This window comes from Alexandromys fortis, unplaced genomic scaffold (assembly GCF_014885135.2).
Source record: "Alexandromys fortis isolate MF-2015 unplaced genomic scaffold, M_Fortis_MF-2015_v1.1 scaffold_67, whole genome shotgun sequence".
Lineage (NCBI taxonomy): Eukaryota > Metazoa > Chordata > Mammalia > Rodentia > Cricetidae > Alexandromys > Alexandromys fortis.
Genome location: NW_026067945.1, coordinates 5954342 through 6026430, shown reverse-complemented (window position 1 = coordinate 6026430; position 72089 = coordinate 5954342). Strand labels below are relative to the sequence as shown.

At 41.9% G+C, this 72089-nt stretch overlaps 2 long non-coding RNA genes across 5 annotated transcripts; both read right to left on the bottom strand.

Annotated features, from left to right (window-relative positions):
* Positions 1–28404: 28404 nt before the first annotated feature.
* Positions 28405–53841, bottom strand: LOC126505956 (uncharacterized). Of its 3 annotated transcripts, XR_007593031.1 has the most exons (7): positions 53171–53841; positions 50873–51124; positions 50402–50546; positions 50187–50296; positions 49738–49802; positions 38306–38403; positions 28405–28570 (listed from the first exon to the last, which is right to left on the bottom strand). It is a non-coding gene; the product is annotated as an uncharacterized lncRNA (long non-coding RNA). The 3 variants fall into 3 exon arrangements; XR_007593032.1 differs by lacking the exons at positions 28405–28570; positions 38306–38403 and adding an exon at positions 42905–43467; XR_007593033.1 differs by lacking the exons at positions 28405–28570; positions 38306–38403 and adding an exon at positions 43483–44000.
* Positions 53842–62553: 8712 nt separating this feature from the next.
* Positions 62554–66618, bottom strand: LOC126505957 (uncharacterized). 2 transcript variants are annotated; one of them, XR_007593034.1, is made up of 3 exons: positions 66400–66618; positions 65718–65819; positions 62554–62862 (listed from the first exon to the last, which is right to left on the bottom strand). It is a non-coding gene; the product is annotated as an uncharacterized lncRNA (long non-coding RNA). The 2 variants fall into 2 exon arrangements; XR_007593035.1 differs by having other exon boundaries at positions 65718–65816.
* Between the last annotated feature and the right edge of the window lie 5471 nt (positions 66619–72089).

The following is a 72089-nucleotide window of genomic DNA, read 5'->3' as shown; positions in this document are numbered from 1 at the left end:
CCGAAGAGCATTGCTGTACTTGCTGTAATGCCACCTCTCAACAACCGCTTGGCAGAGTGGGTAATCTCACCCTCTTAGGTCTCTGTATATGATGAAATCCATTTTTCATTTCCTGTTAATTCCCCAGTTTATTGTAGCTTTCTGGAAGGAAAAGTGTGGGCATTCCACAATGTGCTAAAATTTTAATTGTTATTTATGATTTTAAACAACATGATTGGTCCAAGTACTCAGTTGAGCTCCCAAGGCAGAGTTCCCATTCAGTCTGGTCCCTTGTCTCCTTCCAGGCAGGCGACTTCTCATGCAGTTAGCTTTACCAACGGAGTTAAGAGGAAAATACTAACAGCTGGTACATTGTTGCTGGTCATTCCAGACTCCATGGCGAGTCATTTTGTACTTCCTGACCTTCTCAAGCTATGGCTTAGCTGGCTTAGGACCATGTGGAGGAAGAGTGGGGTGCTCCCACCCAGAACAGGGGTAGTGAGTTGGCCACCTGGCTGACTGAGCCAAGAAAAGAACTTCTAACAAAGGAGAGGAGATGGCTCTGTTACAAAGGATGGTATAGATTCCATTGTCATGCACATACGATGACAGTAAAATTATAGGGCTGGGGAGATGGTTCAGTGGGCTAAATGTTTGCTGTGCATCCCTTGCGTGCATGTAAAGGGCTGGTCATAGCAGCACAAGTCTCTAATCCCAAAGCTGGGGAAGTGGATACAGGTGGAACCTTGGTGTTCACTCACTGGCTACCCTAGCTGAGTTGGCGAACTTTGGGTTCCATTAAAGAACCTGTGTTGGAGGAAGGTTGCTTGTTGGTTCCTGGCAGCCCGGCTAGCTTAGACCTGTAATAACCACATAGAAACCATATTAATTAATTATTAATTAATTAATTAATTAAATCACTGCTTGGCCCTTTAGCTCTAGCTTCTTATTGGCTAACTTTTATATTAATTGAACCCATTTTTTATTAATCTGTATATTGCCATGTGGCTGTGGCTTACCGGGTAAAGTTCTCAGCGTCTATCTCAGGTGACTCCATCCTCTCTCTCCCAGCATACAGCCTAGCTATTCCTGCCTGGTTCTGTTCTGCCCTTGCCATAGGCTCAAAGCAGTTCTTTATTCATTAACCAACAAAAGCAACACATAGACAGAAGGACCTCCCACACCAAACCTATGTTCTCTGGCTTCCACATGCACATGTATACATGTTCACATGTACATGCATGCACATGCAGAAACAGACACACATAGAACCCATTAACTCTTGAATTCTCATTAATAATCAGTTGTGAGAGACATCGCTCTTGATAGCAGACCTGCCCAGTAAAATCAACCTTTGCCTCTATATTTACTGCAAATTTAAGCAAGACACAAATACCCTGATTGTCTGTGTAAACACTCATCAGCCATATTAACTGTACTGCGCAGGAAGAAGGAAGACATCACTGTACGGAAGAAGAAACAGTGTTTCCAATTGAGGGTGCATTCTACTGCTTGCAAGTACTGACACTGGATACAGCTCCTATCTTTTCAGATCCCATTCCTTCCTTTGCAAAATGAATATTCAAATACACTAGGTGGACATAGAAGTGGCACATAGGAGTTGTTTCATGAACTGAAACTTAATACCCACGGCAGTAGTATTCTACTAAAAATGGAACACTAACACAGCAAGGCATCTATCTGTAGACATCCCCCCCTCCTGAAATCCAGTCAATGCTGTGTCAACCAGCACTTTCCTGAACACTTTCGCCTGCAACCGAATATAAACCAGCTTCTTTCCCCTCGCTGCCGACCCTCTAATTATCTCCGCTGTTTACAGCATCCAGCCCCTGCACTACCAAATTCTCCATTATTCTGACAGCCGACAAACTAGACCTGTTAGAACTCAGCACAACTTTTGCCTAAGGCAGGAACTTTGTGAGACCACAAATCGTCTTGGTATTAAAAGTCGGTGCATAAGAACTGCCCTCAGCTTTTGCGCTAAATTGCTAGTTTGAAGACATTCATTGCAGTATATTGTATTTCCACTATATTTTTGCTTTAATAGACTTCGTGGTAAAGTGTATAAGAAGAGTTTTAGAGCCCGAGGTAGCACATAGCCAACTCCCCCGCCTCCTTTATGTATTTTTCCATCTTTTGTATGTCACCTTATATTGTTTTGTTGTTTCACGTACATAAAACAACTGGGCAATCATAGAGCAATGCCCAGAAGTTAGTTGATGGCACATATTGACTTTACTGTTAAAAGTTGAAACAATCAAGCTAAAGATTCTGTGGTGTATTTTTCTGTTACTTGCATGAGACTTTAATTTTAAAAGGGATAGGAAACATCCCTTAAGAGTACAATAGTGTCTGCACTGACATTTGTTTATTTCTGTTTTTTTTACAAAAGCGTCTGCCTAGCATACGCCGGCAGCTAGAGGACGCGTGAGAACGCATTTGCCCACCATTATAATCTTTATGCCTTTTGGCTCTGGCTATTGGATTCGGAGTTTGTCACAGGCTGAGTGATGCCAGGACAGTTTGATTTGACTTGGTTTAGGTGACAGCTGCCAACCCTTTGTTCTTCGTCGTGGTGGCCTGGGATCTTGTGTTTTTCATCCTTGGCGTTGGAGGTTAGGGGAAAGAAAGGGCTGTATCTTTCTTGTCTTCATGAAGGCTCTATTCTCATGAGACTCAGAAAGATTAAATAAATAGTCTTGAAAATATTTATTATCATTTTCATGAATGATTTTATATATATAATGCTATATATATACACACATATATATACATACAAATATATAATATCATCTATGAAAATGATACCTAGAGATTTTTGCCCATGGGATTATGAAGAAAAAAAATGCAATCAGGAATCACCTTTGGTTGTGAGAACAGATGGGAAAACACACACTATTTTAGGCTCAGAATCAATTTAGGATGCTTTGCAATCAAACTTGTGGAGAATTCTTCTACAGCCGTGCTTGAGTGTTTTATAAATGGTGCCCAGAGGTCATGCGGCGTGACCTAGTTCATGACAGTGTGCCCTGAGGGATGGCGTCAGCTCTCAGCACTGTAAGAGTCAGTTCTCCAAGACTACCCATTTCTGACACTAAGCCCAGGGCACCTGTGAACACAAGTCCAAGGGTAACTATGGACACCTCCCTTGTGCTGGCTATTGGCTAAAAAGGAGAGTAGAACTTGGGGAAACCTTTTGTGTCCATTTACTCATCAGGAAACCAACAAACAGCCAAGCAGAGAGATGTACCGGGCAGGTTATAGGGGAAGAAGTGTGGACCTTCTAGGCCTCCCTGCTATACTGTAAAACAATATATGTTAGGCAGCCTAGGATTCTCTGAAACTCATCCATTGGGATTTTGCTGAGTCCATCTTTGGGAAGGCTTGATTAAATGAGTCATTAGCTCTTCAGGATCAACCAGAACATTTGCACTTCTTTCCTCTGCAGAAGTCAAGCGGGTGGTGGATCTGAAAGTTGCGACACTCCAATCAAGCGGTTGATTCCTCTGGGCTACAGACAGCCACTGAGTTGGGTCAAAGGAAAAGATCCCAGCTGCCACTGTTTCCCTGGCATGTGACAAAACAACTCATTACCTGCAAGAGTTCAAGGATAGTAGGAACTGTATGCTGAGCTATGGGCAAAGACAAAAATAAATATGTTTTATTGCATCATAGTACCCGGGGCGCCAGGAGGATTTCTGCAGGAAATAATGGGTATGAAAAGGTCAGGAAGCTGAAGAAGACAAGGAAGCTGAAGAAGAAAAAGGAGCTGATTTTTGTGAAAATCCCCAAGATGCATTTGGAAAAGAAGCAGCAGAAACGAGTAGAACAGGAGGCAGAGTCGGGATGGTAATCATGGCTAAAAGTAAGCATGTCCTGGCTATGATGGGACAGAGTGGAACTTTATTCTCTAGACAACGAGGACATGAAAGACTGCAGTAGAGGCATCACCAGATCGTCACCAGATCCATATCTGAAGAGTTCTCTCCTCTCAAGTTCTATAACAAGAATGACCTGGAAGAAAACCACTTGAAGTTGGTAAAGAAATGTTGAGAAGGAGATAGAAGGTGAAAAGGAGAGAGATTAGTCAGAAGAAGGGTTTAGGGAAAGAAAGGCTTGGAAGAAATGCTTTTCAGGTGACTTTCAGATGCATTCACTATGATCCTAGAGGATAAAGATGTTGTGACATCTACTTAAGTAGCAAGTGCATGAAAGTGTACCTTCTAGACAGAAAATACTAGAAGGCATAGATGTTGAAGAATATCAAGCATTTAATTTTAGGCTCTTACATGTATGTTTCAGATATGAGCAATCATAGCCAATTGCTACTAAAGGATGACTTATGGGAAGAATACTTGATTTGTCAAAACTTGGGAGAGAAATGACACATGGGAAACATCTGTGGGGTCACACAGAAAATGAGCAGCTGTGATTGGCTGATCTCCTGACATCTGCCACTGATTAGGTAGTTTAGGAACTTTCCAGGCTTTTGCCTCTCAAGGGCAAGAGCCAAAACTGGAAAGAAGAACCTGATTGGTGTAGGTTAGAGAGAAAATCTACCGTTCTCTCATCAACAAATCTCAAGGAAGCCAGACTTTCTAGGATCCCTATGGCCACCGGAGCCTCCATCCAGATAGTTTGGTGGAACTTCTCAGAGAACGTTGCGCTGTACAAAACTGTGAGACATCTCCAGAGACAACTGTACAAGATAACTATACAAGAGACTTCTTTTGACCTTTGCGATAGCCCCCTGAGATCGATGCTGTTACCATCATGTTATAGATAAGGACATTAACCCCAAATAAGTTACTCAGCCTTCAAGGCCACACAGTTAATGGATGATGGAGGTAGGTGTTAAACATTTGTCTGCAATGCCCAGTGGATTCAGTCCGCATTCATAGCTTCTCACAACGAACTTTCTCAGCCGTGCCCTTATTCTACAATGTGCTGAGCACCCCAGAGGAGGGAAGAGAGATTTGCTTAAGCTTAATTACGTTCTAGCAGATTCATCAGACTTCTGGAATCTGAGATTTATGCCTCTGCACAGATGGTTAGCATAGTGATTAAAAGCGCTTCAGCCCAGAGTTAAATGTGAGGTTAGGAAAAGGAATGTGCTCGTTTCTCTTCTAAAGCTTGGCCAGCAAGGAGACCGCACCATCTCCGTAGAAGACAAAAGGCCCGTTGATGTCTCCTTCAGAAGCTGTTCTGTAACTGGTCCACCTGAGTCCTCCAGAGACAAATGAGTTTCATCGTGACTGAAGTGGAGAGAAAGGAAATATCTCCAGCAGCATCAGCCAGGAGAGACTGGATATAGAGTACCAACCATCACACAGCACACTCCCCTTCCATAAAGATCTCAGCGTGCATAGAGGCTGTTGATCAAGCTTTCAGAGGGAAGAAAAGGGAAAACTACTTGATGTCACGTCCTTTTAGCCATGCCGAGTGACCTCGAATTTAAAATAAGAAAATACACTTCTGTATTTGAAATAAGTTACCTATGTTAACTTTCAAGATAACAGACAAAACTTAACTCTTGCCTCCTGTTTTTTTTTTTTCTTCAAGCTTTGCAAGATTTTAACTTTACAATTTTCTCCCCTTTTTGTCAGTTCTGTTTGCAAGAATATAAGGTTTATAAGAGCAGGGATTTTGTCTTTTCATTGCCATTTCAAGGTCAAGACTACTGTATGGACAAGCTTCATCTCTGTAGAATACATCAGGAGGTGTGATAGAAAGCCAGAATGTTGCTGGACACAGAACCCAAAACCATGACCCTGAACAAAGAAATATTATTTTATAAAAATTATAATTTTTATCTCTAATTTTTTTAGTTTAACAGGGGTCCCTCATCTGGAGAAGAAGTGAGACAGAAAAACAAGCAAGCAACCAAGGACACACAAAGACATCTATATCTAAATGATGACAACCTCAAATCTACCTTGATCCTGAGCCTCCAGCCAGATTCTCCAGACCCCCTGTAGGTCAGTAGTCTAAAGCCAACCTCATCACTTATGCCATATTATTTTGTTATCTAATTTCACTTAACTGCATCTCTCATGTTCCCCAAAGAGACTGAGGAGGAAGCTGAAAACTGCATGAACTCTTCCTTCTGGCTCCACCTCCGAGTAGAGGCTGAATTTGATCATGAGTATGAAGACATCTGTCCCAGTTATTCCTCTGTCCTCACTGAGAACCCCTCAGCATGCCCACATCAAAAGGACTCACTGGTTTGCCCTCTCACTGCACCCTTGTCTTTGTTGTACCCTATTCTGTCACCCGTCATCTCTCTTCTGAGTGGTTTGACATACTGATGTGGGATGGTGAGATGGCTCACTGGGTAGAGCATCTGTCTGGCAAACTTGACAATCTGGGCATCATCATTGGAACTTGTTCAGAGGTGAAAGAAGAGAGCTGGCTTTGCAAAGTCATTCTTTGACTTCCACACATGTACCATGTACCATCATGATACATGCTTACCCACATACACATCACATGCATATAATATAAAGATGAGGATAATGATGATGATGACAATATAAAGAATAATAATGATGTTGATGATGACAGTATGAAGAAGAATAATGATGACAATTATAAACAATAATAATCTTTTAAGAATTGTCTTGAAAACACTGGATGTGAATATTCCACTCATTAAATGAACTTCATGCCCCCCCTCCCCTTTCTTAGGAACAGGTAGTCACAACATGAGTCATGACATTGAAAGTCTTCTATGATCTGACAGCAAATTAAATCCTTGTAGTCTGATTTCTTACCTGCTTCCTTGCAGACACTTCTACTCTGCATGAAAGAAAGTCTAACATGGCATCAGTGCTGAGTTGGGAGGCTGAGACCAAGCCCTAGTCCTTGCAAAGAAGTACAGATGTTGAGCCTTATGGAAAGCTGGAGAGCAAAATGATGAGGTGGTATCAAAGGCTAAAGATGAGACAGAGTATCCAGCGCCTTTGAGACCCAGGACTGTGTCCCAAGCTTGTTGCGTCTGGTTTGGTGGTAACTCTGCTTCTCACTTTGATAGCTGAAGAGCATTGTTGACTGAATTTTCTGTCCTGCCTGGTTCCCGCAATTGTTAACTCCCAAAGAAATCACCCAGAGGTCTACATTAATCATAAACTGATTGACCTATTAGCTCAGGCTTCTTATTAACTCTTATAACTTATATTAGCCCATTATTCTTATGTGTGTTAGCCATGTGGGTCAGTACCTTACTCAACAGGGCAATCACATCTTGTTTCTTCTGTGGCTGGGGTCATACTGCCAACTAGGAGTTCCTTCTTCCCAGAATTCTCAGGTTCTCATTGGCCTGCCTCTACTTCCAGATTGGTTGACCTGCCTATACTTCTTTCCTGGCTTCTGGCCAATCAGCATTTATTTAAAATATGATTGACAGAACATAAACCATCATCCCACACAAAAGCATCCATTCTGACTTGCCCCACGGTCTTACTTCTCCAACAGCCAAGCTAATCTCCAAGGGCTGAGTAGGTGTAGTCAAACTGTCCATCTTCCTCAAGTCAGACACTGAGGCTTCTGGAGATGAGCAGCCACTGGTTACAACAACCTGCAAACAATTATTAAGATTACATACAGGAAAAGAAATGGATTTCCCAGAAGGAGGTTTCAATGAGAGCCCTCATTTAAAAAATAAACTACAAAATTGGAAAAGAGGAGATGGCTCAGTTGGTTAAGGCATGTTCTGCAGAGTGTAAGAACCTGAGTTGGACCCGTGGAGCCCACATGAAGATGAGAGGGAAAAACTGACTTCATGTGAGAATCTTAGCACATGTGCCTCACGTATATCACACACGCACAAGATAAAAGTGCAAATTTGAAAAATATACAGAATTTAAATGAGATAAAATATTGACGCCCATTCTATCTCAAATTCACTGAATCAAAACGTGCTGGGGGGGATTCTCTGAGGATTGGCCTATTTAGCAAGAAATCCTCCTGTTAGAGGATGATTCTCAATCTGAGGAACCCTGGGACCAGAAGTGTCTAAGAAAATAAAAACAACTCATGTTCTTAGGCCTTCCAATTCCTTTCTTTCTTCAGAATCAGAGATGATTTTAGGACATGGGCCCAGCTATTTGTGCCTAACACGCCTGCTAGGAGCTGCCATTGCCTACTGAAGTTGGAACCACTGCCCACGCCAGTTTCCCCTGAGCAGAAAATTAAATATTGGCCTAATAAATAAAGTGATGCCTTGACTGCCCCAAAGAATAAACGCTGCCTCCTAAGAACGTTCTTTAGTAGGCACAGTGTGGCTAATGCTGAACTGACCAAACAGAAACAGAAATTTCAGCAAGGCCGTGCAATCACATGGGCCTAAAATCAGAATTTTCTGCTGAATTACATCTGGAACCATGGAAGCTATAAAGACATTTCCATCCTATGACTGAATATACACAATAAAATGAAAACGGCGAAAGGCAGCCAGGTCTTCAAAATAGAAAATGTATTCTCTCTCTCTCTCTCTCTCTCTCTCTCTCTCTCTCTCTCTGTGTGTGTGTGTATGTGTGTGTAAATTTCTAGATATATCAGTGTGTAGTAATAAATTATCCTTTGATTCTTTGATCAGCAACTTTTAAAACCCGATTTCTCGCCATAGAACATTTTTGCAAAGCATACAGATCTAACCGCCAAAAGAACCTGCTGACCCAGTGCTGTGGCTTCCATCAGTGACCGGGAACCAGTCATTGACAGGAAACCTACAACAGGCAAAAGCAAGCTGAACCTTTCTGTTGTAAATACTACTTCCTTCTTAATTCTTGTCATTACAACCACAGAGGGGAAAAAATAAAATCTCAACATTGTTGGTATCATCCAAACACAAGAGCTTCATAGTCTAGACTCAATAGGCTGCACTCAGTTGAGATGACTAGATTCCATTTGGGAAGACTAGCATACCTAATGGCTTCTTGTTTCAAAATTTTTAAGATGGATAAAGAGAAACAGAGAGAGGGAGAGAGGGAGGGACACACACAGAGAGAGGGGGGGGAGGAGAGGAAGAAAATATCAAGACCCCTGAAATTGCTGAGTACTCCGTGGTTTCCATTTTCATCTAGAGGTGGCTGAATGAAGTGATTCTTGTCACCCTGGGCCCAAGAGCTCCTTCTTTTCCCACGGTGAGCCCTGCCACTTTTGTAGGTGGTTTACATAGCACAGTGCATGGTTGTGCCTCTTCAGCGAACTTCTTCACATCCGAGAAGGCAAATAGGGTTTCACATAACTTCCTGTTTCTCCCCAGAGTTAGGGGTCTCCCCCTCCCCTCTGTTATTGTTTTTGTCTTTGCCTTCCTTCTCATGGAGGGGAGGAAAACCTGGAGATGGTTAGAAAAGGAAAATAGCTTAATTAGAAGCAGGGAAGCATCAGAAAGTTACACGGGGCTGAATTTGCCTTTCCATCTCGCCTGTCTCCACCATGCATTTGAGAAGTTGGAATATATTCTGTCAATTTGGAAAATCATAAGAGGAAAATTTAACACGGGCACACCCTATTATTCGTATGTTTTATGCTCATTTCTTCACGGCACATGCCCTGGGGTGATTTAGCTTTGGAGTTAGTGTGTTTAAGAAGAGTATTTGGGTTTGAGGCTTTCAGCTGAGACTTAGGCTTTTGGTTTGACCCTTGACATGACCTTTAACGGGAAGTGCCTCCAGAGAAGGAACTCGGCTTATTCATCTGCGTGACCCCTGCACCCGTCATCACAGGGCTGGGCACAAAGTGGACACTCAGAGAGTTTATTGAGTCAACGTGGGTTGAATGTCACAACCCCAAACTTTCATTTACCATCTGTAAGAGATAAGGATAATAATCCACAGCGGAGTAGAGTGTGTCCTTCAAGTTTTCGTCAAGTGTTTTGAAATTAGCTCCAGAAAGGGTGGCGATGCCTTAAAAAAAAATAGCATTGGGGGTAGATATTAGTTTTCAACTCTATCCTCATCGATAGCAACATTTTCCTTCTTAATCAACTTCAGCGCTGGGCTCCAGGTGAAAAGAGGGTTCTGCTAAAACCAACCCGTTAATTGCATAAAATAAAAACAGTCTCTTGGAATCCACCAGGTGACTGGGTAAGGGACTTAATTTGCAAACTGATAAGAAGAAAAGTCTTTCTAAGGCTAGAAGATGTCCTCTCCCTAGGAAAGCATCCCAGAGGTCAAATGACTCAGTGCAGTCGCTAAGTGCCTTGGTACCAACACGGGTCTTAATGCAGAACTCTTCAAATCCTGAAGCAGGGACAGTTTTAAATAAACAGCCTGGGCTTTCTGAACCGCCATCCATAGATGTCCCTTTTCCATCCCTCTGTCAAACTCTTTGGGGATTTTTTTTTTCATGAGAGCCCTGGCCAGTGCATTCTGAATGCCCTGAGGAGAGCTTGCCATTAATCCACTCAGTGTGTTGCTTTGGGAATGAGGCAGATTACTTCGCTTGTGATTAACAAAAGTGCAACGTTTCTTATACACAACTGAGGCGAGAGAAAGACCCGGGAGAAATGTTTCTTACAAAGAAGTAAATTCGTCTTCATTTCAGTGCTGTTGGGATTTCTGGTGGATTCTGAACATGATTGCCAAAGCCACCTGGAAACTTCCGGGGACTCTCTCTCAACCTCACTCACACAGTTGAACTGGTTCAGAATCACAATGGAATTCCGAGTCTTCAAAACAACTGCCTGTATTTTGTTATCACCAGTCAAGGCAGAAATGTTTGTAGGTTCCACTGATTGAAAGTAGTATCCATAAAAAAAAAGGGGGGGGAAATATTTAGGGGAGACAGGGTTCAAATTTGGAGGTAAAACATGGCAAGAAAGCTTCCTCTTTGTCCCACAATTCTGGGATATATTCCACCGGCCAGGGCATGGTGTGACAAAGCTGCTGGCAACACTCCGCAGCGCACAGACGTGGCAGCGAAAGCTAAGATGAAGGTTCTGTTGGGATCTGGAAGAGCAAGAAAGGGAAGGCGGGCAGGAGAGAGCCGGTCAGGGAGGCAGAAAGGAGGACAGCACGGGGAGAAGGCTGGAGAAATTAGAACAGGAGCTCGGAGCACTCGAGAGAGCAGGGGAAATGACAGCTGAAATTAGAGCAGGAGCTAAGAGAAGTGAGCAGAAGGGGACAACGGCAGCCAGTAGGAAATTTAAGGCGGGCAGAAACTACAGAGACAAGTGGCCAGGAAAAGAGGAAGGCCCAGGACTGGTGTGCCGTGCTAGAGATCACGCAATCAAAAAAGTATTTGTCATTCTGAAATGCCTCTGAAAGGGGGGAACGGAATGCACCCCAAGAATCAATATTAAATTTTATGCCTGCTGCACCCTTCAAAAGCCTGAAGAAGACATTGATTCAAGTAAGTGTCGCGTTTCTTAAATGACCTTTGATGATTTGCTTAGCAGTTTTGCAGTAGAGGTTTGTGCTCTGAGACTGAGATGTGGGGAAACCAAAGCATGATTTCCAGCCATGACTGAGAGCCTTCAGAATGGTCTATCTGGTCATGGAGGTTGGGGAAGGGGTGGGTTGGCGGGAGCTGTTTTCTGATCAACGTGCATGTGGAAGGCCTGGGGATTGTGGGTTTGGAGCTGGACTCCTTGGAAAGCTAAGAGTCATGCTGGTTGGTTAAATGGTTTGGAAAAACTTTATAAGTTGTATTTTGTGGCCAGTTCTACAAGTAGGCCATATCTGATTCTAATGGTTTGGTTTGGAAAACCCAAAGGTGGGTTTCCTCCATAAGGAGGCCTTTGCCGTGCGGGCCAATCAGAGATTGTGCTGATATCTTACGTCGCACAAGCAAGCACTCATACTTGATCAGAAACTGCCTGATACAGGTACTAGGCCTGAGAGAGGTAGAGTTGGCCTCGTGTAGGTACAGATTTGTCTTGGAACCTAAGTGCCTGGAGCATGTGTTGTACTTACGGTTTGTTTTTCTGTAACCCAGAGGAAGAGCTTGCGTTCCTGAGAGCACTCTCCTCTAGCTTAGATGTCCATATGTATGGCTGACTTGTTTTCTTGTTGCTACTCGGCCTTGCCTCAATCTGACTTTTAGATGCTACCTGTCTATGAGCTAGCTAGAGGTGTGAGTAGTCCTCAATTGGATTCTAGTTCTTGGATGTTTGTGGTTTGTTTGGCCTTCTCATTTTGATTGATTGCCTGGATTCAGTTTCTTGATGGTGCTGCTGCTCTTGGGAGTATTTCTCGTCACCTTGCCTGGGAGCAGTCAGTCTGTCTGTTCTGCCCTTCCCTGTAAGAGGTCTTTGAGCAATATCATGATGACACACGATTCTCTGGTGCCCTTATTTCCACAGCTCTATTGATGAGCGCATATTCCATGTTCCCAAACTGGTACTCAACAGTATCTTTTCTCTCACTGGTTCTTGCCTTCAGCATATAGGCAGTTATAAGTCTCATCAGTTCTAGAAACTTCCCAATCATTCCAGAGATGCTAGCTGAGCCGATGATGTCTTAGGTAGTGTGCTAGTAGAAGGAAGCAAGCATTGGGATGGCTTAGCAACCTGGAACCTCACTTGGTTTGAGATATGTGCACACTCCTCTCCTAACAGTGCCCCCGGCAACCTAGAACACTCCCACCCATGCCAGGATGCATGCATACCTGTTCTTGAAACAAGAGAAATAGATGGCCCCTCTTTAAAACTGCTGGGTAATTGCCTGTTTCTACTAAACATATGCCAAGATAGATCCAGGATCCAGACTGGGCTGGTTGGGGTGCATCCACAATAAATCCAAGTATGTCCCCTAAGTGAACTTTTCGGGGGAATTCCATCTTACATCTATGACTTTGCATAACTGGGCAAATATACAATTAATATCATATGCATCATAGGAAAGAACCTGAGCGATAAAGAAAAGCTGGCATAATATGCCTGTCAATCAAACAGAGAACACCCACACTACACTCTTAACAACCACTGCCTCCTTTCCTTGGACTCCATAGTGCAAAGCCCCAAATAACAACTAGGGCTGGTGAGTACTCTCTCATTCGGGGTGCCTACTGCCTCTCTTCATAGTGTATACCCGACATGTACTTGCCCTTTGCTCTCAATAAAACTTCTTTGGTGCTTCGCTTTTTTTTTTTTTTTTTCTGTGTACATTTTCCCAATTCTTCAAATAAAACACCAAGAACCTGGGAAAAACCCTGTTTCAGACAGCAGCCACAGGCAGAGAACATTAGGTGTTTTCTGACTTCTTGGTTTAGTTGAGTTTTACCCCATTGAACACGGGTTGAACATGAGCCATCTGTCAGAGCACCTATCTAAGTGGTCCACAAAGAAGGCAACCATGACAAAAATAAAGGCCAGCATTTACAAACCACGCATTTGATGGGATGGAAGCAAACGTGCACAAAGAAGTAAGTATCATCGGGCAGAAGTTGATGTTCTGAGCAGACGGGGAGGAAGATGAAGAATGGACCCTGGGCATTGTGTTGCATGCCTACCTGCTCTTGAAACAAGGAAATAGATTGCCCTCTAGGAAAGACTTCAGATATGGCTTCCCTCAAATAGGCTTGTAAGGAAGTGAAGGATCAAATCATGTAGACGTGGACAGAAGATTGTAGCAGTTAAGAGGGAACAGAACACTCACAGAGCTTCAAATACTAAATTTGCCTAGAGGCACATGAGAGGCCCGGAAATTTAACACAGCTTAAGTGAAAGTTAGTGAAGAAAATGATGTCGAAGCTTTACAGCAACCACAAGGACTTTAGATCAGTTGGCTTCTCAGCCTGTGGGTCGCAACCCCCAGAGAACATCGGAAAACATGGCTGTTTGCCTTAGGATTCATAACAGTAGCAAAATTACAGTTATAAAGTAGCAACAAAAATAAATTTTATGGTTGGAAGTCACCACAGCATGAGGCACTGTATTAAGGGTCACAGTGTTAGGAAGTTTGAGAACCAGTGCTTTAGACTTTATCGTAGGCCTCTTTGCAGAAGACTACCATGGATACTGTTTTCATAAGCTAGTATTGACTGCTGTGGAGAAGAGATTCTTGGATAGCCAGGATGAGCAGGCCAGCACTGTGGTCCAGGAAGAAAATGAAAATGATTTCGAATAAGACAGTGATGTTTACTATGACTAGAAGGGATCAGATGGTAACTCTTTCAAATTTGATGATAGATTTGACAGTATTTGATGGTAGATTAGACCAAGGCATGAGATAAAGAACAGGGAACATTGACTTTGTCTTTTCCTGGGCAACTGGATGAAGGAAGTAGCTGCCTACTAAGAGAAAAACAAAGTCAAAACAAACAAACAAACAAACAAAAAACCCCCAAAAGTCCTCAAAGTCAGGTTTAGTGGTGAACACCTATAATTTTAGCATCCGAGACACAGAAGACAGACTATTGCAGGTTCCAGGCCAACCTGGTCAACACAGTGAGTTCAGTACAGCATACTGAGACTTCAAATAAATAAATGAGTTATCCAAATAAATGAATAATAAATAATTCACAAAACAAAGAATGAATAAAGTGAAAGACAAAAACGTGAAGAGAAAAAGGAGAGAAGAAAAGAAGAACCCCCAAACTCAAAACTGTACAAATGTGGACTTTCAGAAGGGAGTAGTGATTTACATAATGCTGGTTTAGTGTTGCTATTTGGATTCCCACAGGGATTCAAACACACACATAATATCTGGAGTGGAGAAGACACTATTTTGGAATTATCCACATTTATATGGTAATTAAAGCTAAAGTCGGGAAGCTCCCATAGAAGGAGATAAAGATGAGATACAGTCAAAAGACCAATTGTCCCATGATGCTACACAGGCGTTAGCCACATGAGGAGGTTACAGCAACAAGACACAAAATATATCCAGAATGGAGAAAACTATCTGAAGTTGAAACAAGGAAAATTTTAAGATACCAGTGATGTGTAAGGTGAGACATAGAAATCTACTTGTAGATTTACCAATGAGAACATCATGGCTCAGCTTCTATGACCTCTTTCAGGGACGAGGTGAGCTGGGGAAGGCTGCATTGAAGAACTCAGGAAGGCTAGAAAAGAGGAGAGGGGAGCTACAACTGTAAGTGGGGAGAGGAGGCAAGAGCTGGAGAAAGACAGTGTCATGAACAGCAAGGAACACAAGGGCATCGGGACAGAAATATGGGGATGCTGGTGCTATGAGAACAGGAAATTGCTGGAGCATCCTGGAGAATGCAAAAAGGGATGGGAAGAACAGTAGACTGACAATATAGATGGTGTCGCAGGGACAAACGTGTGCAAGCCCTTCCCCGATTGCTTCTATTTTCTCTATTAATTAAGCTGGCAGTTTTGTGAGTGGATCCCTGAGGATGGTATGGAGATGTTAATGATTTAGAAGTGCTGTTCTGAAGCAAGATTGGAAACAGAGGAACAATGGGCAAATCCAGGGTGTTTCACAGGTCCCTTCTCAGCCTCTCTCCCTTCAGAGCTAAAATCTGCTGGTGTGGAGGCAGCCACTAGAGTTCCCCTTGCCTTTTCTAGCATCTTCACCCATCAGATTGACCCATGGCCTTGAGTTTGCTTAGGTGATTCCAGTGATAGTCCGTTCCACCCTCAGTGTGATGATCAGCGTGCTTTTGCTGCCTTCTCCATGCCTGTGACAGCGCCATTCATGGTGACCCACCCTGACATCCTGAGACATTTCCAGTATCTGTTTCCCCCCTCCCGCTCTCCACTAAGAGTTTCCTTTATATAAGAGTCAGCCCTCCTCTCTTATCCCCTACAATGAGAAACCCTGTTTATTCCAAAACTGGTATCACCTGCCAAGGGAAACTCTCAGATAAATGATTCTGATAGACTGTTCTCTTAAAATCCTTAGCTGTTGACTCTGCCCCCAAATATTGTATGTAGTGTTTTTCATATTCTTCCCCAAGTAAGATTATGTCACTTTGGTCTACTCTGAATAGGAATACTGTAATTCCCTCAGCTCTCTAGATCGACAGTTACAAGTTATTTTGACCTTTTCTCATCATCTCACAATCATGCCCAATATTGACTCAAATGGGCAGAGTCACGCTTTTACAACACATCTCTCAGGAAGTGTCACACAGTGCCTTTAACAGAGTACGTGTAGAGGGGGAAGCCCTGAGTGAATGTGTAAGGGGCGTATAAAGTCCTAAAGGAATGTGTGTTATTATTGACCAAGACCCCAGTACCTCCCAGTCATGGGAATTGGTAAAGCCTCCCCCAGGTCAGGCTCAGGGGATTGGCAGAGCCTTCCTTTGGTCCAAGTGTGAATGCTGATAGAGTGTACAGAAATCATTGCCCATGGCTTCCTCCTCCCGGGTTTTAGCACCCTGAGACTACTCCTCTGCAGAGGCCTCCTGCCAATCCCACTCCTCTCCCCATGTTCTGTGGAATAATTATGACGAAGTCAGAGGTTGTTGCATGCAGGTGAGATTCCATCAGAGAGCACATGGATGATCCAGCCCCAGCTTTTCTGTATATGTGTCTGTCCTTTCTTCATTCCCTTATCACCCAAGTCTGATTTTCAAGACCAAGCCATGCTTGGATGAGGCAAGCATGGACTTGGCTAACATACTCAGTGAATACCCAAGCAATACTTAGTGCTTGGACTCTTGTCCATGCCATGATTCCTACTTTCTCCTTATTTGGTGGAGAGGAATGGCTGAGTGCTTACCCAGTTTCCTTTGGATGCACCAGTACGTGGTTAGTGCATTGACCCAGATAAGAAGCCATGCCCGGCTGTAATAGGTTAGAGGAGGAACAGCAAACAGAATAACTAAACGTGAGGGAACTTGGTGTGTATTCCGAAAACAGCCCCCATGGCTTTGCAAAGAGGCAAAAATGTCAAGTCAGCTCCGCTCTGAAGCCATTCGGAGACATTTGCAACAATGAATGCATGATTGAGTTTACTGTTTCGTAAACAGTTTGCAGACATTACCCAAGGAAGAGTTATGGCGGCAGTTTACAAATAATTGCATTAGGCAGACTGCATTGCAAAGGCAGAACAAACAACGTGCCAGTTACACAAAATGTTGGCAAACATTCTGGGAGAAAATAGGAAGAAGAGAGCATGGGCTCTAGGAAGGGGTGTTGTCGGAGGCTGGTGCGGAGGCGCCCTCGATTTTGAGCAAAAGGTCGAAGTGTTAGTAAAAGGGGCTTATCTCTGCTTTGCCTTGGAGACAGAACTTGGCACAAATTTCAGAGTAGGCAAAAGGGTATGACTCAGGGATTTGGCACTTAACGCATTCAATGGAACAAAAGTGGCAGAATCGTTTTTTTTTTTTTTTTTAAATGAAGAATATGTGTTTGCACTGAAGGGGAACCGAAATGGGAAAGCCCGACACCGTTCACAGCAAACAGCCCCCATGAACTCATTTGGCTATATACTTATACCCAATATGAGAAACGATGTATTTTCAATATGCTAAATAAAAGATCTTTTTAACTAAATATGTATTATAGTACATACATTTAATTAAATGATATAGGCACACAGCTCTGAATCTATTGTATATGCATGTGGTACTACATATATTTGTATGACAAGTCTATAAATATACATACGCAAGATGAATAGTAACTAGTTAATAATGCACACCACATATGCATCAAGGTTATCTTGATGAATGAAGTGAAAACATGCGATGTTTCAAGCTGTTTTATTCATTTCTTTCTGCTGGCTAGCTGAAGATACAAATGCAACTATAAACATGTTGAAATGAACCTAAAACAAGTAAAGTAACTAGAACATGCTTGAATTTTATTGTAAATCACAGGGTTGTTTTGGATAAGAATTACTCACTAACATCAACTTGACTTTAATGCTTTTGAAACGGTACAGAAAGGCTAGAGAGATGGCTCAGTGGGCAAGACTTACTACTGCGAGAGCTAGAGGACCTACTGAAGCACTCAGTTACTCTATAGGCATGGATACATGTATCTATACCTCTAACATGGGGACCAGAGACAAGTAGAACACAGGAGCTTGGTGGTCAGTTAGCCTGTCAAAATGGCCGACTTTGGTTCAGTGAGAGACCTTATCTCAAAAAAAAAAAAAAATGTGGACAGTGATAGAGGAAGACACCAAACATACTCCTCTGGCTTCTTCATGTATGTATGAGGAACTCACAGAAAAGTAAAAAATGATTTAAGAACTAGGTTTTTATGGATAAGAAGTACCCATGAAGCACAAAGGTTCATCTTTTCTTCTCAAATGTATCCTGAAGATGTGGTTTTCCCTTTATCGTGTGCTATTGATTTCATAACCAGCCAAGTAGATTTTCAGATTCAAAAACGCATTTAGGAAAGGACTTAAAACAAACCTTTGAGTTCAGTCCCACGTACCAAAAGGACCAAAAGGTAGGACCATTTGTTTACGGAAAAGAGAAACCAGTTTTTTTTTTCTATTCTGACAGACTCTAAAACCAATGAGGAATCAGTGAAAGCTGAAAGTCCGATGAGTGCATTCAAAATATTCAGTTCATTACCTTCCCCACAACCATTGGAAGGCTACTGCAGGTGCAGGATGTGTGGACTGATTTCAGTGTGAACTAAATCAGCAGACTTGTGCATGAAATAAGACAAGAACCGCAAACCACAATTTGATGTTTGTTTGCACTGAAAACAAATGCAAAGTCTACCCTTCATTTCTTGAAGACACGTTATGGTCGTTAGGTGTCTTGCTTTGTCTTGCACCTGGCAAAGTGTTCACTGTCTCTCACAGCCCTTTGGGATAAGGTAGATCAGCCCCAAATGGAAACTTTACAGTAACCTGGCTGCAGAGCAATTCTGTGTCTTAGCAGTTGGACAACTGGGAGCTCCTGGGATGGAAGATAAATGAAAGAACACTAGACTAATCTGGGCAGTGGTGGTGCATGACTTTAATCCCAGCACTCAGGAGGCAGAGGCAGGTGGATCTCTGTGAGTTCGAGGCCAGCCTGGTCTACAAGAGCTAGTTCCAGGACAGGCTCCAAAACCACAGAGAAACCCTGTCTTGGAAACCCCACACACACCCCAAGAAAGGACTATTAAATGACATGAAGTTAGAGCCCTGGCTTTCCCTTGTAGCTTTTGCTTTTCTGTCCCTGAAAAGAAATAATATTTTCTCTTTATGGAACGAGGAAAAGGCAGACTCTGGGTTTCTGTGAGTGAAGATCCCATTACTAGACAAGACTGACAAGAAGTACTCAATTATGTCGCAGATGAATATGGGTATGGAGAGGATGGCGGAACGGGAGACCCCTACTAATGGAAGAGAGATGACCCAAGGCTTCTGGCAGGTGTCAACTAGATTGCAACACAGCCAATTCTAACCATTTAATTCATGTTGCAATGAAACACAAATTGCTTGGCTGGTAACCTCTTGATTTTTTAAAATTCTACATTTTTTTTAAACTCTGTAGTATAGAGAAGGGGTTTACATTCTCAACTAGCTAATGTGTGTCAGTATTTTTCAAATATAGTTTTCTATGGTATGAAGGTTTTTCCTGGTTTGTGCCATTTTTGAGGGTCAGAAAAGAAAATAATAAACAAAAAAGAAATGGATAAAAGATGCCATAATCAGTCTTTATAACTTTCCAGTGGCTTTTTTAAATCTTTTTTTCCTATTCTATTTATTTATTTTTATTGCTTTTATTGAGCTACATATTTTTCTCCACTCTTCTCCTTCCCTCTCCCCTCTCCTTTAACCCTCCCCCATAACCCCCACGCTCCCAATTTACTCAAGAATCTTGTCTTTTTCTACTTCCCATGTAGATTAGCTCCAAATATGTCTCTCTTTCCAGTGAAGTTTTTAACCTCAGTTAGAGCAATGTAGTTTCAACTCTGAGAGTTTTGCTGCACTCTGTGAAAGCAAGGGAACTACCAAATGCCTACATGAATTCCACTTGGTTCTAAAATAACCAAGATTAAAATTTAGATAATTTCTTATCTTTCTAGTATACTCTGTTGAGTGTTTGAAGGTGCATATTTCTGATTGACAATGCTTTTTTTTTTAGTTATTGTAGTTGTGTGTGTGTGTGTACTTGTGTGTGTTCAGGTATTCTACCTGTGCTGTGTGCATGAAGGCCAGTCCTAAAGGTATAGGCACATGGTGCCCTGCCCAGCTTTTTATGAGCATTCCTGGAATCTGAACTCAGTTTCTCATGCTTGTACAGCAAGCATTTTACCCAGCTCATGATTTTTCCTTTATAAAGTTCTTTGTTCCTATGGTATGCTGGTGCAAACAAAGAGGCCAGGGGGAAGGTTTGTGATCCCTTAATTATTTCTTGTTGATGTAGTTTATTGCTTCCTTTGCTAGAAGGGGAAGTTCCCCTACTTAGCTTTCCATCACAAGTTTAGTACTTTTAAGGTCCAGCCAAGTCCATTTCAGCTTGATAGAATTTGAGCTGTTCTTCCAACAAGGGGGATTCCTTGGCCCTGAACTTTGCCACCATCCCAAGATGAGCGTTCCTCTTCAAGACCCAAGGGACCTCTGTCCATTTTCTCTGGACAGTAGATGATGGGGTTCAGAGAGCCACTCTCACTCCGAAGTCTATGAATACAGCATGACAAAGACACAGAGCCCCTTGAAATCTAGCAGAGTAAATCAGGCCCTGAGGCCTTATGTTTCCTGGCTTTCTTATAATAACTTGTGTTACACCTTTGACTAATCATCCTTACTGAATCTGCTTAGTATTTTGTGCCGGTCAGGGTGCCATGTACTGGATCCGCAAAGACCCTTGCTCTTGCTCTCACCTATGATGCAGGGGGACCGGATCCCACCAAAGTATTTTCCTGCAGTGTGATAGCATAGGGTGCCAACAAAGGATGGGCAAGTATGACAAAATGTCTCTCAGTACAGTCTGCATGCTCCCTACCCCAACAAGGCATGTGAAAAAAGCTCTCCCAAGCATCAGGTGATGAAATGCCACCAACTTTCCAGGCTAGCACACAGGAAGAGGACACTCTTATGACAATGATCTATCTGTTCTGATGAGTGACTGGCAGTCCTTAGAATATTCCAGGACTTGGGTCTTCCTGTCCCTCCTCTCTCCTCAACCCATAATATCTCCAGTCACTGCTCCAGATTCCTGGACCAAAGGGATCTTCTGAGAGTATCAACTGGTAGAAGGGATTACTCAATTCTTAGCTGTGGGAGATCTTAACTCCTTCCTTTTTTCCTTCTTTTATTCAATAGTAAATTTTTTATACTGCTTTTCTTTATTCTTGGCTTCCACATGGTAATATTGAATGTTTTCACTAACAGTGTCCTAGCCAAATGTATATTATCTCATTAGTCTTTATCACAATTCCCCGAAACAATGTCATTTGCTTACTTTACAGTAATATAAACCGAGGCACAACTAGATCAACCAACTTGCCCCAAAATAAGGCTAATAAGAAACAGAGCCAGAATTTTTTTTGTGAGGGTCCTGTCTCTTTAACTAGATTGTCACCTTTTATGTGGAGTAGTGAGAACCTGTCATCTACTACTTATACTATGCCTGCTCGCTGGACACTATGGAAGAGATCATAGTGACTCAATGGGTGGATGAAGAAATAAATCCATGAACGAATGAGCTCTGCTTAGACGGTTGGTTCTGCAAAGCATTGCACCAGAAAATACAAAGAAGGGTTTAATGTCATTTAAGGATGATAGCGAAAACAAAATAGCCGTAACTTTTCACTAAGCCTTTGCAGAAATCAAAAGATGGATGTGAAGGCCTGAGCCAGCATGACAGCTAGGAGGGAAAAGACGTGATTGGATGCTTGCAGCATTTGGAAACAGGAGCTAAGGAACCACAAGAGGAAACACATGAAAGGACACTATTTCAATGAAAACACATTTATTTATTTATTTATTTGTTTGTTTGTTTACTTAAATATTTATTTATTTATTATTCCAATGGAAAATGTGTTTAAATGAACAAAAGCACAGTGTTTCTGATTGTACTTCTGGGTGATAAAGATTAACTTTTTTTTCAAGTTTCCAATATTGGTTGCTAAGTGAAAACCAACATACCCTGCAAAGCAAGAATGCAAAGTCATATCAATTCCAGCTCCAAAATTCTATGCCATATTAACAGCCACTTTGAACTGCCAGGTGGCCAAGCTATTTAAGTGGATGGAAACTGGTGGACGGACTCAACTCGTTTTAGTTCACATCCATGATCCTTTGTAGAGTGTTGAACTTTAGGAATCCTAGCCTGGTTTGTAGAAGAATGTTCCATTCTACCCAAGCATCCCCCATTTCGAATGTCTTCTGGGCAGTACCCCTCTGACTTGACTCTTTGTGCTCTGCAGATAACTGGAGCTTTTTATGAATCCCTTTTGCCCACGTCCTACAAAAACATTTTCATAGAAGCGTAAAAGTGGTAAATATCATATGTCGTACATCAATGATACCCTTGCCTCTGTAAGAAAATACTAATTAATTGAAAAGTTGCATTGCAGATGCCAATTAAGTAGAGCGTTGGTTTCTCAGCATAGTAATTTCAAACAGGGCCTGCTATAAATTCATACACAAGCGTCTAGAATTACAAAGCCGATACTTTGGAGAGAGAGGAGGAGCTATTGTTTCACATAAACATTTGTTCTAAAACACCTTAAGGAGGCGAGCCTGGCCAGTTCCAATAAAGTGTATTGATATTGATTCATAAACCTCATATTTATAAAGTCTCTCTTCTGGGCTACATCCTGTTCTAGGGAATGACATATACACATTCTACCAGAAGTGCACATGTCTACATATGTGAACAGTACTACTTGTAAGTGAAGTTCTTCTGTTAGAGTCACTCATGAGGTAATGGATACCATCTGAATTGATCCACAGGAAGAGGCTGTTGCCAGGGAACCGTCTAGTGCATGAATGTTGACCATAGGTGTCACATGTTGTCCCACTGTTTCTACCAGGAGGTTTGTATACTGCAGATCATCAGATGCCGTTTCTAGAACTGACGTTTTCGAACCTGGAAAGAGTCTGCGGTGATCAGCTGCCATTTTATTAGATATCAGGGATCTCCAGTTGGAATACTTTTTTTCTCAGGACTTAGATATAGAATTGTATGATACTTCATATTTTGGGTGTTACAATTGTTATTTTTAAAGGAAACGTAAAGTGCCGTAAAGTGTGCTGGATAGTTTTTCGTGCTGATCTCAGAAAACATAGAACCTAGTTCATCACAGATCTGATTATTCAACTCTAAGAGTACATTAACCCTATCAGAAACGCTCTTCTGAGTGTGGGGTAGGGAACGCAAGATGGTTCACAAATTCTGAACAGACAAATAATGTCATTAATGTTAACCTCACAGCTGTGTACACACTCTCTTAAAAATATTAGAATAGTAATGAAATTTGTAATTAATCTTAAATTAGCATCACGTGTCCAACGTTCGTAGCTTATATCAAGTATAAGTTTCAAAAATTCTTAGAGATGGGCTATGTGCTAGAGTCTTGCGATAGCGCTGATTGTCCATTGGCTGACATCTTGAATCACCTGGGAGACGGGCTTCTGGGACTGCCTCTGTGGGACTATCTTGAGAGACTTAGTGGGCATGGAAAACCCTGTCAACTGTTGGAAACACCATTCCCTCGTTGGGAGCCTCGACTGCACAGGAGGAAGAGAGAGCTGAGGAGCAGCAGGCATTCACTGCCGTGTGTTCCCAACAGTAGATTCTATATAAGCAGCTGCTTCAAGCTTCCTTCCCCATCATGATGGGCTCCACCTGGGACTATAATCAGGTGTCAGAATATTTTACCATAGCAACAAGAAAAGTGACTAAGGCAAGCATAATGTTGTGCTTAAAGGCAACATTAATGTTATCTTAATATATAATTTCAGTGCTAACCCACCATCAGGGAAATACAGAAATGTGCTCTTGATAATGCAACAGAACATAATTCTGCCTGATTTTGGGTTGTCTTGGGTTAAGAGAGTGATTGCTCGTACAGGACTCAAGTAAAGTTTATTGACCACCTGATGCTAAGCCACGGGCTCCTTCGTTTCCATCGGAGAATTTCCGTTTCTGTGCAAACAACGTGAAAGAATGTACTTAAAGTTAACATCCTTAAGTCTCATCTGTGGCAGGTATACCTAGTGCCAAAGGCCACATAAACTGGACTAACCCAGGTAGCCAGAAGTTCCTGCACTTTCATTGTACAGAAGACCCTTTTAACAGAAAGCCAAGCTCACCCCGAAGCCCCCATGTACAAATTATATAGTTACTATTGAAAGCATCAGCACAGTATCTGAGGTTAGTAAAACATATTGCTGGGGCTATAAAACATTCTAAACTAGCATTCCAAATGGCTTGCCTCAAGCAAGCACTTAAATTAAAGTTTCAGACAGCTGGCACTGGCATCGTAATGATGCTTTCCCACAAAGGGATTGGCTAAACATGATTATTGTTTTGATAATATATTGTCGACATCCATTATTTTCTATTATTTTGTCCTCATCCCAGCCTTTGGCTTTGTTTCTTTTCTATTTCTGTTGTCAACAGGTGACCAGATCTGGTTCTAATGATACAAAAAAAAAAAAAAGCATTAATTGGCTTGGATTTGGGGATCTCCCTCTCTCTCTCTCTCTCTCTCTCTCTCTCTCTCTCTCTCTCTGTCTGTCTGTCTTTCTCACTCTTTCTCTCTCTCACACACACACATATACATATACAGAAGGGGAGGGGGAGGGGGAAGAGAGGAACCACAATAATTAACTTCCATAGTCTGATCATTTTTAGCATCTCCTGTGGATTGTTTTTTGTTGGTAAAAGTGGAAAATGTACCAGTAATAGTTTTAGTAATGTTATCACCCCCCCCCCAAAAAAAAGACAAAGAATTCCTAAATACAATCTACATTTCCTTGGCCTATCTGGTCTTTAGAGCTGTCCTTTGTTAGAGTTGATAGAAGCAGGGGACGCCACAGCTTTGCTTTTGTGGCTTCCAGCCTGTGCAGAACACTGGCAGCCTTGTATCTCTTTCGGCATGTGGGTGCTGGCTCACCCAAGACACAGACAATGTGGAAGATAGCTACTTGCCCTTTAGCCAATTCTAAAACACAATATTTTGCAGGCTTATTAACATATTTTCAGGGATAACAGCGCCTCTGTTCATTCCAACTGGGTTGACTTGGAAAGATTTCCACTTTCACCAGAGAGAAACACACATGATTGGCACCGAGGCTCCGTTTCACTCAGACTAGGTTCATTCACAGATTCTCCTAGCAAGGGAGTCCTATAAAGTCAGATTTTGTCATTGATATCCAACATAACAGCATATAGGCACTTTCTTCCCCATCCCTCCAAGTTTTGATCATTTGGAAACAGCCTTTGATCATTTTGATGAGCTGCATGTCATTGGGTAGTGGGGGTCCCCACAGGAAGAAGTGCGATTTTCTGCGCTGGGTTATTCTGTCCACAGAAGGCACTAAGATTATTGAAAATCATGAACATCGATATGCTTGAATCGGTCAAGGGAGTCAAAATGACACCTTTAAGTACTTTATTTTATTTTATTTTTTTGAACATGACTTTTCCATTGGCTTTGATTAACCTTTCATTAAAGCTGGAGTTTGGAAAGCTCTTAATTGAGAAGGAACTTGCTTACTTGGCATTTTTGGGGGGGTTGTAAAGAGAATATCTGTAATTAATGACCCTCCCAACTTTACAGTTCAAGGTCGACTTTGTTCTACCTCCGCAGAGATTGCTTATAGATCCACTCTTAAGGACAGTCCACGCCAGAGTCATGATTTCTGTCTCGTAATAACATGGCACAAAGTTGGCCCTCGTAGACTTTATGGCTGTATCGCCAGCTGACAAATTAATCCAGTTAGCAAAGGTGAAGGTTTAAAATTGGGGTTAACTGGAATTTAACTGGTCATTGTTCATCAAACCTCCCTCATCACCCCTGACTTGTCCCCTCAAGGTCTTAGGAGTCCTGACATCATGTCCCCAGGTCAAATCAGGAGTCTGACATCAGACATCCTGGGTCAAAGAAAACAGAAGAAGCACAGTGCTGTGTGCCGGTGGTGGCCAGGGTGGGACAGGGAGGTGTTCCTGCTGTTTGGGATGGTGAAACTCCACTCCCCTCTTCTTTCCACCCCTCCCCCACAAGTGAGAGAGTATTTTTATATAGTTCAAGTCCCTCCTGGCCTGCAGTTTGCAGTGCGGTTTGAAAAGTAATACATCTTTTCTTAGATATACCCCAGTTTCTGCTTTTTAATAGATATGATAATGAACTTCTGGGTCTTCATTTCCCAGTGAGCAGAGAGCTCGAATAAATCTTTGATTGTTCACAACCCAGGAGAAGATTCCGGAGTCCTGGGATCTACAGAGGTCTCTCTAAACAACTATTATTTTAAACGTTTTTTTTTTTTTTTAATGTTGGACTTCCTGGATCTGTTGATTTTTTTTTTTTAAACAGTGTACTCCATGGTATTTAGTGACCTAAGAGTGAAATTCATTCCCAATGAATGAGAAAAAGTGAAAGTTCCCAACAGTTTCAGAGCCACAGAAGACACGTGGATCTGACCATAGGGAGGTTTCCTGTGAGTGGAGGGAAAAGATTTGTTCTAGATGTATGCAAAATCCCGTCTGCTAGAGGGTCTGAAGATTTTGTTCCCTCTGCTCCCAAATCCTGGGAAACGTTATGCTTTTCAGAGGATGGGAAGATGCCAATGTAGTCTGACCACTTTGCTGGGGACTGGTCGCTCTTTGAGAAGAAATGGCTTATCCACATTTAGCACAATTCTTTGATAACAGAATGGTTCTGAATGGCTTGGGGTGGATTCTATGATCTAAGACATTTATAAAGACAGGATTCGATTTTCTTATTTTTATTTAAGTCAAGCCATGTCTTGGACATTTTGCTTTCAATTTTGTTGACAACTCTGAAACTAGAAATCCTGACCCTGCAGAGACCAAATGTTGCCAGGTTTTCACAAACTTAATGGGAAAAAGAGGGTAAGCTTCCTTGCTCTGTTTCAATGAAGGTATAAGGTGCAACGGTATCTGACAAATATTCTGATATGGTCTCATATTATGCTTAAAGGAATATGTATTGCCTTGGCTAGTATTTTTTATTATTATTGCAACTAACATGATAAATGATGCTTTGATTAATTATAAATTAATTAAAGAAAATTGTCTTCATAGTACGAAAGACGTAACTCCATCTCTTTTCCTAGCCAGCTGGATCTCGTGGTAGAAATATTTCTATTTAATTTTTCTTTGAGTCCTTATTAAAAAAAAAAGAATGGTAGCTTGAGCCTGTCCCTGCAGCCTTAGTCAATTGACTATGATTGAATGCTTTTTCTTATTACTGCTCGCTGGGATCTTCTTATGAAATGTACATTTCATTTTTATCCAGGACCTGGGGATATGGGGCGACAGAGGAATATTACTTGAGACTCGGCACACTGCAGTCTGTTGAAGGCGCTGCACTAAGACTGGGGAAGAGTTATAATTTTAATTCTTTTTACAGTGACAAGGATATTCCAAAGGTAAATTGTCGTCATCTGTTAACCCAAATGGCACAGTCTTAGTGGGACACGGTGGTTTATTCTAATTGACAGAGTCTGTGGGTCCCTGTGTTGAACTTCAGGCCTCAGCGTTTCTGAATTAATAAAATGACTGAAGAAGGATATATTTGCAATGTGCTTGGCCTCCCAAAAGGATATGTGGTACCTGACTATATACAGCAAGCAACTATTATGATATTGCTACTTCGATAGATAGATAGATAGATAGATAGATAGATAGATAGATAGATGCCCCCTTTGCCATCAAAATTTCTGTCCGTTAATTTTTGAAAACTCCCTAAACGAGCAGGAAAGATGTGAGCTTTCACAGTGTCAAAGGGGGATTATTGTGTGACACTGAGCTTGTCAGCGGAGTGGCCTTGCTTAGCAGAGTCCCAACAGCTTAAGAATATGGATGTTCAGCGGAAATGAAACCGAATCCAGCCGTTCAATATCCTGCCACCCAGCAGAACCCACTGCAACCCCCGTTCTTCCAGTGAGCTTCCCCTGTGCTAGTCTCTGATTATAGAGCGGGTGGTGTCAGGACACTTTGATGAGAGGACGCATACAAGACTCCTGGATTCTAATGCTGCTGGTGATGTTGTCCCAGACTTCCCATAAAAGAAAATAATATAAATCAGAAGTAGTTGTTTTAGCACCGACAATAAAGCAGGGATAATTTTAAGTACCAACTACAAGCAAGTCAGTGTCACACACACAATGTTTACAACTGCAAAAAATAAGAAACTCTCGGAACGATAGCAGAGTCAAAACATGGACATTTGGTTATGCGCATTACTTTCAAGATTTTATTTCCACTGTGCAATACGTCTTCTTCAATTTCAGTTAGAAAATTAATAAGGAACCACAAACAATAGCTTCACAAATCTTTCACAGAAGAAAACTGGAAATTTTTGTTTGGTTTTCCCCATTAGCGATAAAAAGCTTTCATCATCACTTTGTCGTTGATGCCGGATGAAATCCATCCACGTAAAATAGGAGCTGGGGTTGGACTTGGTGATAAACCACAGACTTGGTGGGAGCAAGACCCTAGATTTGATTCCCATCTTCAATGACAGGAATGACACACAAATACACACACACACACACTAGAGACAGAGGGTGGGGAGGGAGAGAGAGAAAATAGAGAAGGAAGTTAATCAGAATCTCCTCCACTTCCTTCCTCCTCTTAATGCACCTATAACAAAACATCTGATATGTAAATCAATAGTCAACATTTTACTATCAAGGTTATTCAAATAAAAACATAGATCCTAAGTTTTCCCTGAAAAGTCAGATGTGGATAACAATAGACCTTCATTCCCATCTCTGAAAGAATGGTTTGGTTTGTGTGATTCCCGAGGATGGAGTACCGTTTCCTCCTGTTTTCCACAGCTTCACTTGGCCAAGTCAACTCATCAAGTTACCAAGGTGACTGGTGTGACCTTCCGGGTGGCACCAGAGCTCTGGCTTGAAAGAGAAAGAGCCCCTGACCTACCCATTCCCTCACCCCTCTATCCTCTCTTACACCTCCATTCTCTGTCTGGTGCTGTGTTTAGAGGTTGTTGCAAACCACCTACCATCTATCTCCCTGCCGTCACTTATTTTCTCCACTGGGTCCTTCTCATGAAAACGCATCGTTCTCCAATCCATGGGTGTCCTTTGACTGAGATCCTGGACAAAAGTTCTCTCTATAGCTTCTTCACTCATGCTCTCCTCCACCTTGACTCCTGTGCTTTCCCTCTGGTTCTCCACACTTTGATATAGTATGGCCTGAGCAGGGTCTGTGGTGTCAAATAGATGCCGGCTGGCCTGAAGGACCAAGTTCTCTCAACAATTTCCAAGCGAGTGCTCAGCACGCTAGCGTCAATCACAACTCCCCCTGGAGCTGGAATCCAACCAATCCTTCTAGACATTGAAGTGTTGACTCTGTTTACCTATGTGGTCTTACCTCTGCATCCAGACTCCTCTGATAAATAAAATCCACCAAAATTGTAAGCTAATCCTCCATTCTTCGATATCCCTTTGGACGCCTTTCAATGCCCTTGTCATAATTTTTATATATTAAACAATGATATGCTATATTTCCTTGAAGAGTTAAACACTCTACTCAACTTTGAGTTCCCCTTAAAGATGATCCCCCTCCTATGTGTTTGAATTCATAAACAATAATCTCTCACCAAAAGGTACTAAATGACACAAAGCAACTCAGAATCTCAATTCTTAGTATCAATATTAAGAAAGATTACCAACAGTATTCCAAGGAATCATGCCCTTGACTGTTCTACAGGTTCCCTGGAGGCTCCCAGGAGGCTGGAGGAACAGAACAGACGCGTAACCTATACACCTTGTCCATGGGACGCCGCACCTGTTTTCTTCAAGATCCCATTCCCACTACCATGTTCCTTTGGAGACGGTGATGAGATAGTTGTGTGAAGGTAGTTGGACACACATGAACTCCCTTCCACCAACAATCCTTGCTGTGATTTAAGGAACTAAATTCTCCCAATCTTGAAGTCATATAGCTGAAGAGGCCTTTCTTCAAAGCACTAGAGTTAGATTTAGTTGAACAAGGATGCTGGATAGTTTTATGTCGACTTAACACAAGCTAGAATCATTTGAGAAGAAAGAGGCTCAGCTGAGAAAATGTCCTCACCAAATTGGTCTATAGCTATGCCTATATCTACGGTGCATTTTCTTGGTTGATGATGAATGCAGAAGGACCCAGCTCACTCTGGGCAGTGTCACCCCTAGGCAAATAATACCGTGCTGTATAAGAAAACAGGCCAAGCAAGTCACACGGAGCAAGACAATAGGAGGTACTCCTCCATAGCCTATGTGTTAGTTCCTGCCTCCAGATTCCTGCCCTGCTAGAGTTCCTGTAATGTCTTCCTTCCGTGACTGTGATGTGAAAGTACTAGCAAAACAAACCATTTCCATACCAAGTGACTTTTGGTCATAGTCTTTTATCACAACAGTAGAAACCCTAACTAACTAGATGATATGTTATGTAACCTTGAACCAGGTTTTAAGGAAAGAGGAAACAATATGGACATGTTTTAGCCTGTACCTAAAGAATGAGACTGAAAAGCAGATGTGTCTAATGGAGTCATGGTGATCTTTGTAAGCTAGGGAGAGGTGGCCATGGAGAGGGCAATCCCTCCTTAAATAGGGTCCTGTGATTTTAAGAATAAACCTTATATTCTAAGTTATTTTCACCGGCATTCCTTGTTTCTAATATTACATGACGTTAAGAACATGCTCTTATCTCTTCCAACACCACCCTGCTTCTTAATCTCTTACAGCCAATGCATGTGCACATATATGTCCATGCAGTCTGAGTTATTCATTCTGTTTATTCCACAAAATCTAACCACAGGTCAGTAACGGGATGCCAGGGCCCCATATCTAACGTCAAAGTCTTGTGTCAATGGCCCGGGTCGGGTGTTCTCTGAATCCTGGAATACATGTCTAGGATTAGTCTTAAAGATTTCACATTTTGTATATCTGTATTTAACTTAAAAAAATTTTAAAACTAACATCCAAAGAGTAGCACTTATTTTGAATTTTAGGGCTTTGGAGATGCTTCTTAGATACTAATTACCCCACTCTTAATGACAAAAAAAACCCATAAAATAAAATAAAAAGTATGAGACTGCTTTGCGGGTTGCTGTAAAGGCTGACAGAAAGAAATCTCAATTAGAATGGTTGGGTGTGCATAGGACACTCAAAGTGACTGCTTCCCCTTCCCACAATTCCTTTCTTAAACCTTTAACTGTGTCCAAAGAGTCCTTTGCACAAATGATTAACTTTCATATCTACAGAAATGTCTTTGAGAGTTTTCAGTTCGTTACTTAGTTGTGGAAGACTCTTAGAAAAAACACAGGCACAACAAGGACTGCCACCAGCACTTGTCTAAGGAATTCTGATGCCTCTGGAGAAGTCATCAGTGCACAGGACAGAAAGGAACCCGCCTGGCATTCAGGGGCTGGAGTGGGGAGGGGAGCAAGGAAGATTTGAGAGCTCTATGTTGGGCAGACTTTTGTTCCCAGGGTCAATATTTCTTGGATTCTTCCATATATGTTCTTAGGGGGTTCTAGAAGAAATGAGAAATCACCTAAGTACTCTTCTCCAAACATATTTTTTTCTGTCTCTGTCAATATTCATGTGGGATACACCACCGATGCTGGAATTGTCAGAGGACTTTTCTCCTAGATTAATAGCCTAAATTAATTAATTAGCTTCCCTCTCTCATTGCCTTCACTTCCCTTCCTCTGTCTCTCCTCCCCACCTCCCAGCCACTTTCCCTCGGTGTCTTCCGTTTCCCTTCTGGAGGGATAATTTACCTCTCCTTGAAGACTTGCCATTTCCCCAAGAGTTTTGTATATATGAGCTAGGAAGCTTTACTAATTTACGTTCCTATTTTGAAGTCATATCTGAAACACACAGCGAGGGGGAAAAAAAAGTCCATCTGGGATTTTACAATTATTTTCATTTTAATCTGGGGAAAACTGGGAGAGAATTTATGAGCGGCCTCGGAAGCCACCATGAGAAACCTCAGTGCACCCCAAATCAATTAGACTTAGAGTGCTTTGGAAGAGATGGCTTAAAGTCAGTCGAGAAACCTGCAGTGGCTGGCTCAGAGAAGACTCTGTTGACACTGAGACAGGAGGCAAAGAGGCCATGAGGCCATGTGTTTGGCTTCTTCGTGGCCACCAAATCCAGTCCTCCTGCAGTCAGACAAAGACAAGAAAGAATTCAGCAGCTATACCCATCAATGAATTACTGACTTCAGGATCCTTGGAGGCCCAGGAGACTTGTTTATGTCTCAAGTAAGTCCTCCTACATAGGTGACCAATTCTGTCTATCTTGCTCTAAGCTTTCCTAAGGGGTGGCTATCTCCATGGTTAAGGAGAGGGCAAAGTGAGAGTGGGCAGAGAGGTTATTTTCACTAGAACTTGAACACTCTGGCTAGACACTGCTCTCTCTGTCTTCTCCTTTCTTGTGTCTCCCCTCCACTACCTCCTCCTGTCTCCTTCTCATCCCGAAGGGAAGGTGCTGGGAAGAAGACAGTTGACAAGAAAGCAGCTGAGCCTGGGGTGTGGGCCAGTTAATCAGTATCTCTGTGGCTGCCCATTGTTTACACAAAGAAGGCCCACCCCCCCCAGATTCCTGATCCCAAATAAGAGAGGACTTGCAAGTCAGAGCCTCCAGCTCTCCAACAAGCTGAGCTGCCTCAATTTAATTAACTGCCTACCCCAGCCCTGGTGCGACTGCATGACCAGGAAGGTGTTTCCCAAGGAAATCAGAATGAGGGTGGATGGGGGGGGGTGAAGCAGAATGGGGAGAGAAGGGAAAAAAATAGGTTCAGGAGGGCAATAAGGCGGGGGTTAACAGCGCTGCTTAAGATCAAGGGCTGGAGTGCTGAGATGCTGGCAGACTTGAAAACTCTAATTTACTGTCACTGTTAGCCCCCTTTGAGGTTTATGGTGGTATTTATATACACGGCATCAATCACATGAAACAAGGAGGGGATTTATAGTTTGTTTTAAAGACTGCAAACGCAATGTAATGCAAATAGCTTGCCTCATGGGCATTTACGTTTAATGGGAAAATTACAGATGCAAAAGATTGGTAGAACAAATTTTAAATTGACTTTATTACATCTAGTGCTTTTCAGAGAATACTATTGAAAAAAGCACACACACACACAGAGGGGGGAAGAAGGCTATGGTAATGGAGTTCTGCACTATAGTCTCAAAACTTCGGTGCCGCTTAACCGGTTTTCCTTTTCCTTCTTCCCTTGTCTGCTTTTGGCTTGGATTTGGTTCTAGCATCTTCCCGCGGACATTGTGTCTACAAGAAGTTTGACTAACTGAATAAAATCCCCCGGACCGTAAACTGATAAGAAACTAGATTCCCTTTTTATTTGATTTCATATTACGTTTTCCAGCCCCACCAAAGAACATTTCCGTAAAACTACATATTGTGGTTGTATATTTATGTTCAGCCTGTTCTAAAGAGGTGGCTAATGGAAACATATCTTTTTTTTTTAGTGCATTTAGGTTCACAGACAAAGTGAAAAGCACCAAGATATTTGATGTATCCTCTGCCCCCACACATGCCTAGCCTCACCCCCCAGTCAGAATCTCATAGCAGAATGGTAATTCTTTCAAACTCATGATCCTACATTGCTAGTTCAAAACCACACCGAGCTTCAGGTGGGCCTGCCTCTGGAGGGACTGAGTCTGTGATCTGTGAAACAGATATGTCATAGACTCCAAACCTGAGTATTTTTTTTTCCTGTCCTGAAGATCCTCTTGGCCCCAGCTGACCATCTTTAAACCTGCCACCTTAGCAGCCCCTTTTCCCATCAACAATTTTGACTTTGGGAGGATGTTGTAAAATACAAAGCATGCATCGTTCAGTCTTTGCAGATCATCTCACCTGGCCATCTGAGTCCCCGTTCCCTCCACTCAATTCTTGATAGTTCATTTATCATTTTATAATTTTATTTATTTTGAGGGCTAAATAAAATTGTTCCAACGTCTATTGCTTGATTCATCTACCGAATATAATAATGCTTAGTTTTGGAGGAACTGTCTGCCTGCCTTCCAGCGAGGCTGGGCATTTTCAATGGGCAACAGTGGGTGAAGACTCCTGCAGCTTCGTGTTCTGTTCAGCACTTGCTGTTCAGTTATGGCTTTAGTCATCCTCAGAGTTATGCAGGTATATCTGCTGCAGCCCCCAGGAAGATGAGATGTGGGACGTCCTTACATGTGATGATTTGCCCTCTGTACATTTTTGGTGTAGCATCTCTTGAGATTGGTGGTCCATTTTTAAAATCTACATTGTTTTTTATCATTAGGCATTAAGAATAGGCATCCAAATGCCTTTAGTAAAGACTTAAAGTTGTAGACTAGATTCGTTCTCATGTCTTAAAGTGTGTGCATGTGTGCATGTGAGTGCGCATTATATACGTGCATGAATGTGGATGTGTGTGTTTTCATGTTTGTGTGCATGAATGTGATATGCATGTGCTTGTAGGTGCTTATGTGTGCATGCATGTATGTGTGTGTGTGTTCATTTACTTTGGCCTGTTTCTGGTGTCTCCTGCACGATGTTGACTTTACATTGGCACAAAGTAATTAATGGACATTAAGGGGAGGTGCATGGCTCCAGTGCTGGTGGCTGGAGTGACTCCCTCTCCCATGCACAGAGGCTCTGTCCTCTGTCATATTAACAAAAAATTATTTCTGGAACAAAAATCAAACAGACAATCCTGCCCTATCCAATTGCAGGCAACATCTAAATTGTGTTCTAAAAGTATCTTGGTCATAATCTTCATATTTATTTTTTATTACCTCCTCTTTCATAAAACCCTGAGCATCTTACAAAATGCACGGGATTATAAATTTATGAGTGCTGAGGTTACATTTTTTTGACTCTGTAATTTTTCCCTACACACACACACACACACACACATATCACCCTTATTGATACAAACCTTTAGTCCTAAAAAACCATTAGTAAAGCCAAAATATTTTTGTGAATTATTTTACTTTACAAAATTACTTAGTTTTGTCTAAAAAGTACACACCAAAAAAAAAGAACTCAAGTTGGAAGGGAACACACTTCCAGAAACCTGTCTCATTTTTAAGATTCCACTTTACTTTTATTTGTACATGTGTTTTGGTATGTGTATGCCCATTTATGTATGCACATGCAATTTTAGGTCCCAAGGAGTCCAGAAGACTTACAGGTGGTTGTAGATGGCCCAATATTAGTGCTGGGAAACAAACTTGGAAGTGCTGAGCCTCTTCGCCAGCACATTTGTAGTTATTTTTAATGGACATAAGGAAATTCCTATAGGGTTGTGTCCTTATTTGCCTTCCAAACACATCTGCAGTATGACCTTGTCTTAGTTAAGGTTTCTATTGATGGAATGAAACACCATGGCCAAAAAGCAAATTGAGAAGGAAAGGGTTTATTAGGCTTACACTTCAGCATTGCTATTCATCACTGAAGGAAGGCAGGACAGGAACTCAAGCAAGGCAGATCCTGGAGGCAGGAATTGATGCAGAGGCCATGGAGGGGTACTACTTACTGGCTTGCTTCCCATGGCTTGCTCCACCACCTTCTTATAGAACCCAAGACCAGCAGTCCAGGGACAGCACCACCCACCATGGGCTGGGTCCTTCCTCTCTCATTGATCACTAAATGAGAAAATGCTTTAAAGCTGGATCTCAAGGAGGCATTTTCTCAGCTGAGGCTCCTTCCTCTTATTACTCTAGCTTGGGTTAGGGTGACACACAAAACCACCCAGTACAGACCTACTTCTTAAGGTTATATTGTGAATACCAATAATTTCAAATAACAGGGAACAGTTAAGATGCTTTTGTGCCATTTTTGGCAAATCAAGGATCATCAAAATTCAGTTGTCAAACTTCAGAAAAATGAATCCTCTTCATGCCTTTTAGTTCTAGCATATTTGACTTCCTTAGGTCACAACAATGTCCAAGATATTTGCTCGCTTTTCAGCCACCATGTGAATGCAACAGTGGTAACGAAGGAAGAACATGATAGCCCCCAGTCCCTGACAGGGTAACCCTTTAGGAGATGTGTGGATCACTGTTGTCTTCATCATGGTTGAAGGTTTGTATCTTGGCCACCACTTATAGGTGTGGGACCTGAAGGAATATCCTTTTATTTTTCTCACACAGTCTCTGAGGTCCCACTAAACTTTAAAGTTCCTATAAGTAAAGAGAGAATGACTATCAAGGGAAAATTCACAATAAATTCGAGTGTTGACAAGATTATTTGTGCATATGTTGGAAATTGATACCAAATCCAAACACGACAACCATAATGAACAGTTTAACTCCATGGCTTTCAGGTCAACTGTGTCTTCTCTTCTTCATTCGTCGAACCAATATTTTAGTTTTTAGTGTTAGTGGAGTGCTGTGATCTGATTTTACTGAGAGAAGCAACTTTTCAGCAATCACATCAGTAACTACTTGGCAGTTTCTGGAGATGATTGCTTAAATATTCAAATTAATAGCAAACGTATCTACATTAGTCCTGTTTCAGCAAGTAACTGAATCTGACAAGATTTTTTTTAAAGTAAAAATACCTGAGGAGAGTCTAGTCCTCTGTCTCTTTAATCAGAATCAAATATATTTATGAATACCCAGCATTTGTAAGCTATAGGCTTTAAGACACCCGATTCATTCAATTCCTGAATCGTGGAGCTAATGATATATGTTGTGGGAGCTCCTTCAGCCAATAGCCTTTAAGATACTGGCCCATATTGGGCGTGGTCTCATGTACTATAAGTACAGATATAAAGTGTACCTGGTCCCCTTTTCTGCTGGATTCAGTTCCAGTTCCCAGTATAGGCAAAGGACTGTGGGATCACTACCCTTCCTGTGAGTTTATCCCCAAATAAATACATCTTTGTTATACTCCATTCTGGGCTACTGTGGAACTCTTTGATACTACTATAATTTGGCACCCAACGTTGCACATGCTGGTAGGATTTGCTGAAGAAGGTGGAGGCAGAAGGATCACAAGTTCAAGGCCAGCCTGGTCTAAACACAACCGGCTAGCTCAGTTGGTAGAGCATGAGACTCTCAATCTCAGGGTCGTGGGTTAGCACTCCACATTGGGCATTATTTGTAAGCAGAGACCGCACTTTTGTTCCCAGCCAGCCAGATAAAAAAAAAAAAATCACACAGAAACTATATTAATTATAACACTACTTGACCTATTACCTCAGCCTTCTTATTAACTAACTTACATCTTAAATTAACCCATTTGCATCATTTTATATTTTACCATGGTGGCGTGTGGTTTGCTACCTCTTGGTCCTGGGGAGGCTACATGACCTCTTTCTCCTTCCGCAGCTACATGGCGACTGCCAAAGCAGCTTCTTTAGCATACAGGAGGGGAATCCCATATCAGATATATTGGCTACTCTCAGGACCAATATAATTTCAAGACCACACAAGCAGATGATGGATACTTCAAAATGTTCATTGGAACAAATATCAAAGAAAACGGGCATGATATTTATATTAATAGAAAGAATATAACTACCCTCAAATGATTAATCAGCCTCTAAAATGCAAAGGCAAGTGACCAATTAAGGCTTAATCTTTGATCTGCGAATTCACTAGTAGCCTTGAATAATTAAGTTAAAAGCAAAGGGACACACATCTCTTCATTAATCTGTTCTCTCCATAGATACTAAGTAGATCTATTAGGATAAGTAATAACAGCAAAAATGCCCTCCAACAAAAAAAAACGTTTTCATTTATAAATTACAAGAGCATATTTTTCAACAAATAACCAAGAGCATCATATTTAGAGGAAATGAAGCTGTCATTTTCCCACTTGAAATTTATGTAGTACCAGAACTTTACCTATAGAGGAAATCGAGTTTCTACAACTTAGAGTGAATGTCAGGAAGCTTTATGAGAAAAATATATAAAAATCCCTATGGGCTTTTGCAGTTAGCAGAATAGTCAGACTAAGTGACTGCATAGTTTAGGCCTCATCTCGGTCCAGCACTGGCCCTGATAGATGATGGCTCTGCATCATTTGTTCTCTGATGAAAGCATTCCCCATCAAGTACCTGGACCATGGGGCCAGCAACACACAGGAATTGCTCTAGCATCAGCACCTGCCCATCAGTGCTTTCTAGGGAAAATGAGTTGAGTCATAAGGACCAGGTTCTGCATGGGCATCAATTGATGTGGAGAACCATACTGGTGAAACTGATAAAAAACAAGTGGTTGTGAGTATTCCAGCCTAAAAGAGACATCTTTATCATCTCCCCTTACCCAAGGCTTAGGGAGCATCAACGAAGAGGCAGGAGAGGAGTGCTGTGGGATACTGGACACGAGGTATTTGTATGCATAAACTCCAAGCAGCCATAGCTCTGGAACAAAATGGGCAAAAAATCAAGTTAGTCCGAGCTCCAGGAGGAACTGATGAGGCTATTGTCCCTTACCAGCTTATGGTGGCTGAAGGAAGAAATAGTCACGTGGAGGGTAGCCATTAGCAGTTTGCCCATGCTACAGTATATAGTTGCTTCACCTATGTGCATTCTGGCAGCACGGATCAGATCAAGTGGGATACTATATAATCATAATAAAAGGTTATACCTTGGTAATCTGCTAATTAATTGATTTAACAGCTATCCATCATCCACACATAAGCAAATAATAAATACCATACTTGTCTTTCTAGGTTACCTGACTTAGGACAATGTATTTTTTTCTAGTTTTATCAATTTACTTAGAAATTTCATGTTTTTATTTTTAATGGCTAAGTTATATTCCATAGCAGTGTGAATTTTAATTGGTCTTAATAATAAAATCCCAGAGTCAGCTATTAGGTGTTGAAAGCTGAAAGATCAGAGAAGAAAAGCAGCCAGCCACTAAAGTTCTTACCTCTGTGAAATCCTCAAACTGAAAAGCTGAGCTCCTGTCTCCTCCTGCCTTCTATCTCTCTCTCTGCCCAGCCATATCATTTCCTGTCCTCACCTTCTAAGTACTGAGATCAAAGGTGTGAGATCCCAAGTGCTGGGATCAAAGGTGTGTGCCACTACTGCCTGGCTTCCATGGCTAACTAGTGGCTAGTTCCATCTTCTGATCCTCAGACAAGTTTTATTTGTTAGAACACAGACAAAATATCACCATATTCTAATGTGTAAATGTACCATGGTTGACTGAGGTTTCTGTCCCACCCAGTCCCACAGCCTTCAATCCCAAAGAAACACAGAGGCCTGCATTAATTATAAATTGGTTGGCCTACTAGTTCAGGTTTCTTATTAACTCTTATAACTTATATTAGCCCATAATTCTTGTCTGTGTTAGCTGCATGTCTTGGTACCTTTGTCAGTGAGGGATTCTCATCTTGCTTCCTCTGCGGCTGGTTGACAACTGCAGACTGACTCCTCTCCCCAGAATTCTCCTGTTCTAGTTACCCAGCCTCTACTCCCTGCCTGATCGCCCCACCTCAGCTTCCTGCCTGGCTACTGGCCAAAGAGCATTTTATTAAAATACTAATAACAAATCTTTACAGGGTACAGGACCATTGTCCCACATATATCATACTTTTCTTTCTTTTCTTTCATTTGCATTCCCTCCTTTGAAAATTCTCAGTTTAGATCTGAACATTATTCTTTAATTTGGTTCTTTTGTTTACTTGTTATCTAGGTTTTATTTTTTTTTTATATATTTTGGATATTCTCCCTCCCTCAGATGTGTAGTTCACAAAAATATTTTCCTGATCTATCTACAGGCTGTGGCTTTGTCCTATCTACAGTGTCCCTTGCTGTGTAGAAGCTTTCCATTTCATGAGGTCCCTTTTATTAATTGTTGATCTCAATGCCCGTGTAAACTATGTTTTGTTCACAAAGCCTTCTCCTATGCCAATGAGTTCAAGGCTATTCCCACATTCTCTGCTAATCAGGTTCAGTGTGTCTGAGGTTATGCGGAGGTCTTTGACCCTTTAAAGGTGAGTTTTATGCAGGGTAACCAAGCAGGTATGAGGCTGTCGCAGAAGCATCTAGACAAATACTAGGCCAGTCTCAGTTATGGAGAGGGTTGCATCTCAGCCTGGATATGGAATAAGACCTTGTTTCAACAAGATATATGCACAGTAAAATAGAACCGTTTCTTCCAGGGGTACCTTGTCAATCAGCTAACAACATCTTAACTACAGATAATAAAACTATGCTCAAGCCACATGAAGGCTCTTTGCATTCAAAATGAGCATGTGAGCCAGGTGGTGGTGGCACATGTCTTTAATTCTAGCACTTGGGAGGCAGAGATATGCAGATATCTGAGTTCCATCCTAGCCTAGACTATATCAGGCAGCCAGGGCTACACAGAGAAACCCTGTCTTGGGGTGGGGGGGGAGCAGGGAAGGCATTTGAAAATTAGAAAGAAAGTGCCCCCAAGACTTTCATAAATGACAATGTTTATCACCAATTTTGCTTTTCATAAGTGAAAAACAAATCATTCCAAAGCCATTTATTTCATGAAAATGTATCTGCCCCCCCCCCCGTAAGTCAAACAATAGGAGTTCTTCTGAAACACAGTGAGACCCAGTATTCCAGGCAGCCCAGCTTCTGGAAATTCTACTCCAGAGAAAGAAATGCCCATCAAGCAGCTTAGGCAATACATATATGCTTCCAGAGGGTGCTCAGTATGTGGAAATATAAAGCAAAGCATTTCCAGGAGACTGGATTGTGTATACTTAAAAATTACATATTGAAATCCAAAACCCTAGTGGACACGAACAAGCTATGCCTCTCATGTACGTGGTCTTAAATCACAGACTAACAACATTTTCAATTATTGCTACCATTTCATCATTCCTTAATGATGATTTCCCACAAAGCAATCAAGTAGAAGGGTAGGTGATGGTCCACCAACTAGACAACTCGGTAGCATCAATGCCTCATCCACAGGCATAGTCACAGTAGCACTGAGGAAAGCCTGTGCTCCAGCCAAAGGTCTAACAAGTATGTGCTGTTGTGCTTACAGTCCTGAAAACTATGCCGTATCTGGAGGGCATTGCATTAAGTGAAATAATCTATACAAAGAAAGACAAATGGCCCAAGATCTCACCCATGTGGATCTAAAAATAGGGCAGAATGGTGATTATCAGAGATTAGATAGTTAGGCTGGGACAGAGAGTAGAGAGATATTGCTTAAAAAAATATACAGCCATAATTATATCAGAGAAACAAGTCTAAGAGTTTTACTATACCCATAGTATCTACCTAGGGTTGATAACCAGATATCACATTCCTGAAAAAGGCAAAGAGAGTGGATGTTGAGTAACTATCCCATGACTGATAACTATGCAAGGCATTATATTTGTTTGTTATATGCAGTAAATATATACAGGTTTCTTTTTTTACAGCTAAGGCCAGCTATTGTAAGCTCTATTTTGTGCGCTATACATAGCAGGATGGATGTGTTTTTGTAATGTATCCACTGTCATACAAACACACTATATCCGTTGAGTTTGTATAGGGATACTATATGTAAGTGTAAGTCGCATACCAACTTTCTACTTATCTTTGTTGTAGTAGCAACCCTTTATCTGTTGTTTGGCTCTCTGGATTATCAATAGTCAACCATAGTTCAAAGATATGAAATGAAAATCGCAGAAAGAGACCATTTGCACCTTATCAGTGATGGGCCACTCCAAGTCATGCATTGAAATTCTTCTCCATTTTGCCCTGAAGATAAATTACTCTTGTGTCCATTGTGGTTCCATTGTTTATGCTACCCTCACACTCAGGATTCAGTAGCCATCTTGGTTCTCAAGTCAGCCACCATGATATGACATTGCTTACGTGGAAGTGACCCTTACACAATACCCTAACGCTACGTTAAAACGCCTACACTATACACCTCATCCTGAACACAAAGTGTCGCTCCCTGACATTACAAAAAAGAGAAAGATGAGTATAATGTCACATTTTTTAAGAGTCAACGTTGATAGAACTTTTACTGAAATGTATTGTTATCACTAAATGTTCTATTTATTATTAGTTCTTCATCTTTTCCTATGAACAATTTATAAATTAAACCTTATGTATGTATGGAGAAAATCAGAAGGTTTAGGGTCCTCTCCTATCCATTGTTTCAGACATCCACTGAGGTTCTTGGAAAGTCTCCTCCCTGCGTTAGATTGAGCTACTTTTTATTTTTTTTTTAATTGAAAAAAAAAAAACTATTGTCGTGCTGGTCAGGCTTGTCATCTGATGCCAGTTTATCCTGGTTTCTTTTCAAGGTTTTAATGTATACTCTAACCATATCCCCCAGTGGTACTAGGAGTGCTCTAACAGACGGCTATTATGTGATGCTCTTGCACTTTGGCCTCCGAAGTTGTCTGTCTGCATCGCGGCACTATTTTGAAACTAATTCAAAGAGGCTTTATTCCGTGCTTCTTCACCACAGGCGAAGGGACTGTTCTCATCTGGGAACTGCCCGGCAAGAGCTGCAGGCCAAATCTGGCATGAATTTATCCAAAGAGTAGCCTCAGTGTTCCCATTTCAATGCTGAATGGGCTATTGAGTTCTGACACTCCCCTCCTCCAAACCTCTTAGGTTAGACTGCCTTCAATAAAAGAACTTGTCGATTTTTTTTATTAACTTGTTCAGATCTTTGTAAGAGATTGCAATTGCATGCTTTGTCTTATGTATGTAGAGGAATAAGAGCAGTAAATGGGAATAAGGATTCCAGGGACTATTATATATCAGAAAAATAAGAAAATAAATAATTTTACATGCTTTGTGGATGGTCAGTCTATTTCTGAGACACATAATCTAATTCCATGACACTTAGTCCAGTTTTTTTTTTATCCATAACTTTATTTTGTTTTAATACACAGCTTGGGTAGACCAGAATGCTTTGGGCATTGCTCACACAGCTTAGAACCTACATCTTCTGCAGTTTCTTTGGTACATTTTGTTTAATGTGGGCTTTCTTCTATCAATTGAGACATCAGAATCACAGACTAAGCAAGCACTTCCTATCTGGACATTCTCTGGTTTCTTCCTATGGATGTGCTGTATCTCCCTAGTTACCAGGGATGAGTCAGGCTTCTGCAGCAGCCTGGCCTGGAGGAGAAGCGGCATGGCTAGGAGTTCTTGCTTCACTGGCTAATCACTCATTTCCTTCCTTGAGAAGCTTTCTAACACCTATCACTCTTGTTCTTTCATGGACCAAATATAGGAGCTCAAGAAATTCGCTCAATATGCTTGACTTAGGAAAAAAAAAACTATAAACACATTATGGGGAAGCTCTATGAAACATTGAGAATAATTCGTTCTTCTCCGAGCATCTGTAGTACATGAGGCAGTATCAGCAGGTGGCCTGCACAAAATTAAGGGCATTCTCCAAGGGCAGAAGAGAGTGCCACAAAGATGAAGATATTTGAAACTCTTTGCTGGCCATTCTGTGGCCTAGGGAATAGCCTAGAAGAGAGAGTGGGAAGCTGTGAGGATCCAGAGGATGCAGATTAGTACAATGGCATGCCATCCTCTGGATATAACATGCTGTTGCAATAATGACCATACATACATAAAATATGAACATCTGTAGCTATCACAGTTTAAAGTTGTATACATTTATTTATTTATTTATTTATTTATTTATTTTTGCCAGTTAGTTTCTTGCTCGTATACAATGTACTTTAATCATGGTCTCCTCCTCCAATTTCTTCTTTTATCTCACTCCTGTTAAAAGCTTTCTTCTCTCTAACTCATTCCCACCCTAAATCCTCTATGCAAGTTCTTGCAGAGGTGGTCATAGCCACTGAATGTATGTTATGTTCTGAGTAACGTCTGTACAGAGAACTTGTATACAACTTTAAACCAGGATAACTATAGATTCTTTCCTAGCTGTAGGAAATATCAGCACATGTCTCTTGCTAAAGCCACTTCCCCATTTTCCTTAGATTTAAAGGAGACTCTTGTTCCGGCACTTTTGGGCTAACAGAGTGAATTTTCTAAAGACAAATGAGAAAGGAGACTGAAAAATGAGATCATTGGCCAAACTGGTTTATGTGAAAAGAAACAAACAAACAAACAAAATATTAGATGGGTAGCAGAATAGTAAGATCCGAGATGAAAGAGGCAGGGAGACGGAGGGGAGAGCCTGGTACACTTGCTGCAGGGACCCGGGCCTGAGCAAGGCCAGCAAAGCATCTTTGCTGATGAATACACCTGGTATTTAAGTCACGTTTCCGGTGAGGCAGTAAAGTCATTTCCTTATGTCAGTCCTAACCCCAGAGCCCTTAGTCTCAGACAATCATCTGATCCGGAAACTGAGAGGATCTCACAAAGGATGGACTTGCACAATTTTAGGTAAGATGGTTCAAGTCAGTTTCTTTTTTAAAAAATATATAATAAAATAAAATAAAAGATTTACTTATGTATTTTATGTATATGAGTCAGATCCCATCATAGATGGTTGTGAGCCACAAGTGGTTGCTGAAAATTGAACTCAGGCCCTCTGGAATAGTGCTCTTATCTGCTGAGTCATCTCTCCAGCCCCTCAAGTCAGTTTTCCTTCAAAGATCACCTCCAATCATAAGCTGCAAACTCATGCATACTTACTTGATACTAGCAAATAGGGTTCCTGGGTAATTAGTATATTCTTATAGTTTTTCTAATCATAATAGCAAATTCAAGGTATCAAATGCATCAAATCGATAATAGTGAAAAGGCAAAATAAGAATCTTCAATAATCCCTTCCTTGCCAGGCAACTTTTCTCTAGATTGTCATCCATTCTTCAAAGTTTCTTGCCTCACTCCCTAAATATTGCTGGCATTGCAACCTGAATAGACAGGAATAATAGAGCTCCAGTTCCAAACCTCAAGAAACCTCCAGAAGTGCTCAGCTCTTCTCCTGACAAGTAGACAAGTTTAGAAGTTTGTCATCAAGAGAGGAGATACCAGTATCCTCAGTAAAGCCACAACGTGACTAACCAGCTCATGTACATAACACAGCCACTTCAAGGAGGCAGAGAAAACTCTTAACACACCAGAAGCTTTGGCTTTTCCAGAAAAACCACCTAGATGACTTGAATATTCATGAGACAGACTAAGTGTATACTGTTTCAATCCAAGTGGTCTTGGGGTGAGTTTTGTTATACAGTAATAGCTAACCCATGCATCTCATTGAGAGGGAGCAAAAACATATCCAAAGCAGGCTAAGTCATTTGCTTATAAACCTTATCATTTAAACCAGACTTAAATGCCAACCTATGTCTTCTGCATATTGATACAGACAGCAAGTTTTCCTTCATATCAGGAAAAAAAATGATTTCCGCAGTGAACTACAGAGAAAGCTGGGTGACTAAGAGCCCTGGAGAGGACCTGGGTCCAGTTCCCAGCATCCCTGTGGCAGCTCACCACCATCTGTAATTCCAGTTGTAAGGGCTCTTGTGCCCTTTTTCTGACATCTGTGGATGCCAAGGATGCCCGAAGTACATGCACAAACACACACATGTACCTACATTCAGGCAAATCATTCATGCACATTAAATAAAAATAAATGGCTTTCATTTACCATTTTCTTGAATTTAAAATATCTTTCTCTAATTTGTATGTTTCTTTCTGATTTTTCATATACATTGAAAGGATGTCTTATGTCTCATTTCTCCCTCTTATTTCTGGGAAGCTCAATCCATTCGAGTCTATGTGTTCTTAGAACAGCTTCATGGTAACTTGAATTTAAGACATATAAAATAAACCAGAAAGGGGGGGGGCGTGCTCCTTTCATTTTATCACCTGCGTGGCAGAGGTAGGTAGGGCTCAATGAGTTCAAAGCCAGCCAAATCTACAAAGGGAGTTCCCTTTTGCAGAGGACCTGAGTTCACTTCCCCTCGTCGGTGTCAGGAGCTTACAACAGCCTAAGACTCAAGTCCCAGGAGGAACCGACCCCCCGGACCCACAAAGTACATGCATTTGTTCCTACACATATGTTCCCACACAGACACATAGGCATACACATAATCTAAAAAAAAAAAATGAAAATAAATTTGTTTGCAGAAAAAAGTGGGGCAGAACAACAGAAAATATAGTTGATTTGAGTGAGGGCTAAGACAAAGGCCCAAACTTGAGGAGCTGAATTTGCACTCCCAGAACCACACATGAAAGCACTTGAGCCCTGATGCAGGCGAGGCTGAGACAGGAAAGCTCATCAGGAAGCCCACTTAGCAGAATCGGCGAGCTCTGGGTCTAGGGAGAGGCTCTGTCTCCAAAGACAGACAACTGTTGAGGAAGCTCTGGTTTCCACACATACATGTGCTGACATACACGCAAACACACAGACATACACATGCACATCGTATGCATATGTGCACACACACAGAATTTATTTGGGGAGAAAATATACTGACAAATGCCAAATCAATGTAAAAAGAGTGGTTCTTTTCCTGTTTCTTTTTGTTCTATAATGCTGTAGTTTAATTAGAGGGGGGGCTCAGTGTATTCTAGGATTCTAGGAAAGCAGTCTACCACAGAAATATACACTCAGATCTCATCCAAACTTTTCTTTTTATTATAAAATTATATATAATAAAATTTTTGATTAGAAAGTTTTCTGAGTATTTTTACATCAACAAAACCAGTTCCTGCCAGTTTTTCTATACATATGTGAGCATCAAATAATAAAGGAAGAAATGACCAAATGATAGTGACTGGAGTCCCAGTAGAATGCATGGATGACCTTGCAGTTGAATTTGTTTTAAATTTCTCCAGACACTGCTTGCTATTTCAGAATCTGAGAATAACAGGAAGTGTCTCGATTCACTTTTTGAAAGAGAAACACAATAACTTAAAACCTAACAAGACTGGCACTAGCAAGAGAAATTCCAGATGCATCTAGATTACTAACAGTAATAGAAACATTATTTTGTACACCCATTAGATTAATCATATAATCCAATTAAATTACAAAATAACTGAATATAAGTCACTGAACACAAAGATCATTAAATGTAAAACACCTACCAGAATCATCACCAGTAGAAGCAAGACCAGGTGGGGATAGTAATTGATTTTGACTACTTGTTTGGAATATTTGGTAATTTCAAAGCTGCCTGTTTATAATTCTTTTGAAGCTTCCTTTTAGTTTTTACTTCCTATATCACATCATAGTGAAGCTGACACAAACTCGCTTGAAATAAAAGTTTAAGCTAAAATCAGCGTGTCCATGATTGTCACAAGTAATCAAAATAATTTTGTCTTTAAATTGGCCAGAACATTAGTTGAAATAATGTGGAACAACTCCCTAGCACTATGCTCCAAAACTCTAATAAAACATGTTATACCTCCGAGAGAATTATCAATATATCGAAATAAAGATGGCAGACGTGACATCTTTACTCCGTTCTCTCCACTGCTGCGTGTTAAAGCGCACTGCTGTCTCCTTTGATGTCTATTGTGGGTGTGTGGCTAGATCTGGCCATGTAATGTGAAAGGGGTTTGGCAGAAGTCCGCTTTCAGGACCAAGCTTTCTACTTAACAACAATCGATTCTCCAATTGAGCTTTACCTGGCTAACGGGAAAGCAGAAACCATTTGCGATGGTTTCAACTAGCTCCCAGAGCAGATACACAGTGGGCAGCTTCCCCAGTGGGTGGCACCCACCTGCTGAGCACTTCTCTACTGTGATTAAAAAAAAATAGATGTTTATTTTCTTCAGCTCTTTCTATTTGGGGGTTATTGCTCAAAAATGACTTGATTTGTCCAAAATGAAGCAAGAACTGTTCAAGAATAACCAACATTCCAACATAGCAATTAGAATACAGAAGAAAATCAGTTACGTATTAACAAAAAATACTCAGGCCTGCGTACAAAACATGAAAACTTTACTTCAAATCGAAGAATTTAATGGCTGGAAAACTACCGTGTAGGCAGAAGGAGAGATAAAAATCTATAAATCTGGGTGACTTCTGTAGTGATATTTCATTTGTATTTTAATAAATAAAGCTTGCCTAAAGATCAAAGAGTAAAATAGCCACCCTGTTAGCCTTGTAGACCAGGCAGTGGTGACACACACCCTTAATCCCAGTAACCACACTAGTTTGCCATAGAAATCAGGCAGTAGTGGTGCATGCCTTTAATCCCAGCACTAGAGAGGAATATAAGTCGGCAGGAGACAGTTCTCAGACACTCTCTCATTGTGAGGATTCCTGGAGGTAGTACCACCATTTGGACTGAGGTAGAGGTAAGAGCCAGTGGCCTGCTGTTTTGCTTTTCTGACCTTCAGGTTGAACCCCAGTATCTATCTGTCTCTGGGTTTTTATTAACCATGCTACAACTTCTTTTAAGACCAATAACAAATCCCGTCATTTCTTGTCAAAGCTCAAATGTAGCTTTTCTCTAACCTTAAGTTCAGAACATACTCAAAGAAGGAGGTAGTTGGACAGAAATTGTGTTTTTAAATGATGATGAGTAGCATTGGATGCTTGGTGAAAATATTTCAAATACATATAGATAACAGAGAACATATATAAAAAACTTATATGTATTGAATAATGAAAAGGCCAATTCATTGTAAGGAAGGAAAGAAGGAAAGAAGGAAGGAAGGAAGGAAGGAAGGAAGGAAGGAAGGAAGGAAGGAAGGAAGGAAGGAAACAACCAAAACAGCAATATAAAAAAAGCCAAATGGTGAGAAAAAGATACATCACAAAAATAAATGAAATATTCAATATCAGAACTCATGTCAAAAAGCTTGCATTCAGAAAACACAAATTAAAACCATAATCAGGGGCTCCTTTATTCGCACACTAGAAAAGTCTGTTTTTAAGACTGATGACAGCAAGTGCTCTCATAGAACTGAGCAGCTATAGAAAAAGCACTCGGGAAGGAGACGGCGGTTCCTTTGGAAGTTAAGTGCACACTTACTGCCTAACTCTGCAATTCACTCTTAGGTGTTTAGGGAAAAGGAAAAGAAACATGTGCCCAGCCAGTCTTTATGGAATGTTCCTGGTGACGATGTACAGTCATAGCAAGGAACAGCCCAAGTGCTCATCAACAGGCTACAGGATACAGATGCACAGCTATCATTCAATGAAATAGCACTCAACAAGAGAAAAGGATAAAGGACCGATAAACGGCTGCATCTCAAGACCAGATGCTGAGGCAAAGGCAGCAGACACAAGGAAGCAGACACTACTAATCTTGAGCCACTACTGCCTATCCTATGAAGATGTAAAAGACATTAACCGGGGACATAACTGAAACGTTCCAACTTTTGATGATATGTATGACTCACGGTGCATCAAAGCACACACTTCAGTGCACACATTTTACGTGAAATCTATACACATACAAAGCTGAATTTTTAATGTGATTCCCACCTTGGTGCCTTAACATGTTGTGAAATATGGCCACCAAATCATGGTAAATAAATGAAGCTGAAAATGTTTTTCTTTTCCAAGATTCTTCCCAGCCTCCCCAGTACTGGTAGGACCCGACTCGCATCACAGGAATAAATATCCCAAGGTGGAACATGGAGACTGAAAGAACAGAATGGCTTTCTCTCTTGATTTGCAGACAATTCACCAGGAAGGGATGAATTCACTGTCGCTGGGCAGGGGAGACCAGTTTGGCTCCTCACTTTCCAGTGTGACTCTTGATCCAACTGACTTCATACAGATGTAACATTGTGTTCATCTTTACTGCTTGGAGACTTAAAATATCTATATTTTTAAAATAACATCATGGAACTTACCTTTAAGCCCAACACTCATAGAGCTAAGGTTCAAGGTCAGCCTTGGGTACGGAGCAAGTGCATGCCTCAAAGGAAAATAGAAAGACGAGTGAATGTGAAAGGGAAGGACCAACTGAGACCAGAAGAGAAAGAGACCAAAGAGGATGAATGAGGAAGGCAAGGAAGGGTAAGGAAAGAGAGTAAGGTGGGGCAGTTTACTAATATCATGTGACAAGTAAGAAAAAGATAAGACCCACACAAATAGTAAATGATAAATAGATGATAGATAGATGATAGATAGATAGATAGATGGACGATTGATAGAAAGGTATATATATATTGATATATATTGATGATAGATAATAGATAGATATTAAGAGCTGATAGATTTAGAGATAGATAGATAGATAGATAGATAGGCAGATAGATGGACAGATAGATATTGATAGATGAAAGATACACAGACTTACAGATTTCTTGAAGTCATCCTTTCCCATCACCATGTATCTAGAAGCTCTTATGACATCAGTCAAAGGCCAGTGGGTGAGGCCAATTCTTCACAAATGTGTTCTTTGAGAATCTAAGGAGGCCATAAGGAATGAGTTAAGGGTGGGAGCGGGGAGGATTTCAGGTGCGCGCTCTTGATAGACAGGTCAGAATTAAGTTTCTTGTAATAGCCAAATACCTATTTCTGATGGCCAGGCTGGCTTCCGGTGTACATCACACCACAGCCCAGGCAAGGCCTGCTGCGTTGTAAAGCAAGCCTGTGGATGTCTTGAGGCAATTAGAAGATCAAACACGTGGGCGAGTTGAGGGGCTCTGGCTGGGGGCTGCAACGGCAGAATAGGCCATAAAGTTCTGGAAATGAAGGTTTCTCGGCTATCAAGACAATGATTGCCACATGCCAAAACATAAACCAGATTGCATAATGAGTTGGGTTTTCATAATTTCCTCAAATTAGGCTTTTATTAATGCCTGTCAACAGCAAATGATAGGCCTGCGCAGCACTAACAGCTGCCGTCGGTCATGCCAGCTCTGATATCACGGCTAAATCGAAAGCTTGCGGAGAGCTGAGGTAGGCCCCATCCCACTGGAATGAAAGTTTGGACACTTCGAAATAAAGGAAGAAGCAGTCTAGTTAGAATGTGACCAGTACCCGCAAATACTTGTTTTGAACGTGGTTGTTCACAGAAACGAATTTTCGCGCCCTACATGGATGTGTTTTCTCTTGTTGCAGACAGCTTGATTTACTGCAGGGGATCTCGGGATATTTCAGGGGTTCTGGTCTATTTATGGTCTACCTTCCTCGAATGACTTCCCAAAAAGGGGTGTGTGTGATGTTGTGGTCAGCTTCAAAGGTACAATATCACGGCAGGCTTGCGTAGAAAAGAGTCAGAAGGCAGTCGACCTTTTAAAACAATACAATATCAGTTAGATAATCAATCTGGGCTGCTAATGTCCTTCATTTAGTGAAAAATAGAGAGGATGAAAACATGCCATGTTACTGAACACAAATAAAAAAAACACAAAAAATTGAATACCGTAAATGGAAGATTTTTCTTTAATAGGGAACATTTTCTTAGGAAAAACCTTTCATTCAAGGGATTTAACTTGGTAAAATCTAAACATCTCTAGGCACTGAGGAATGTCAGGGGGGCTCCGAGCCAAAAAAAAAAAAAAAAAAAAAAAAAAAAGTCCAGCTTAGAAGAGTCAGGAGTGTAGCTGTAGCTGTAAGAGAATGTATAAGATGGAGTTGTAGGGTGAAGGCAATGAAGCTCAAGGGTAAATTCCTAAGTGACCCATGTCTTGGGAAAAGAATTTTAGTGGGTAATTTGAAATACTGACTTAAATAGAGACAGTAGAAGCATGAAAGATAAGGGAGCTGGAAATAAATCTAATAATATAGAGTAGTGAGTAAATCACATGTGTTAGGATAATGACTAGAAAGAAAGGGAGAGAAGAAGAGAGAGGGGAAAGGGAGGGAGGAAGGGAGGAAGAAAGGGATGAAGAAAGAAATGAAGGAAGGAAGGAAGAAAGGAAGGAAGGAAGGAAGGAAGGAAGGAAGGAAGGAAGGAAGGAAGGAAGAAAGGAAGGAATGAACCTATGTTTAAAGGGATTTCATGACACAGTGAGTAATGGCTAGAATTGTAGACCAAAACGAGAAATACACTATGATTCAGAACCTATAAGTAAAGGGAATTCTATTGTCTTTTTGCTGATAGAGGAAAGGGCTCTTTTGGTTTTGGTTTTTACATAAATAGGAGGCTGAAAGTACCAGGGCAGTGTGTTCTGCTCTTGCTGGTCATATCATCTCTGGAATTTACAAAAGACTCCTCTCCCTATGCTTGGCATGGTGGTTCATGCCTTTAATCCCAGCATGCAGGAGATAAAGCCAGGCAGAGCTCTGTGAGTTTGAGGCCAGTTTGGTCTACTTGCCAAGTTGCAAGACAACCAGAGCTACATAGACAACAAAGCTAAAAAATAAAACTCTCTCAAAAAACAAAAACAAACAAAATGTCCTGGGTACCCGCCTTGGTTACCAATCTCTACAGATGCTCAAGTTCTTTATAAAAGAGCATCTCTTTTAGGTGTAACTTATGTGCATCTGCTAGGATACTTGAAATCATTCACATATTAGTCATGCTAATTAGTAAAACAGAAACAGTATGCAAATAATTATACTGTACTGTTAAGAGAAATCACCCCAAACTGTGTTTCCAATCATTACAATCACTGTTCCCTTTGATTATTTCCATTGGTAGTTGGTTAAACACAGGGGTACAGAACAAGTAGGCAGAAATAACCTGGCTAGGCTGTAGACCTAAGAGATATCTGAAAAGTTCATTGGGATGAGTTCTCAAGTTTTATAGAAAGACCCCAGTTGAACCTGTAATAGTATTCCCATTATATAAACTACAGTGAATTGGGTCATCTAATGGCCCAGATTTAGCATCCAGCAATGCAGGTTCATCTGTGTCTAGCCGACGTTGGGGTAACTAAGAGCTCATTAGAAACAGAAAGGTCGTCATCAAAGTCATGAATATCCAGAGACAGAAAAATGCAGTAGATTCTGAAAGAGAGAGCCTTGGAGGGAGCGACAGCCTGAGCTGGGGAGCAAGAGAAACTCACAAAGAGACCCCTTAGCTCTTGGCCTCTCCATCTCCATCGTTTTCTCCTTTTTCCTCTTCCCTCTCCCTTTCTGTTTCCATTGGGTTCTGTTTCTAGTGAGAAGAAAGTCTTGAGAGTGACCAGCTGTCAATTTACCAGAGTCTGGGAACTCCCTACTTAGGATCAGGGCACAGGGAGCAATACACGCAAGAACAGCTAAGTGTCCAAAGTCAGCCAAGAGCCCCGAGAAAGCAAGCCAGAGAGAATGAAGTACAAATTGTGTTGGTGACAGAAGAAGATAAATAAGACCCCTAAGGGGAAAGTGTGGAAGGATGGGAACGCAGACCTTTTCCTTCTGTTTTGATGCTGATGAAGGACATGCAGAGTTCCCGTGGAGTGGAGATATTCCTTGGGTAGTACGGAACTGCAGATCCATCCTGGCAGAGGCCCTCCTTCTCCAACACAATAGACTCCTCAGCCCTCCATAGCCTTACCAGTCAGAGTCCTTTCTCTCAACCACCATCAGTGACGTCATCATTACTCAGCAAGTAGTTGTCGAATAGGTCCTATTTCCTTCCATCCCCCATTTGGCCATCCAGTTGCTCGCCATGATCCCAGATGTATTAGCAACGTAGAAATCAGAAATACATCAGAACCTCCAAAGCTTTGGCAGGAAGAATGTTGAACTGATTGCGTAACCAAGTTGCTTAATCCCTCTTTGCTTGTTTTCCGGCAATAGAGAAAAGCATGAGTTGGGCATACCATGCTTGACAACATCATTTTTAATGTATAGAAAACCATATTCGGGATGCACTCAATACCTGGGATTTAGTGCCAAATTGAATTTTTCCACCCGGAATGAAGCTGGCATATCTTCAACGGCCAATTATTCATGGAGGCACATTCTTGCCTCATATCGAAACAGAAAGTGCCAAATTCTCTGCAACGGGATTGGGTCACTTTAGCAAAACCACTGTATTGATTATTTAAGTGCTTAATAAGCAGTTATTAGATCGAAAGAGAGATGTTCTCCTCACTTCACCAAATCGCTACCACAGTATAACATGAGAATCTTTCTAAAATACCTTTTCAACATGAAAATCGCCAGAGGAAGGATGACTCGAAATAGATTTTTGAACCCTGTGAGCACATCGAAAATAATATGATCTGAATCAATTCCTCCTCGTTTTCAGTAACGTTTTGTTGAAAACCTTTTGATTTGAAGTAAGTACTTAGACAAGTTTTCTTTGTGCCATGACGACAGCTCTTTTAACTGATGAAACTAATCCAATTAAGTAACAAATAAGCCAACTTCAACTTCCGGGACAGGGTAGAAGGTAGGTAATAAGTTTTGAAGTGCCAGGGAAAACAGTTACTTTTTAAATAGAGCGTCTTTTTAAGTGAGCCGAGTGCAGGCAGCTTTTGGCTGTAATAACAAATTAGAATCGGAATACAGGTAATTTCAAATGTTTGAAAGAGCAAGGGAGTTTACAAAACACAGAACCTCTTTATATGTTAGAAACTATTGAGTTGAAAAGCCTTTAAAAGTGCTGAAGTAATCACCCCCAGCTTCATGCAGTAGCAGAGAAGGAAGCTTCTCAGAATCTTGAAACCCTTCAAAATCCCTGTGTGTTGTTTTCAAAGGAAAGTTCAAAGGGAGATCCTGATCTCGGCTTTATCGTCCCCCCCCCCCCCGTACTCCGTCACTTCTCAGATTCATGTCTTATGGCAAAATGTGCCATAAGACGTCTAACGAGAAGACAAAATGACTCCCAATCTGCTGTAAAATGTATTGGCTAATTCTTGAGAGACCATAATTAAGATGGCAAGGCTTCTAGTTGTCCCATACACAGTCATACACACATAGACACACACACACGTAATTAAGATGGCAAGGTTTCCAGTTGTTCCATACACAGTCATGTACACACATGCATGCATGTATATATACATATGCACGTGTCACATGTGCATAAACACCCCAAACCACACTCCATTTAAAGGCTTCCATCTGTATTACCACCCTTCTATTCTGATCTCATGGAATCATTTGTTCTCATATAGGAGGGGCAATGTGTGGTACCTTTCCTAAGACCTGATGAGAACACATTTGCCCATTGTAGGCTCAGCAGGGTGCCTGTCAATTTTCTCTAGAGATCTCTGCCTATAATGTGTCTCAGATGAATGAAGGTTGTCTGATGAACAGAAAGCTGAGCTTTAAACCACACTCAGTGTCACCCAGGAGCATAGATAAACTAGATTTTATAACAGATCCTGCCGTCTAACATAGTTTACTCTGACCCTAGACAACATGTATAGCTACCTCATCATGATCAACCTTGGGTAGAGCTTTTTTTAAAAGAAGGAATTGAGGTCTTCATTAACTCTGGGACCGGGCTAGAACACATAGCTGTTCTATACTGCTGATTTCAACCATGAAAGGAACAACATTGCTTGAGTTTATAGCCAGAAATTAGGGCTGGGCTAAATTAACTAGACTCCTATTACTCTACTAGTAAACACAGCCACAGTGGGAAGAGTCTCCATCTGTGAGGAGTCTGATGGCATTGGCTCCACCAGATGTCCCTCACGAACATCGCTGAGATATGCTCCCCAGCAATAAGGCTCAGAGAACTGGGTGGTCAGAGGAGACAGCCAAGACCTTTGTCACATATCCTCAATTAAACAGATTATCTTCCAACTCTTAAATCCTGAACCAAATGGATGGATGATCTCTTCCAACTCTGGTCCTTTTCCCTGTCCCTAGCCTATGTGCAATATCACCGTGCCGCCATTTACCGGGTCTTTTCAGCCAGAAAACAAGGGCATTTATTTCCATAACTAAAAATCTACTGATTGCCAAGGGTTACCAGTGGTGACTCTAAGCCAGATGTTCATTCTGCCCAATCCTCATCATCAACTCTGTCCATGTGGCTGGGAATATAGATGACTTGGTGAATGGTCTACTACAAAAGATGCTCTCAGATTGATGAGTTTCCAAGCCTGCTATCTTTTACCAGATTCCCTACCAAAGTATCGCCAACTCAGATCTTGTTTGGACCCATCCCCAACCCTACAGCCCCCAGGCCATCTTCTCTCACCTCAACCTTGCCCTTCCTAGCCCCATGGACCTCTTAACCTGTGCCCAACCCTGTTGCCTCCCCTGCCCATCCCATGTTCTTTGGTACATACATTGATCACGTTTCAGAGGAAGGCAGAGGCTACCTCTTCACACTCACAAATGAATACTCGGGAGCTTTCACGATTGATGCTGTATAACAGCTATTGTCCAGGAAATATCTACTGAATAAATCCTCCATCTCTGTCTTATAGATAAGATATTAGAGTCCTTTGAGGACAGGTAAAATTACCAAGTCACCCATTGGTTTGTAGCAGAATTGTCATTCAAAACCCATAGCTACTTATCCCAGAATTGTTTCTTCCCCCTTGATACCTCACCCCTTCTGGCCACCAAACACCCTCTCTGGCATCGTGATCGTCCTCCAGTGCCCATCCACCCACTGAAATGAATGCCCTTGATACCTTTAGAAAGCACAAGGCAGACAACACTTTCCACAGCAAATGTGGCACAAAGTGACAGACTCTATTCTCAAAGTCACATGAGCAACGAACATCTCTATCCTCAGAAAATGAATCTTCAGTAAGTCTCTTGGTGAAGGCCTTTGCTCATCTTAGCAGAGAGAGGGGGTCTCCGTCCAATCAATTACTGGCTTCAGGAGGAAGGAGAGATGCTAAGTGTATCCTTGTAACACACAATGGAAATTGAAATTAATCTAATTAGTCTGGAGGAACACTTCAATGCCGGAGTGATCTGTAATAGATGCAGAAATAAAAGGTGGAGGGGGAAGATGAAAATTGATGGTTATTTTCTATCTAGTTTTATAATAAAGCTCCTTTTAGAAGACATGCTTGATCATTAAAATTCCACATACTGATAAGACCAACTGCTTAACTCTTTAAACATTTCCAGAGAAAATAATATATATGTAGATGCATGCACACACACACACGCACATGCACACACATACACATGCCACATCCCTGGAGCACAGATGAAGGGTTATAAAAATAACAAATGGCTCTACCTTCTACATTTCTATCCCAGTTTTGATGAACTTGCAGGGCACAGTGGTTGGCTGTTTTAGATTTTCAGGGTTAAGCACTTTGATGGGAATAACTAAGACTGAATTTGGGGCAGCTAGGACTGAGTGTTAGATTCTGTTTCTGTTACAGGGATTCTGCTTCTGTCTGAAGGCTAACCTTGGTAAGGATATACCACTGTGGAGACCAGGCTCATACGGCCTCTGTCTCTGGAGTGATGTACTCTCAAACCCTGCAGAAGGAAGCTCTGAGCAGAATACAACAGCAGCTTCTTCTTCATAAAAAATCGTACAATAAGATATTCAGATTATCACAAGCATCATAACAGACGGATCTAAATGTCATTCTAATACTTTTTTTTCTACTAAAATAAAAGTTTAATTAAGGCGGAAAAACATTGCCTGAGGTAAGCTAAAGTGTTTGAAATTATTAACTTCTTGAGCACTTGTTGCTAAAGTACAAAGACCTGTAAAAAGGAAAGAAATTAAGGACTCGAGGAATTGACACAATATTGAAAACTACACCCCTCCTCCTGCCTTGGTCTTTTAGATACGCCTAAGTAAGCTATAAAGCCTCTGCTCCTGAGAGCCTTTTCATTTGGCCTCACTACCTCGGAGCAAATTTCTTCCAGTTGTTCAACAGCCCACTGCCTCCTTCTCTTCACTGCTGAGGCATCTCGTGGCCATCTCCCCGAGACAGGGCGGTGTTCTGTTACAGCGGCTTCAATAGCCCTGCACTTCCTAGCACACCGATTAGCTTGTCAGTCAGGGCCTGGGGGAGGCGGTGTAAATCCCAGAATACCAGGGGCCAGGAGTTTGAACACAGGAATGCGCGCAGGCCCTGTGGTTGCCTACCACCTGTTGCTCGGCAACATGTGCGAAGTGAATTAACGTTTTCTGCCACAACATGCCTTAGAGGTCGCTTGCCATGGCAGCCCTAAGCTTTCGGAATATTTTAACTCATTACCCCAAGTCCACCCCTCCTGATCTGTCGCTGCTTCTGGGACTCCTTGAGAGGCCAAGTTTGACAAACAGGTCGGCCAGGGTGAGGGGGAGGGTGTGCTAATTGGGAAAGGCTACAAGGGGAGAGCAACTGGTTTCTTATTTTATTTTTCAAAGTCAACAGGCTGCCTGCTTCTTGATTACACATTAATGGAAAACAGTTTCCACAGTTAATGTGAGCATGTTGTGTGGGTTTCTGTATAGGGGTGCATTTTGGATGTGTGTGCTCCTTTCTTGAACTCCAAACAACGCCTTTGGCGCTATCTGGGGAGTCATAAGGTAGGATTTCCTTGTCCGAAGGTTGGGAACACACAAGATCATTTAAAAGTCAAGAAAGGAAGGCAAAGCTTGCACACAGGTTGCTCTGCCCTTCTTGTTGATTCGAATACTCAGCAGGACTTCCTGTATTGCTTCAAATGGGATTAGATGATCTTTATCTATTAGCAGATAATTATAGGATACTATCATTACACACACACACACACACACACACACACACACACACCACATGCTTTAAAGGTTCCAGTTCCACTAGGAAAGGCCGTGAACACAGCCCCTTCCAGAGTGTCACCAATGTCTTCCAGGCCACCTCAGGAAATCTTCTTTCCGATATTTGCTATCCAAGGCCGAGCCAGGCAGACCACAAAAGGAAACCACACTCAGTGCGCTGAGGCACCACCGGCTGCGAAAAGTTTGCTCTCCACGCTTGTAGTTTTCTCACAAACCCTCCACAAACTCACCACAAACCACAGTGTCAACAGGCAGGCTTCGGGGAGGAATTGTCAAACTAAGTCACCCATTTTAAAGGGATTTCTAGTGATGCGAACAAAATCTCCGCAGTCATGAGCACACACAAATTCAGTGGTGGGCGTGGAAAATGCGCTCACGTGCACGTGCGTGTACACACACACACACACACACACACACACACACACTGCTCTCCTCAAGCTATGATTTCCTGGAAGAGCAATTAATTGCCTAGCATGCATGAGGCTCTTGGATTCAGTTTCAAGCACTAGAAGAGAAAGAAGGAAAAAAAGAAGGAAAGGGGAAGGGAGGGTGAGGGAAGGGAGGCCGAGGGAAGGAAGGGAAGGGACATGCTTCTCCCCAAGCATGTTTCCCTAACGTGACACATGCTTTCAGAAACAGACTTGGTAATTTAAATTCAAGCTCTCTTCTTGGATATGATGTACAAATACGGGAAAACTGGATGTTTTTTTCTCCTGCAAGTATTCAATCTTTGGAAAATCTACTTTTTTAGGTCTCATAGCTAAGTTTCACACATGAACTTAGAAGCTGGTACTAGAATTTTATACTCTGGTGGGAAAATGATTAAAGATTAAAAAAAAAAAGAACCTTAAAGGCATGTCTTACAAGTCCTATGTTGAAAAACACTACCCTTGGTTTCCAAAGTAAATAAATAACAAGTTTTATAAGCAGACCAACATATAGATATTAGAGCTAAAAAGGACCTTTAGATTTAGAAACGATTTAGAAACTTTAAACCGTTTCATCTATAACCTCTTGAAAGTTCTATTTTCAATGAACAGTACCTAGCTGTACACACTGCAGTCAGGGAACCCCTTCTTGTTACTGTTATTCTGAATGTAATTTGACTTTATTTCACAAGCTTGTGTGAATAGCAGTTTCTGACATCCATTCCTGGCTGCAGCTAGGTCCCATGACAGAAGAGCCCAACCTCTCAGAAGTCAGAGCCTGCTCGGAGGCTATGGCGGCTATCCGTGAAGGACAGTGCTCTCTTGGTATCTGCTCCCCAATTCTGCTTCACCCTTCTCCCCAGCGCCTGCTTCTTGTGTGCTGTTGCCAGAGTTTTCCAGACTCTGTGCTCACGCCGGCCCATCCCGCAGCAGCCCATGCAGGAAACAAGAATGCTCATCTGCAGACCGACAGGCTTCTCTGTGAAAGTCCAGATGGTCCCTGCGACATCAAACACATTCGCACTGTGCTTTGAACGAACAGCTCTAATGAAGCTGCTACCAACTAACCTTCCGCCATGGCAAGGATCCTCCAGATGGCTAAACAGAGGACTTGTCTTCCCAGAGCCTGAGGAGTCCAGGTTTACTTAGTTCCAAAAACATCACAATTCTGTTACGATTACTTACATATATTTACATTGCAACACAATCAGAATTGCCTCAACTCTTTCTCTGAACTCTAAGTGGCTGGCTTATTGTCCTTTCGTTGGGTGCTGGAGAACAAGCCCAGGACATTGTATGGGCTAGGGATGTGTTCTGCCTCTGAGCCACATCCTTGTCTCCCAACTGACTAATTTAAATAAGGGTATTTACAAAATATGCACAAACACACACACACACACACACAAAAGCACACATGCAGACACAGACACACGCCAACACATATACACGCACGCACATACACACACACACACATACACATGCACACACTCTCCATGGCCCTGCTCATTTATATGACTCTACCAATGCCTGAGAATTCAATCCCTGAGGTAACTGAGCCCAACAATCCCTTCTGGATGGCACAAACATCTTATTAGCTACCACAGGCAACCTGGCCACACCAGGGACGTTCCGTGCTCAAGAGAACTCTAGGGAACACAAATTCTGTCACGGCATCTATTGCATTTCCATGTTCATTTTATTCTTTTCTACTCTCAAAGGCATCAGTGTGAGTCATCAGGGCCTAGTGCCAACATAACAACAGGACAAACTGGTGCCAAGATAGGCTAGAACACCGAGGCAAGTCGAACCCATTCCTGCGCCGAGTAGCCAGACAGGGCTTGGATTTCAGGTTCATGTGACGACAACAGTGTCCCCCACCTCCCAATTACAGAGATCTGAGGGTAGCTTTGCCAGGGGAGAACAAACGTAATAAATAAATAATCATTTGTGAGGTTATACAAAGCCGCCCAAGGGAAACTGTATTTCTCCAGCCCAGCCCCATATGAGAAGCAAATGGGCACTTCGTATATTTCCCTTCTTTAGAAACTGATATATGAAAACAGACTAATGAAATCTGATTAATATAAATGATGTTTAGCCAATTATCTGAATGACTTAAGGCTGAATTAATTTTACCTTCAGCGTTGTGATTACAGGCAGCTAAGAAACGTGAACCTCTCATTCTGTCCAATCTTCTTCACATCCCTGACAATGTTCAATACTCTTGCTATCTAGTCTAGTTTTTGTTCAAAAGGAAGAAGCTTCTAAATTCTTAGAGAACTGTCTGCAGATTTTTCCAGCAGACTCAGTTTCCCCTCAGAGATAGCAGGGAGCATGGAAAGAGGAATGAAGTCAGTCTAGATAGTACAGAGCTGTCAGTAATATACACTGGTCTGGACCTCTAGAATTTCCTGGTTTGATCTCAGACTCTCTATACAGCATCCCTGGTATCTCTATGATATTACTGTGGAGTTGGAGGAGGAGCCGAACAGAAAGATATGGTCAGGAAGCCTGGTTTGATCTCAGACTCTCTATACAGCAGCCCTGGCATCTCTATGATATTACTGTGGAGTTGGAGGAGGAGCAGAACAGAAAGATGTGGTCAGGAAGTGAGGTGCTAACGTTTATCTTACATAGGACTATGTGTAAAAGGTGGCTCAGCTGCCAACCATGGCTGGACTTCACTTGTGCCTTGGCTGTAAAATGAAGATAACAGGATCAATTTACAGAGTCATTATTAATATATAGAATAATCTGTGTAAGCACCTCAGGCTAAGTTCCTGCCCTGTGACACCCACCCAAAATAAAATAGATGATGGGGGCTGGAGAGATGGTTCAGGGATGGCGAGCACTGACTGCCCTTCCAGAGGACCCGGGTTCAATTCCCAGCACCTACATGGCAACTCACAACTGTCTGGAATTTCAGTTCCTGGGGACCTGACATCCATGGAAAGACATTAATGCACATAAAATAAAAACAAATAATTAAAAAAGTAGATGACAGTGTTCAATTTTATGTTCAGAAGACATACACACACACCCCAGAAAGACATACATAACAGTAACACAGGCACATGTACATACATATTCATACATATACATATACACAAACACATAAATACATACACATGCATGCACATATGCTCATATCTACTCACATATACACACATGCACACAAATACACATATAAATACACAAACACACATATATACATAAACACACACTTAAAAAAATATACACAGATACAGACACACTTATATATGTATAAGTGTATATATGTATATATGTATATATACATATTTAAACACATACACATTCATTCATATGTACACACACTCTCCTAGAAATGAATGGGAGTATAAAAATCATATTTTACTTTGTTGATGCATGTTTGCTGACTCTACATAGAAAAAGAGAGAGAGAGAGAGAGAGAGAGAGAGAGAGAGAGAGAGAGAGCTTGCATCTCAGTACCAGAAGCCAGGAGACTCAGAGGGGACCTAGGTAGAACCCAAAGTTACCTCCCAACCTTGAGAGGTAGCTCCGAAGACACTGGCCTCCGGCAGTTTGTGCTCTTTGTTTCGGGGCTAAGTGTAGCCTCTCAAATGACCAGACAGGGCTAGAAAGAGTATCACACTTTATATGTAATATGCCATGTGGAAACACACGCACACATTTAAGGCTATTTAAGGAAACGATCCTTAAACAGATAATACAAACAGCCAACAAGCCTCTAAAAGGATGGTCACCCTCATTAACCGTTAGAGAAATGCAAATCATGGCCATTATGAAAAGTTACTTTACACATACAAAGATGACTAGCAAGAGAAATGGGCAATGATCATTGACGAGGATGGGGAAACTCGAGCCTTAGCGCATTGCAGGCAAGGGTATAAAACAATGCGGTTTTGTGATGCTTAAATGAGTCCATGGAGGATTACCATATGACTCAGAATCTCCTCTCTACTTCAATTGTGCTCCTAAGAAAAAGAAAGAAAGAAAAGCATTCAAACAAACATCAGGAATGTCTACCAGCTAATGAAAGAACTTTTTACTCATGACACAGCCATACAATGGAATATTACTCACCCATTTAAAGGGGTGGAGTTCTGATAAATGCAGCTATATGCATAAACTTCCATTGGAAACGTTATTATAAAGTGGGAAAAAAAACACAGAATGCTGATTCGCATGTCAATGTAATTAGATAACATACAAAACTCCACGTGGGCAACATTGTGATGGTACACAGTCAAGGACTGGAGGAGAAGAGAAGGGCAGTCAGTTCGTCATGGGGATGGCTTCCCTTTGGGGACAGTGGAGATGGACATGTTTCCCAGCCAGAACCTAGCTCTGCAAGGAGAGCCTCCTCTATCACTTCCTCAGCCTTTCCAGCATCTCCCTGCCTATCTGGTTATGGAGCCCCGTACCCTAGGTGGATCCCTCTAGAAGCTGATATCTTGCCTAGCCTTACAAACAGATCGGGCGTCGGTGCTAAAAGTCTAGCCACAGATTTTAACCTTTTGTCACCTTTTAGTCTCAGTCACACTTCCCCTTCACCCTTGGAACAGTTGCCTGGAATTGCTGGTGAAGGCCTGCCTAGTACTTTAACCCAGTGAAGGAGGACCTGGGAGGGGGGGGGGAGGGCTCAATCTTCCTCCTTGAGAAATGTATTTTCTCAGGCTGGGCCAGGCTAGCGTTATGCTGAAGCGCGTGTTCCTTGTACTGTTTGTGCACAGGGCAGAAAAAGCGCTACCCATATGTTAAATCCAGTTTTAGACACCTCTCTCCTGACCAAGGGTTCTTTGACGTACAGGGGGAAAGGTCATTCTCTCACTAGCTAGTTCTACTCAACTAATTAGAAGACCTCCACGCGTCGGCAAAAGGGCTCTGTGAAGCCATATCAAAAGAGTTTATGTGAGCGATTTACAAAAATCATGGTCAAGAAAATGGGAGGACGTTCAAGGCAATGTGAAACCGTCAGCATATTAAAATCTTAATGGCACAAAAGCAAGGAAGGGTTTTTAAAAAAAAAAAAGTAACAGAGACCATGAATTACCTGTCCTCCAATAGATTATGTAATATTATGCTTCAATATAACATATATTGAAAAATATAAAATGTGTACATTGTCACTGAAATGCCTGGCCTCCATAACTCCATCCACAAACACATAAAGACTGTGTTCAGTGGAAAGTCATGGCTGCCCTCCACTCCTGGAACTGAATCTCTATTTTCTGTTTAACTTGAAAAATTAAAACTGCCCCCATGGAAATCAGGTTTTGCTTTTGTTTTGTTTTGTTTTTCTTCACTTCTCCGTGGGTATCATTCAAACCACAAACAATGACATGAGATTTCTTCCACCCTTAACAGACAGCTGTCAAATATGAGCCTCCAGCATAGGGAGATGAGTCGATGAGTTTCTGTGTCAAAAACTGCAGAGCTAATTACTGTTGAAAAATGCCCCCAAGCATCGCAGAGAGAGGTCTTGACCAGCAAAGCATTTGCCATGCAGACAGGAAGACTGGAACTGAGATCCCCCAAATCATGAAGGTTCAACTCTGTAACCTCAGTGCTGGGGACTCAGAAACACAAGGATATCGGGCGCTCATTGCTTAGCCAGTCTGGCTGAACTGGTGAGCACCACGTTCAGTGAGAAACCTCAACTCAGAAAAGAATATGGAGAGAGATAGAAGTTTATTCTATGTTGACCTCTGACTTAATAGGCACACACACAAACACACACATACACACAAGGTCACACACAACCATACACATGGGCACACACACATACCACAGATACACTCACACAAATAACCCTTTGAAAATAACCCCTCCTTTCTCCTCAATTAGATAAAAATTGGGAGTCAACGCCTGTGTTATTATAAGAAAGTTCACCCACAATAACACTTGGTGCTCCTGAGTTCCTTCAGAGTACTGTGGGTAGGTTTTTGTTACTTGGAATTTTTTCCCCATTTTTAACAAAGTGTTACTTTTTGCATACAGTAAAATGTATCCTGGGGAAAGGGAAACTGTTTTGACATAGAGAATTGGTTGGCTGTAGGAAATTGTTCATCCTACCATCTTTATCATCTCAAAACGTACAAAACAAACCCTCTTCTACAGTTCACCCTAGCAACCTGCACAGTGGACTCCAGGGAACAGTAGCCATCTTGGGCACTCAGCAGGTTTCACTGGGCAAGGCTGGACTATCATGCTATTGCTGGGAAACCCACATAACCACTCGTTTGGTTCACACCCATTCACTGCGAACTTCCCGTGGCCTTATTGGCCTCCCAGGCAAGCAGAGCACTGACAAATCAGCCTAGAAGGAACTATAAAGAACAAAGGGCAGGAGGTTACAATTTAAAAAAATGAAAATTAATTAAATTTTCACCTAATTTTAAGTTATATATTCCCTAAACAATCCAATTGTACAGCATAACAATTTATAAAATAACAACTTCATGGGAAATTTGCAGCATGAAGCCTGTGCGTTGGCCAGCACCGGGGCTCAGAAAGGGAAATGCCAATTGGAGTTGGGGTGGTCTTTTTGCTTCCTTGTAAAGTTAACTACTTTAATCAATTTTTAGAAAGTGAGCTAGCTAGTTTCCCTTATTTCTACAGAGAAATAGCAAGAAAGCAGCCTATTCTGCCGAGGAAGTGTTTGCTGTAAAGACTTGAGAAGCAGCTTGCTTGGTCCACTTCTCATACAACCCTTTGGGAGGATAGGTACAGTGGCGGGAAATGTAATGGCTTAGTGTCTTGAAGTGCAAGTGCATCTTTTATAAATGGTAGGAAAACATAAGCCATAATGATCATTGTATTTGTTCACCTTTACGTCCGTGATGCCGGTGTGAAGTTCATGCTTCCTCTGGTTCTAGGCCACAGATAGACAGAAACAGGAAACAGGCACCTCTCTGGAGTTTACAGTCTACTGGGGAAAGACAGACAAGAACAAATAAATATCATTTGGTAGGTCAGATGGTGATACAAAAGGGTATGCGATGGGAAAATAGCTCGGATACTCTTTAGAGTGTTGGTAATTTCACCCAGAGTGGAGAAGAGGAAGGTTTTGCCAAATATGTGAGACTTGGGAATGTGTGGTGTCCACGCCAAGGTCTAGGGTAAGAAAAACACAAAAGTAGATGCAAAGACCTCACCCTTTAACTACATAACTGCCTATGCCCAATCCAGGGAGTATAAGCATACTAGATAGAATTGGACAATGTGGACCTGGGCAGGGCAAGCAAGGTGGGCGCACGAAGGTGAAAGGAAAAAAAACATAAAGCAAATGAAAAGACCTGTAAAAACTCCTTTCTCTAACCTGCATGTAAAACCATTGCACTCTTTAACACTCGAGAGATAGGACTCCAATGCTAACAGAAAAATATGCAAGCTTCCAAGAGTGAAATGGGTATGTTTGGTTATGGCAACTTGGGCCATGCCTGCAGCTTTCTCCTTTTCCATAAAATACCCTCCAAGAGCTAGACCAAAAAGGGATACAAAGCGCTCACCAGAAACTTTGGAACTCTCCAGCCCAAAGGGCCCCACTGCCTCAGCCCAGATAGATGACCCCACTCGTCACCGAGGGTGGACAACTGGCTTGCCTCCAGCTTCCCTGTGTGGGAAGATGATTATCGCATGAGTCCGCGGATCTTCACATCTCAACCCCGCCACAAATGAAAGAACTTCCTCTGCCCCCTCAAAACATCTGGAATCTGCCTGCCGGGGCCTCAGATCCAAGTGGAAACATCTGTGCCTCTCTGAGCAGCCAGAACTGGGTGGCATCTAAATATGATTGTGAAAAGTTGCTCGGATAAAAAGGTATGTTTTTTTAAATCTATAAAACGTTTGGCCACAAACGGAGGATGAAGAAATACAGCTTATGTACGTAGCCAGGCAGATCTTTCTCAGCTCATTCGAGCACGGACTCCTGAACACAGAACATCAGCTGGTATTGTTCTTTCCACTAAGTGTAGCTAGCTTCTCCTCTGCGGCTCTGACAAGCTGAAATCCGTGGGCAGTTTGGGCTCTGGCCACTCGGAACCCCCAGTGGCATGCTTTCCGCATGACTACCTCTCACTCAGGAGGTTCGCGAAATCGCAGCCGTGTGTTGGAGTGGGAGAGCGTGCGCATTAGTCATCTCGTTCCGTGAATAGGACGCTGTCATCGCTGTCAAACATAATAAACGTGCAAGGAAAACACTTCCCCACGTATTGATCTGCTCCACACCTCCTGCGGTGAGCCCAGAGTGAGAGAGCTACCTGTCTCTCACTCCCCACCTAGGTGCACAGGCTTCCCAGCTTCCTGGAAGTGTTTATTCTGGAAACAGTTGAAAGCATCAACCTCAAACTTCCCCATCGGTCCTCTTTGGTCATATAATCCCTCACAGGAACTGAAATACCTTATACTAAATACTCAGATGAACTTGTGTGGCTTTGGCCAAGGCTCATTTATTACCAATGGGATTATTATTATTATTAATGCATTTTAGCTTTTGGTCATCAGTGTTTTTTCCCCCTTAGACCATACCTTCTTGGCCTTATTAGGAGTAACTACAAAGACAGTCACTATATATTAAATATATATTATATATATATATATATATTATTATATGATAGGAAAGCACTTAGCTAGGGGTATTCATATACACTTCTTTACATCGTTACACGCCGTTGGTGTATATTCCTGCATATTCCTACCAGGGTTTTGTACGTAAGGAGCTGAAGCACAGATAAGAAAGGGAAAAGAAGAAGCTTGCCTACCCTCACGCAGAGAGCATGCAATCCATGTTACAAAGCCGCTTTCCTAAGTGGTGGGTTCGTATCCAGAATGAGAAAGGGGCTTTCCTGATGAATGAACGCATGAGTAAGAAGCAGAGATGGGGGCTATACACTGGGACCCATAGCTGCCATGGAGGGAAGCAGGACTCAGAGTCCCAGCCGCTCTTCTGTGTCCCATGATGCTGCCTGTGGTGGGATAGTTGTACACTGAGTGAAGGTGTGTTGCTGTGATTGGTATAGTAAAAAGCTGAATAACCAATAGCTAGGTGGGTGGTGTAGGCGGGACTTCAGAGGAGAAAGAGAAAGAGAAAGAGGAATCTAGGTGTGCAGGAACCATGGAGAGGAGACAGGAGGTACAAGATGGAAGACAGGTAATGCCACATGACAGAACGCAGATTAATATAGATGGGTTAATTTAAGTTAAAAACAAAGCTAGTTAGAAGCAAACGTAAGCTAAAGGCCAAGCTTTCGTAATTAATAATAAGTCTCACACTATTTTTTGTAAACGGGTGCCCCCCCCCCCAAAATCCATTTTCAGCTGCCTGTATAAACCACTTCCACATGAACCCTGGGCCCAGCGGAGTTTCCACGTTGTTGGTCTCTGTGGTAACACACGCCTCCACATTGAGCTCTAAGACAGACTTCCCCACACCAGCCTTAGCGCTCACCTGCGAAGGCAGCAGCAATGACGACAGAAAAGTCCCCAAGTCTTCCGTCATTGGAGCGCCATGGTGACCGTCCCCTTCTGGGCACTTTTGTGGCAGACCTTTCTGGAAGCTGAGCTGCCTAATCGATTTCTCCAGAACCCTAGTGAGCCATTTCACATCCTTCGTTAGATGTCGTTCATTTATTTATTTATTTATTTATTTATTTATTTATTTATTTATTTATTTATTTTTGCTGAAACCAATTAAGAGTGGAGTCTGTTTTTGCAACTTACGGCCCTAACTGACACGGGCGGGAAAGGCGGAAGCACGGACTCAGCAGGCTTTTATTTTGCTGGGAGCTAGTCTCACGCTTGCCGTTGTGGGGTTAGTCAGCTATGTGTCTCCTTGACAAACTCCTTGAGACAATTAGCTGACAGAGGCTAGGCAGCTTATTTTATTTGTTTAAACTTTGGACTATTTATGGATATGTATGCATACTCGGGCGTCCATATGTGCACCATATATGTGCAGGTGTCCGTGGAGGCCGGAAGAGGAGAGCTGGAACTAGAGCGTGTAGAGATTAGGGTTAGGTGCACCACCCCACGTGGGTGCTTAGCACTGAACCCAGGTCCTCTGCGAGACCAGAAAGAGCTCTTGGCTCGTGAGTCACCTCTTCAGCCGCAAACTGACCTATTTCGGTTAACAATATCAAAAGTTTCACTGAGGTCGTAGTTGGTTGTCTCACTTGCTTTAGGGCCCTTGCAAAGGAGAAAAGTGGACAAGGAGCACGTGATTGAAGCTGCTCCTCGGGGTGGGAGGGGCTTAGAATGGCAAAGTGCCACGCATAAGGATACCCACAAATGACCTAACTTCTTCCACCTGTCTCCTACCCATAAAGGCTCTACCACTACCATCTCTATACCCACACACAGGCGGGGGCACAATTTTTATTACATGGAACTTTGGAGGACATTTCAAATCCAACTACAGCAGGCTTTGATTTTCTACTAGTACTCCCCTCCACCCACCCACCACACACACACACACACACACACACACACACACACACACACACACACACTGTAGGGAATGCCTGAGTCCATAATAAAGGAGATGAATTAACTCTGGGAAAACTATAGCCTGCATTGTAATACAGCATGTTAGCATGAAACAACATCCAGGGGCTAGAAGGAGCTTTAACATTTTGAACAAGAGGAACCTCAACTTTATCAGGGATGGCATGGGTCAGAATGAATCTGGATCCGCTCTGTAGCAGCCTGGACACCATCACTCTTCACACTAACAGCCCATCATCCCAGGAGGGAACAAAGCTGAGTTGTCTGTAACGATTTTCCATCTCTGGAAAGCTGTGTTTACTTCTCCCCACTGACTTCACACGTTTCCAGAGAAAAATCAGGCTGTGTTCGACATCATTAAAGCAAAATCTGTCCAAGTACATCGTCATCAAGGAGAAAAAAACTTTCCACTCCATGTTCGTTCCTTTTGTCCAACAACACGGGATTAGGCCCAGTGCTGAAGCAGTGGAGCAAGCACTGACCTTGAAGAGGTCCATGCAGAAATCCCAGAGAACACAACACAGCGCAGTTCATGTACTGAGACTTGGGCTGTCAGTGGAGAGCTTCAAAAAAAGGCGATGGTGGCACACACCTTTAATCCCAGCACTTGGGAGGCAGAGGCAGATGGATCTCTGTGAGTTCGAGACCAGCCTGGTCTACAGAGCTAGTTCCAGGACAGGCTCCAAAGCCACAGAGAAACCCTCAAAAAAAAAAAAAAAAAAAAAAAAAGGAGCCAGTGGAACGGCCAACGGAACGGCCAACGGGCTGGTTTGGTGGAATGGGCATGTCAGAGGGAAGAACTGAGTTCAACAATGTAACTAGTAAGCTGCTTCCAAATCTTAAAACACATGGAGGGTCCTTCTTCTGGTCTAAGGGTGGAGAAAGTTCCATTGAACACTGTCAAGTATAAATCAGATGCCCATGCAAATTCCTCGGTAAATCTATTCCGGCAAAGAGTGAGGGCCTTAGAAACTGGTTTGATTCTTTTTGGCCCAATGGTATTTGTCACCTTTATGACTACAGGTTTAATCAGTTCCGTGAAGGTTCCCTATGGTAATCGCCTGCTCTTCCTGACCTGAAAACTTGAAACCTGGGCCTGAATACTGGCAAATAGGAACTCCGCTGTGCCCTTAGGACGGCTCCACACCATCGTGAAGTCGTGAGGTCCCAGCAGCAGTTCCCCTTTGAAGCTTTCTGTTCTTCTGAAGTCCAGTCAGCCAGAAAGGAACATGTCAGACACAAGACCAACATCATCTTTAGCTTTTACGAACAAGTATATCTTACAAATATGCAGATTTTAAGCAAATTTACTAGAATTGTGACAAAATTTCAATAGTTGGGCTTTCCAGTCTTATTCTCTCCTCCTAACTCATCCATGCTACAGATGTGTAGTAGTCTAAAGAGAAAAAAAACCTAAAAATATAGAATCAAAAATATTTGTAATGGTATTCTCAGTGGGTTTTATTTTCTTCAATAGTTACTGTTATATACTTTATAATATATACTTTTATGTATGATATGTATTAAATTATTGAATCATAAAACAAAATTTATTCTAGTAGTATGTTAAGGAATGTTATAAAAGATATGAATATAGAATCAAAAAAGTAATTAAATATAACTTATAGAGAAAGGGGAAAAAATTAAAAAAAAAACAGCACCGATCAGATAAAATTTTTCTACTTTGGATCAGATTCACAGAACTGATTCAATTCTCTGATCATCAGATGTCACGTTTGCTGCAGAGTCACGGGGACCACGTGCGCAGTCCAAGGAAAGGGGGGGGATTGAGAATTTACAGTAGAGAAGAGTCGCAGGAAAAAAAAATAGCGTGAGATAATTTGCTTGATCTTCTGAGAGTCACTAACAGAAGGTCACAGAAACCTCTCTGCTCCCGGGAGGCCTGACTTCAAGATGAGCTGCAAACGACTCTCTGGGTATTCTTGACAAGCTCAGTTCTCAGTTTTCCCCACCGCTATCTCTGTCGGGGCTCTGTCTATAACGATGTCGGTTTGGTTATGGGTCCGTCTCATTGCCTGGATACTTTCTAGTCCAGCCACAGAGGAAAAAAATACTAGGGACTGAGTTCTGCAGTGGAAGAGAATATTTGCAATTGTTAAGGCCCCAGAAAATCTGATACCTCCGAAGATTTTGTTTCAATAAGTTGTATTTGATACGATGAAGAGAACGCGGAAGGAGCTGCTGAGGATGGAGATAAATGAATCAGCCTTGCTTACCGCTACAACGAGGAAATACTATCTCTCGGGGGAGAAAACAGTGAGGTGGTTGTACTTAATAACGTCCGGCAATGAATAATTTCTTTAAGGTTCAAGTGTCATTGGGGTAGTTAGTATCCTTGATGTATGATGTTGACAGAGAAGAAAGTAAGTTGTATGGGCCAATCCCGGGACAATGGCCACTGAATTCTAGAGAGTCAGAGTAGCAGCATATTCTTGAGAAGGACTGCTTGAGTTCAGATTCCTTCAGCCAGGTTGTTCAATTCCATCGTGCCTCAGTTTTCCACATGTCAAGCAGCATTTCTAAAGAGCTCTTACTTAAAACAGCTGTTAGTAATGACGCTAATACCAAGCATTCAGGACCAGGCTGGGCAACAGTAACCACTATGTAAGCCAAGGTAAAGGTTCCGTCCTGATGCGCTCCACTTAACACAGATGAAATCCTGGCAAGCCTGTTGGGA